At 40.1% G+C, this 72,089-nt stretch overlaps 1 protein-coding gene across 2 annotated transcripts; it reads right to left on the bottom strand.

Annotated features, from left to right (window-relative positions):
• Positions 1-40,356: 40,356 nt before the first annotated feature.
• On the bottom strand, positions 40,357-52,574 carry LOC110621030 (probable E3 ubiquitin-protein ligase RHC1A). Of its 2 annotated transcripts, none has more exons than XM_021765040.2 (2): positions 52,440-52,574; positions 40,357-41,601 (listed from the first exon to the last, which is right to left on the bottom strand). In XM_021765040.2, exon 2 carries the CDS (start codon positions 41,493-41,495, stop codon positions 40,584-40,586), a length of 912 nt encoding a protein of 303 aa, XP_021620732.1. In that variant the 5' UTR covers positions 41,496-41,601; positions 52,440-52,574; the 3' UTR covers positions 40,357-40,583. The 2 variants fall into 2 exon arrangements, with proteins under 2 accessions (XP_021620732.1, XP_021620733.1); XM_021765041.2 differs by lacking the exon at positions 52,440-52,574 and adding an exon at positions 43,106-43,251.
• Positions 52,575-72,089: the final 19,515 nt, after the last annotated feature.

Here is a 72,089-nt window from a genome sequence, read left to right as displayed (position 1 = left end):
AGGGGAACACATTTGCACTTATATCTTACGTTATAATTATGACAAGTATGTTATGCACTATATTAATTATACTTCTTATGCTTATAACTGTTTATCTTATATTATATATACATGAATATGCTTGTTTTATATTATTATTTATTTACAATCACTTACTGGGTATAAGCTTAGGGTTTTGGTTTTACCTCACATGGGTTATAAATAAAGTAATCACTGCAAAAATGACCTAGAGATCAGCATCAAATATTGAGGCTTTTATCATAGGTATTTCTTTTGAGTTTTCAGATTATTGTACAGTTATATTTTGGTATGTACATGTTAAGTAGAATTATGATAAAAATATTACATGAGTTAATGAACTGCAATCATGCATACATAAAAAAAAAAACTAAATATATACATATGATAATAACTTCAGAAAAATGAGAAATTATATTATTTTGTAATGTTTGATTAATTAATGAATCATATGGCATCAAATGACAAATGAGAGTATAATTATTGATATGTTTTTCATATATGTACCACAGGTTAAGATGTCTAAACCCACTCTCAAAGTGATCAACAACTTTTCTTATGTATCCTATATTTAAATCATCATCTCTTCTCTTCATGTCTTCTTTCAGATCCTTTCATCCACTAAAACTCAACCTATAATTATTCTTCTACTGTTTGCATCAAACAACCTTCAGGAGTCCCTTGACAAATCTAAGGTGGGGCACTGTCAATCTAACAAATTGAGGAAACCCTTGCATCCTTTCTTTGGAAAACAAAAAAAAAAATATAAAACTTTAGCAAACATAGGGTTCATGTGAATACACATGAATACAAAATAGATCATACACACATGTATATGTTAGCATATCATATCATATAATACAAGATAAGACACCACATCCTATTCCTAATGTATATATATTTTTCTTATTGTGCTTTCCTACTAACTTTTACAAGCCCATAACATCTAAATCTGATCTCATTAGCCTAGAACTCTAATACAAATCTATAATAATCCTAAATGGAAACCACTACCAGTATTAGAGTTTAAGTTAGCTTAAGAATGCTGAAGCTGGTAAGAAGCTATCATACATTTTATTTACTTATTATTTTTCCTGTGGCTTCAAGCGTTAAACGCATATTTCAAAGCCGAGCAAACATATATAAAAATTTAAATACGGGTCCTTAATATTTTCCTATCAAATAATATACATACATTAGAGTTTAGAATTTCATATATAAACTTTATACACCCTTAGAGGTCATAAAATAGGCTAGTAAAATTATAATAAATCTAATATAAAATAATTTATGCGATCAAGCACAATCACTCTAAACTTTATGCAATTACATTTTTAACTATTTTGAATACAAAATAGAAAGAAACTATTATAGTTGAACTCTATGTATAACTTAGTGAGCAGCGAAATAAGCTTCGAACAGAGACCATAACCTCAACTCAAAAGCATCATAAAACGTCAAAATAACACTACATGAATCTACCTCACACTTGGTCAACTTAAAACCTATCATCATCTTAAAAATTCAATAATGAAAAGGGTATTGAACTAAGAGTCAATTATTTTCCTTCTAATAAACTAATGATAAATCATTTCCTTTCCATCCTTATAGCAACATCCATCCAAGGGAAAAGAATAAAGTGGCGAATTCTATATATCTCTAAGCTACACACATGCAATTATTCAAAGCTTTAAGAAAACCAAGTTTTTTCACATATTTATCTCCCAAGTTTATCAAATTGACATGCAAGACTTTACACTTTCTTATTAAGATGAAAGAAATAAGAATATAAAGGTTTTAGAGTCCTAACTCTTGAAACTTGATAATGGAGATGGTAGAGATGTTTTCAATCTAAGGAACTTTGAATCCCTAAGCTTGAAATCCTTAAAAACAAAGGTAAAAGTTTCTTAAAATTGGTTTTATATTAAGCTAAAAGAGGTCAACAACATTAGAGAGGGTAAGACTTACTCTCAAGCACTTCATTTTCGGGTTTTTGGACTATTTATACTCATGTTGTTCAAAGGGATTTTCAACAGTCTAAAGTCCCCCTTCAGGCAATTAAAATCCAATTTTGTGAAAGAATAAATTTCAAACTTTTCTTTCAAAGTTCTTAACCAAAATGATTTTTCAAGTATTTTTAAATATATATATAACATTTATAAAAATGATTCCCTATCCTTGTTCAAAATTTTCAGCTCAGTATTTTAAATTTTGATGGAAATTCCATAAAAAATCTAATGCTGGAAATTCGACAAACATCCATTATTAGACTCATAATGAATTATGAACAATTAATCCCACTCTATGTGAGGCTCAATCTTTTCTTAGCCCCTAATGTTCAAAACCTCAGGTACATATATTATTGGTTCATCTTGCATTAGTTAAGTTAAGTCTACAAAGTGGGCAAATATGCAAATAACTTTAATAATCTCAATTGCATCTATTATTAGCCACTAAAGTATCCCTATATTTACAACATCCTATACTTAATAATTACTTCAATGATATCTTTTAAATGAACTACATTATATCTATGTAACCTATCACAAAAAAACGTAATCGGAATATAGAGGCTGATGCAATACTCACTCATTTTTTATTTAAGAGGAATGTATTTATATACAGTTTTATCGAGTATTCTGAAAATGTACACGTCATAATATATAGTTATTGTTACAACAGAAAACATTTGAGCTAGGAGAGAGAAAAGATTCTTCTGTTATTTTTGTGTATCTAGCACAAAGGTGGAAATAAGCCTTCTGGAATGTTTGTCCGACCTGATCCTCTTGGAATGGTGTCCAACCTATGATGTAACGACCCGAAAATCGGACCGCTACCGGCGCTAGGATCCGGGTCGGCTTAAGGCCGCCAAGACCCGTAGCAAGCCTGACTTGCAACCTGAAAACCTGTTTAATCCCATACATGATCACAACATACATAAAAAATTAAAACTTTTCTTTCATACATCCAACTCAACCTGAACATGCACTGCACATAGCCATAATCATAATCATGATCCCTCTGTGGGATCTCATCAATGCCCCAATGGGCGATACATCATAAGATGAGTTGGCTTTCATGAACATAATAAAACATTTTTGATCATGTAATAAAAGGGATACCTCATACACAATGTCAAGCACAATATTTAATCCTCAATATCATTACATGACTAAAACTATACTTTTACATAACATTAATACATTTATCATGTCCACACTAACTATTACATACACGTGACTTCAATACTCTTGTAAACCTCCTGGTCTACCCTGTACCTGCAAACCTGGGGAAATTGGGAGAGGGGTGAGCTACTAGAGCCCAGTGAGCAGAATAATAAAACACTTAAAACATATGATAACATGAAATGCATCACATCACAGCTAATCACATCAAGGATGAACTTGTCACCAATAGCCCTCTACATGGTCCAACTGTGCCAGAACGTAGAATGGGTCCTGGTCTTTCCCTTACATAGTGCCAGCGAACGTAGAATGGGTCCCACTGGTCTTACTTTCCGTACCGTACATATCATATCGTCATATCATAGATCGAGGGCTATGGATCATTCAACATTCATCCACATCAACATCAAAATGTGCAATGCAACATATTCGTGAATTCTAATGCAAGCAACCTAATTCATCACATGGCATTCATGATGCATGAACAATGCTCAAAACTTTGAAATTTATTTACTTTAAACGTAAAGGTTTATTCCACTCACCTCTGGATAGCTCTGACCAGACACTGGGGCAACAAACTCACTGCGGGGGTCCTCGGTTCCTCGGGTCCGAACCTACACAGGTGGACTCAAATGAGGGACCAAACATACGTGAACATAACTCTAAACTATTCCCCAAAAACCCCCTAAAACATCATGGAATAATCATAGAAAAACATGCAAGAAAGGGCTGGACAGGGCACTTTCGGCGGCAGGTTCGGCGGCCGAAAGTCCCTCCAGAGCCGAAAGTCAGGCAGGTTCGGCGGCACCTTCGGCGGCCGAAACTCCCAGACAGAGACGAAAGTCTCCTTTCGGGGGCAAGCTTCGGCAGCCGAAGGCTGCCTCCACAAGCATGTTCGGCGGCCGAAAGTTCCTTCGGCTGCCGAACCTGGTTTCTCCCAGAATGGCAGAAACTCAGCTCCCCTATGCATTTATGCCTCCTATCTCATCAAAACATGCATAACCTATTCTACAACATTCCTCAATCATACACAAGTAAACATACAAGTTCCTAGGGGCATCAAACCAACAAAACCCCAACTACAACACACAAGCAACTCACATTGTTCAAAATCACATCAAAAACCCATAAGCTCAACATAAGCTACACATGCATTTTCTACCCCATGAACTTGCATAAAACTTGCTTAAAACATAATGTAAGCTAGAGATCGACTCTTACCTCTTGAAGATCGAGGGTGGAGGCGATCTAACTTGGAGTTGGAAGAGATTTGAGTTTTTGAACCTCAAAGCTCCAAAACTTGCTCAAAACTCGGAAATCTTCAAAACAAGATGAAAACTAGTGAAAAACTTGAAAGATCTGAAGGAAAAGACTCAAGATCGGTGAGGGGTGGCGGAGGACTCACCTTGGCCGACAATGGGGAGAAAAACTCACCCGTTTTCGGCTAAGGGACCCTTTTATAGTGGCTGGTCAGGCCACGCTCGGGGGCCGAACGTGCCTCCGCATGCATGCCATGTTCGGCGGCCGAACTTGAGGTTCGGCGGCCGAACTTGGACTTTCCTCACTTATGCTTTCGAGGGCCTAAAGGCGCTCCCGAAGGCATGCATGTTCGGCGGCCGAACTTGAGATTCGGCGCCCGAACCTGAGTTTTCCTTCAAGGTTGTTTTTATGTAAAAACTCATTTCCATTTTACTTAAAACCATGAAATACCTTAAAACATTTTATGAAAACATGATTCTACCCTACTAGAGGCTTCCGACATCCGAGATTCCACCGGACGGTAGGAATTTCGATACCGGAGTCTAGCCGGGTATTACATTCTCCCCCCTTAAGAACATTCGTCCCCGAATGCTCCTCAACTAGCACATAGCATGGCATAAAACATAACATACACACATAAACACATAAACACATAGAGATCTAACCTTAAAAGAGATGAGGGTACTGCTGGAGCATAGACTCCCGTGTCTCCCAAGTGCATTCCTCTAAATTATGGTGGTTCCACAGGACTTTCACCATCGGGATTTCCTTGTTTCTTAACTTTCTGATCTGGGTGTCTATGATCCGTACTGGCTGTTCAACATAGGTGAGATCCTCTTGGACCTCCACATCAGGCTCATTAAGAACCTTACTCGGATCTGACACAAACTTCCTCAACATTGAAACATGGAAAACCAGATGGATTCTTTCCATTGAAGCAGGTAAATCCAGCTTGTACGACACATTCCCAATCTTTTGCAAGATTTCAAAGGGTCCGATGTATCGTGGGGCTAGTTTACCTTTCTTCCCGAAGCAAACCACTCCTTTCATTGGAGACACCTTGAGCAATACCAGATCCCCCTCCTGAAACTCTAACTGTCTTCTACGGATGTCTGCATAGCTCTTCTGTCTGCTTGCAGCAGTTTTGATCCTTTCTCTGATTATGGGTACTACCCTGCTGGTAATCTCTACTAGCTCAGGCCCTGCCAAGGCCTTTTCTCCAACCTCTTCCCAGCAAACAGGTGATCTGCACTTCCTTCCATATAAAGCTTCATATGGAGCCATCCCGATGCTAGCATGATGGCTGTTATTGTAGGCAAACTCCACCAAAGGTAGATGCTGCCTTCAAGAACCGCCAAAGTCCAGCACACACATTCTGAGCATATCCTCGATAGTCTGGATGGTCCTTTCTGACTGTCCATCAGTCTGGGGGTGGAAGGCAGTACTGAAATCCAACCTAGTACCCATGGCATTCTGCAGACTCCGCCAAAATCTGGAGGTGAACTGGGGCCCTCTATCTGACACTATCGAAACAGGAACCCCATGCAGCCTGACGATCTCATCTACATACACCTGCGCCAACTTGTCCACAGAATAGCCACTCCGGACAGGGATGAAGTGAGCAGATTTAGTGAGTCTGTCCACAATCACCCATATGGAGTCCAATCTGTTGGACGCCGCCGGTAACCCCACTACGAAGTCCATAGCTATATTTTCCCATTTCCATTCTGGAATAGGTAGCGGGTTAAGCATTCCAGCCGGCTTCTGATGTTCCAGCTTCACCCTCTGACACACTTCACAGGCTGACACAAACTGTGTCACTTCCTTCTTCATAGCTGGCCACCAATAAACCTTCTTTAGATCTTGATACATCTTGGTGGCTCCGGGGTGAATGTTGTATCTTGCATTATGAGCCTCTCTCATAATGTCTCCTTTTAGCCCTATGTCATCTGGTACACATAGTCTGCTCCCATAGCGGAGGATCCCCTTGCTGTCGAATCTGAACTCACTATCATTGCCTGACTGAACAGTCCTGGCAATCTTCACTAACTCCGGGTCCTCATGCTATTTCTGAGCCACATGTTCCAGAAACACGGGTGCCACTCTCATCTGGGCCACTAAAGCACCTGTATCAGACAACTCCAACTGTAGACCTTCCTCAACGAGCTTGTAAAACTCCTTCACCACTGGCCTCCTCTCTGCCGATATGTGGGATAAACTGCCGAGTGATTTCCGGCTTAAGGCGTCTGCCACAACATTCGCCTTACCCGGATGGTACTGAATCTTGCAATCATAGTCACTCAGCAGCTCCACCCATCTTCTCTGTCTCAAGTTCAAATCTCTTTGACTCAGGATGTACTGCAGGCTTTTATGATCTGTGAAGATCTCACATTTTACCCCATAGAGGTAGTGCCTCCACATCTTGAGTGCAAAGATTACTGCTGCCATCTCAAGGTCATGCGTGGGGTAATTCAACTCATGCTTCTTCAACTGCCTAGAAGCATAAGCAATCACCCTCTCATTCTGCATTAGTACACAACCCAGCCCCACACGGGACGCATCACAAAAGACGGTAAAGTCCTCATCACTAGATGGCAGAGCTAAAACTGGTGCTGAAGTCAACCTCTTCTTAAGCTCTTCGAAACTCTCTTCACACTGGTCGGTCCACAGAAACTTCTGATTCTTCCTGGTTAGTCTGGTCAGAGGAGCTGCAATCTTTGAGAAGTCCTGAACGAACCTCCTGTAGTAACCTGCCAAACCCAAGAAACTTCTAATCTCTGTCACTGAAGTGGGTCTAGGCCAGTTAGCCACAGTTTCCGTCTTCTTGGGGTCTACCTCTATACCATTTTTCGACACCACATGCCCCAAGAACGAAATGCTCCTCAGCCAGAACTCACACTTAGAGAACTTGGCATACAAGCCATGTTCTCTCAAGGTCTGCAGAACCAACCGCAGATGATGGGCATGCTCCTCTGCATTCCTAGAATACACTAAGATATCATCTATGAAGACAATAACAAAGTGATCCAGGTATTGGCTACATACTCTGTTCATGAGATCCATGAATGCTGCAGGGGCGTTGGTTAACCCGAACGGCATCACAAGGAACTCAAAATGCCCATATCTGGTCCTGAAAGCTGTCTTTGGCACATCTTCATCCCTTATCCTTAGCTGATGGTACCCCGATCTTAGATCTATTTTGGAGAAACAACCCGCTCCTGCTAGCTGGTCGAATAGATCATCGATCCTTGGCAGAGGGTACCTATTTTTGGTAGTGACTTTGTTCAACTGCCTATAGTCGATACAAAGTCTGAGGGATCCATCCTTCTTCCTCACAAACAAGACCGGAGTACCCCAAGGTGAGGTACTCTGTCGGATGAAACCCTTTTCTACCAGCTCCTGCAACTGCTCTTTCAACTCCTTCAACTCGGCTGGGGCCATCCTATAGGGAGGGATAGAGATCGGTCTAGTTTCAGGCACCAACTCTATCTCGAACTCTATCTCCCTAGTAGTTGGTAAACCTGGAAGCTCGTCTGGAAAGACATCCTGAAACTCTCTGACAACTGGCACCGAGGCTGGCTCCCTGACCTGACTGTCTAGCTCTCTCACATGAGCTAAGTACCCCTGACATCCCTTCCTAAGCAACCTACGAGCCTGAAGAGCTGATATCAGACCTCTAGGTGTACCCCTTTTGTCTCCTCTAAAGACGACCTCTGACCCGTTTTGATCTCTGAACCTGACTACCTTGTCCCTGCAGTCCAAGGTAGCACCATGAGTAGATAGCCAATCCATCCCTAGAATGACGTCAAAGTCTGTCAAATCTAGAACCACAAGGTCGGCGGAGAGGCATCTTTCCTCTACAAAAACTGGACTGTACTGGCAGACTGACTCTGCCACTGACGGGTCACACTTGGGTCCACTGACCCATAGGGGATACTCTAACCCAGAGACTATCAGACCCAATCTCTCGACGGCTCTCGGAGCAATAAATGAATGAGATGCACCCGGGTCCATTAAAGCATACACATCAGAACACCCAATGACGAGATTACCTGACACCACGATGTTGGATGTGTTAGCCTCCTGCTGAGTCATGGTGAAGATCCTGGCTGGAGCTGATGGACCTTCACCTCGGGAACCAGAAGAAGAGGCTGCCCCTCTCCCTCTACCTCTGCCACTGCCCTGAGTTGTGGCTGGAGCTGCTGGCTGTGCCACACTACCAGAAGCTGTCTGCTGGGGTTGGCCCATAAAAGGTGCTCTAGGACACTCCCGAGCTATGTGTCCCTCCTGTCCACATCTGAAACATGTATTAGTCCCAGCTCGACACACTCCCCTGTGCGGCCTTCCACATCTCTGGCATTCTGTACCATCTGAACCTGAGCTCGAGCCACCGCCGAATCCCAGACCGAATTTCAACTTATTCCAAAACTTATTCTTCTTCGGCTTCTTGGTGGTGTTATCCAACCTCTTGCTACTTGAGCCCTGAGAAGAGAGATGTAATACCCGGCTAGACTCTGGTATCGGAATTCCTACCGTCCGGTGGAATCTCGGATGTCGGAAACCTCTAGAAGGGGAAAACCATGTTTTATGAAATGTTTTTAATGTATTTTATGTTTTTAAGTGAAAAGGAATTGAGTTTTAAATGAAAAAGACCAAGGGAGGCTTTGCCAGGTTCGGCCGCCGAAAGTTAAGTTCGGCCGCCGAACATGGTAAGGTTTTGGGAGCGCCTTAGGCCTCCGAAAGCCTTGTTTGAGTGAGCCAAGGTTCGGCCGCCGAACCTCATGTTCGGCCGCCGAACATGCATGAGATGTGGGGGCATGTTAGGCCGCCGAAAGGTGGCAGAACCAGCCCTATAAGAGGCCCCGTGACCGAAATGGGCGAGGTTTTCTCTCCCATTCCGGTCGACGGTGAGTTCTAGCCTCCTATAGTGATTTTTAAGTGTTTTCCCTCAGATCTTTCAGATTTTAACGAGTTATGTTGGTTTTTGAAGAGTTTTAAAGAAAAGAGCAAGTTTTGAGCTTGGAGACCCAAAGAGGTGAAATCTCTCCCATCTCCAAGTCTAGGTCGCCTCTCTCTCGATCTTCAAGAGGTAAGAGCCGATCTTAAACTTTTAGCATTTTTAAGTGAGTTTTAAGTAGATCTAAGGGGTAGAAATGCATGAGTAGGCTTGTTGGGTTTTTATGAAAATCCATGAGTTTGATGTATGTTCTTGAGCAATGTGGCTTGCTTGTGTGTTGTAGTTGGGGTTTAAGTTAGTTTGAGGCCCTAGGAGCTTGTATGCTTGTGTATGAGTGTTGTAGAAGAGTTTTATGCATGATTAGGAAGTTTGGGAACCTTGGAGGCAAGAGGAGCCAAGTTTCTGCCCTTTTGCAGAAACCAGGTTCGGCAGCCGAAGGGAGTTTCGGCCGCCGAACATGGCTTGGGAGGCAGCTTTAGGCTGCCGAAGCTTGCCCCCGAAAGTTGGAGTTTCGGCTCTGTCCGAGACTTTCGGCCGCCGAAGTTGCCGCCGAACATGCATGAGTTTCGTCTCTGTCTGGGAGTTTCGGCCGCCGAAGGTGCCGCCGAACCTGCCTGACTTTCGGCTCTGGAGGGACTTCCGGCCGCCGAAGGTGCCGCCGAAAGTGCCCTGTCCAGCCTTTTGTTGCATGTTTTCTAGGGGTGTTTTGAGGTGTTTTTAGGAGGTTTTTGGGGGTATGTTTAGAGTCGTGTTTATGTTTGTTTGGTACCTCATCTAAGTCCACCTGTGTAGGTTCGGACCCGAGGAACCGAGACCCCGGCAGTGAGATAGCTGCCTTTGTGTTGTTAAAGCTTCAGTCGTCAGGTGAGTGGAATAACCCCTTAAGTTTTAAAGTAAAGTAAATGAATAAATGAATGAATCATAAAGCATTGCCCATGCATCACTAATGCCATGCAATATTTCAGGATGTTTGCATTAGAATTCACGAATATGCTGCATTGCATAAATTGATGTTGATGTGGATGGTTGATTGGATGATCCATAGTCCTCGATATGTTATGATGAGATATGGCATGTTATGTATGAAAGTCTAGGTTGTACCCATTCTACGTTCCTGGCACAAAGAAAGGGAAAGACCGGTTGACCCATTCTACGTCCCGGCATATTGGAATGTTATGTTATGATATGTTATGTAAGAGAAAGACCGGTTGACCCATTCTACGTCCCGGCACTTTGGAAAGGAAGAGGACTAATGGTGACAATACCATCCTTGATGTGATTAGCTGTGATGTGTTGCATTTCATGAAAGCATGAAAAGAAAAAGAAAAAGAAAAAAAAAAAGAGAAAAAAAAAGTTAAATAATATGTTGAAATAAAATAAAATAAAATAAATAATAAATAATGAATAAAAATAATAATAATAAAGGGAATAATAAAATCAATGTTTTTAGTTTCTGCTCACTGGGCTCTATAGCTTACCCCCTCTCCCCTAACCCCAGTCTTGCAGGTACAGAGTAGATAGAGAAGTCAGCAAGAGTAAGAGAAGTTTATGTAATAGCTTAGCTGTGGACATGGTTTGTTTGTAATGTAAAAGTATGATATGTAATGTAATGAAAGTTTAATAGTGTGCTTGACTAGAGTCTGTTGTATTCCCTGTACACATGGTCTTGTATGAGATATAATGTTTTTATGATGCCTATGTAACCCAAGCCTATGTTATGTTATGTTACCCCATTGGAGTATTTGATGAGAACTCCAATGAGGGGTTTATGTTATGTTTGTGCATGCACAGGCTAGGCTTGGCAAAGAAATGTTTGAATGAAAGAAAAGTTTTAAATTTTTATGTATGTTGTCGACCATGTATGGGATTAAACAGGTTCACAGGATGTATGTTTGGCTTGCTACGGGTTCTGGCGGCCTTAAGCCGACCTGAATCCTAGCGCCGGTAGCGGTCCGGTTTCCGGGTCGTTACAGAGTGGTATCAGAGCCCTAGGTTCATATGGTCGGACCTAGAGTGTCGAGCTCATAGATGTTATAGAAAGTCAAGCACAATAGGAAATCATGTCCACTAGGATAGGATGTAGAGTCCTGTCTAGAATGAAAGTATGTATGCCATGAGATATGCTATGAATATGATGTGTATATGATGTGGGTTCATGTGTTTCCACATGAACCATTTGATGCTAATGTTTTGTTATCTGTGCTGTTTTTCAGTAAACAGAATGCGAGGAACTCGTCGATCGGCTAGATTGACTAGAGTACCACCGGAGGATGAGGGCACGAGCGCCCGTCCTCCAGCATTGCCAAGGGCAATGTCAAGTAGGTCCAACAGGGACAAAGCAGTGGGAGACCCTAGAAGGTCTCTGGATCTGGGTAGAAACAGATCAGTAAGAGGAACGGTTCAAGGAGGCAGGTCAGTGGATGTGGGAGAAGAGATGGATGTGGACCAGAGGAGGGATGGTAATCTTGGTGTGAGCATGCCAGAAGAGGGCATGGGTGAGTCTCAGGGAGGCACTCAGGCCTCGGGGTTTGTTCCACCACCCCAGTACCCACCTTTTTCACCATACCCCGGGTATTCGATGGGAAGTACATCGGATTACCCCAGTTTTAATCCTTACCCTTCTCACATGCCATACCCACCTTTCCACCCACAGTATCCACAATACCCTATGTACCCACCTCAACCCTCCTATCCAGGCACAGCAAACCCTATCCCAGGGGATGTTGCACCACCACCACCAGCAGAACCCACAGTTCCAGAAACCCTAAGACCTCAGCCTAGCTCATCTGGAGGGAGCAAAGTCAAGATGACTGACTACATAAAGTTGGGTGCTCCCCAGTTTGATACAGGTGATGATCCGTTTGTGTACCTGGAGAAGGTCAAAACAATTACAGATGAGATAGGGGCGGATGACAGTAGAGCCATTCAGATGGCTGGTTTCACTCTGAAATGCAAGAAGGCACGAGAGTGGTTCAAGAACTATGTGAAACCAAGGGTGGACATTCTGTCATGGGAGGAGTTTGCGAATGAGTTCGCAGGATGGGCTTTCCCTGACAGTTCCAGGGAGCTGAAGATGATTGAGTTTGAACAGCTGAAGCAGACAGATGAGATGGGTGTCGATGAGTACACCGATAGATTCTTAGAGTTGTTGCCGTTTGCTGGGCAACATCTGGACACAGATCCGAAGAAGTCGAGGAGGTATATCATGAGGCTCAATTCCAGGTATTCCTCTTTGATTCAGTCAGCTGATAGAGAAAGTTTCCATGCCATTATAGACATGGCCAGGAGAATGGAGGCTAGTGCCGTAATAGAGGGAAAAGTCAAGCAGTCAGTGGCACAACCTTCTGGTTCCAAGACCCCAGGTGGGGGAAGGATTGACCCTTCATCCTTGAGTTCAGGCAGTAAGAGGTGGAATAATACCACCAGGAAGACAAAGAAGAATAAGTTCTGGAGCAAGATCAAATCAGGTCTGGGATTAGGAGGTGGCTCAAGCTCTGGTGCTGATAACGCAGTTTGTGCGAGGTGTGGTAAGCTACACCGGGGGGTATGCCGATTTGGGACGATAGCCTGCTACAGGTGTGGGCAAGAGGGACACATGTCTTGGGAGTGTCCGAGAGCAGTTCCTACGGCACAGCCCCAGCAGACAGCTTCGGGTAGTGTGGCACAGCCAGCAGCTTCAGTCGCGACACAGGCTAGTGGCAGAGGCCGAGGGAGAGGGTCAGCCTCTTCTTCAACAGGTTACAGAGGGGAAGGTCCGTCAGCTCCAGCACGGATCTTCACGATGATGCAGCAAGAGGCGAATGCATCCAACACCGTGGTGTCAGGTAATATCATCATTGGTTGTTCAGATGTTTATGCCTTAATGGACCCGGGTGCATCCCATTCTTTTGTTTCTTCGAGAGCGGTCGAGAGGTTGGGTTTGATGGTCTCTGGGTTAGAGTGTCCCCTATGGGTCAGTGGACCCAAGTGTGACCCGTCAGTGGCAGAGTCAGTCTGCCAGTACAGTCCAGTTTTCATAGAGGGAAGATGCCTATCCGCCGACCTAGTGGTTCTAGACTTGACAGATTTTGACGTCATTCTAGGGATGGATTGGCTATCTACCCATGGTGCTACCTTGGATTGCAGAGACAAGGTAGTTAAGTTCAGATGTCAGGATGGGTCAGAGGTTGTCTTTAGAGGAGACAGGGGGAGTACACCTAGAGGTTTGATGTCAGCCCTACAGGCTCGTAGGCTGCTCAGGAGGGGTTGTCAGGGTTATCTAGCTCATGTGAGAGAGCTAGACAGAGATGTCAGAGAGCCCGCCTCAGTGCCTGTGGTTAGAGAGTTCTTAGATGTTTTCCCAGACGAGCTGCCAGGTTTACCGCCTCCTAGGGAGATAGAGTTCGAGATAGAATTGATGCCAGGAACCAGACCGATCTCTATCCCTCCCTACAGGATGGCGCCAGCAGAGCTGAAGGAGCTTAAGGAACAGTTACAAGAGCTGGTAGATAAGGGTTTCATCCGACCGAGTACCTCACCTTGGGGTGCTCCAGTGTTGTTCGTGAAAAAGAAGGATGGATCCCTCAAACTTTGTATCAACTACAGACAGTTGAACAAGGTTACTACCAAGAACAAGTACCCGTTGCCTAGGATCGATGACCTATTCGACCAGCTAGCAGGAGCAGGTTGTTTCTCCAAGATAGATCTGAGATCTGGGTATCATCAGCTGAGGATCAGAGATGAAGACGTGCCAAAGACAGCTTTCAGGACCAGATATGGGCACTATGAGTTCCTAGTGATGCCGTTCGGGTTAACAAACGCCCCTGCAGCATTCATGGATCTCATGAACAGAGTATTTAGCCAATACCTGGATCACTTCGTTATTGTCTTCATAGATGATATCTTAGTGTATTCCAGGAATGCAGAAGAGCATGCCCATCATCTGCGGTTGGTCTTACAGACTTTGAGGGAACATGGCTTGTATGCCAAGTTCTCTAAATGTGAGTTCTGGCTGAGGAGCATTTCGTTCTTGGGGCATGTAGTGTCAGAGAATGGTATTGAGGTGGACCCCAAGAAGACAGAAACTGTGGCTAACTGGCCTAGACCCACTTCAGTGACAGAGATTAGAAGTTTCTTGGGTTTGGCAGGTTACTACAGGAGGTTCGTTCAGGACTTCTCAAAGATAGCAGCTCCTCTGACCAGGTTAACCAGGAAGAATCAGAAGTTTCTGTGGACCGACCAGTGCGAAGAGAGTTTTGAAGAGCTTAAGAAGAGGTTGACTTCAGCACCAGTTTTAGCTCTGCCATCTAGTGATGAGGACTTTACAGTCTTTTGTGATGCGTCCCGTGTGGGACTGGGTTGTGTACTGATGCAGAATGAGAGGGTGATTGCTTATGCTTCTAGGCAGCTGAAGAAGCATGAGTTGAATTACCCCACACACGACCTGGAGATGGCAGCAGTAATCTTTGCACTCAAGATGTGGAGGCACTACCTCTATGGGGTAAAATGTGAGATCTTTACAGATCATAAGAGCCTGCAGTACATCCTGAGTCAAAGAGATTTGAACTTGAGACAGAGGAGATGGGTAGAACTGCTGAGTGACTATGATTGCAAGATTCAGTATCATCCGGGTAAGGCGAATGTCGTGGAAGACGCCCTAAGCCGGAAATCACTCGGTAGCTTATCCCACATATCGGCAGAGAGGAGGCCAGTGGTGAAGGAATTCTACAAGCTTATTGAGGAAGGTCTACAGATGGAGTTGTCTGGTACAGGTGCCTTGGTGGCCCAGATGAGAGTATCACCCGTGTTTCTGGAGCAGGTGGCTCAGAAACAGCATGAGGACCCGGAGTTAGTGAAGATTGCCAGGACTGTTCAGTCAGGCAATGGTAGTGAGTTCAGATTTGACAGTAAGGGGATCCTCCGCTATGGGAGTCGATTATGTGTACCAGATGACATAGGGCTAAAAGGAGACATTATGAGAGAGGCTCATAATGCAAGATACAGCATTCACCCCGGAGCCACCAAGATGTATCAAGATTTGAAGAAAGTTTATTGGTGGCCAGCGATGAAGAAAGAAGTGGCACAGTTCGTGTCAGCCTGCGAAGTGTGTCAGAGGGTGAAGCTGGAACATCAGAAGCCGGCTGGAATGCTTAACCCGCTACCGATTCCAGAATGGAAATGGGAAAACATAGCTATGGACTTCGTAGTGGGGTTACCGGCGGCGTCCAACAGAGTGGACTCCATATGGGTGATTGTGGACAGACTCACCAAATCTGCTCACTTCATTCCTGTCAGGAGTGGCTATTCTGTGGACAAGTTGGCGCAGGTGTATGTGGATGAGATTGTCAGGCTGCATGGGGTTCCTGTTTCGATAGTGTCAGATAGAGGGCCCCAGTTCACCTCCAGGTTTTGGCGGAGTCTGCAGAATGCCATGGGTACTAGGTTGGATTTCAGTACTGCCTTCCACCCCCAGACTGATGGACAGTCAGAAAGGACCATCCAGACTATAGAGGATATGCTCAGGATGTGTGTGCTGGACTTTGGCGGTTCTTGGAGGCAGCATCTACCTTTGGTGGAGTTTGCCTACAACAACAGCCATCATGCTAGCATCGGGATGGCTCCATATGAAGCTTTGTACGGAAGGAAATGCAGATCACCTGTTTGCTGGGAGGAAGTTGGAGAAAAGGCCTTAGCAGGGCCTGAGCTAGTAGAGATCACCAGCAGGGTGGTACCCATAATCAGAGAGAGAATCAAGACTGCTGCCAGCAGACAGAAGAGCTATGCAGACGTCCGCAGGAGACAGTTAGAGTTTCAGGAGGGGGATCTGGTATTGCTCAAGGTGTCTCCAATGAAGGGAGTGGTTCGCTTCGGGAAGAAAGGTAAACTAGCCCCACGATACATCGGACCCTTTGAAATCTTGCAAAAGATTGGGAATGTGTCGTACAAGCTGGATTTACCTGCTTCAATGGAAAGAATCCATCCGGTTTTCCATGTTTCCATGTTGAGGAAGTTTGTGTCAGATCCGAGCAAGGTTCTTAGTGAGCCTGATGTGGAGGTCCAAGAGGATCTCACCTATGTTGAACAGCCAGTACGGATCGTAGACACCCAGATCAGAAAGTTAAGGAAACAAGGAAATCCCGATGGTGAAAGTCCTGTGGAACCACCACAACTTGGAAGAATGCACTTGGGAGACACGGGAGTCCATGCTCCAGCAGTACCCTCATCTCTTTTAAGGTCAGTGTGAAGTGTTTTATGTGTTTAATATGTATGTTATATGTTTGCCATGTTATGTGTTGTTTGGTGAACATTCGGGGACGAATGTTCTTAAGGGGGGAAGAATGTAATACCCGGCTAGACTCTGGTATCGGAATTCCTACCGTCCGGTGGAATCTCGGATGTCGGAAACCTCTAGAAGGGGAAAACCATGTTTTATGAAATGTTTTTAATGTATTTTATGTTTTTAAGTGAAAAGGAATTGAGTTTTAAATGAAAAAGACCAAGGGAGGCTTTGCCAGGTTCGGCCGCCGAAAGTTAAGTTCGGCCGCCGAACATGGTAAGGTTTTGGGAGCGCCTTAGGCCTCCGAAAGCCTTGTTTGAGTGAGCCAAGGTTCGGCCGCCGAACCTCATGTTCGGCCGCCGAACATGCATGAGATGTGGGGGCATGTTAGGCCGCCGAAAGGTGGCAGAACCAGCCCTATAAGAGGCCCCGTGACCGAAATGGGCGAGGTTTTCTCTCCCATTCCGGCCGACGGTGAGTTCTAGCCTCCTATAGTGATTTTTAAGTGTTTTCCCTCAGATCTTTCAGATTTTAACGAGTTATGTTGGTTTTTGAAGAGTTTTAAAGAAAAGAGCAAGTTTTGAGCTTGGAGACCCAAAGAGGTGAAATCTCTCCCATCTCTAAGTCTAGGTCGCCTCTCTCTCGATCTTCAAGAGGTAAGAGCCGATCTTAAGCTTTTAGCATGTTTTAAGTGAGTTTTAAGTAGATCTAAGGGGTAGAAATGCATGAGTAGGCTTGTTGGGTTTTTATGAAAATCCATGAGTTTGATGTATGTTCTTGAGCAATGTGGCTTGCTTGTGTGTTGTAGTTGCGGTTTAAGTTAGTTTGAGGCCCTAGGAGCTTGTATGCTTGTGTATGAGTGTTGTAGAAGAGTTTTATGCATGATTAGGAAGTTTGGGAACCTTGGAGGCAAGAGGAGCCAAGTTTCTGCCCTTTTGCAGAAACCAGGTTCGGCAGCCGAAGGGAGTTTCGGCCGCCGAACATGGCTTGGGAGGCAGCTTTAGGCTGCTAAAACTTGCCCCCGAAAGTTGGAGTTTCGGCTCTGTCCGAGACTTTCGGCCGCCGAAGGTGCCGCCGAACATGCATGAGTTTCGTCTCTGTCTGGGAGTTTCGGCCGCCGAAGGTGCCGCCGAACCTGCTTGACTTTCGGCTCTGGAGGGACTTCCGGCCGCCGAAGGTGCCGCCGAAAGTGCCCTGTCCAGCCTTTTGTTGCATGTTTTCTAGGGGTGTTTTGAGGTGTTTTTAGGAGGTTTTTGGGGGTATGTTTAGAGTCGTGTTTATGTTTGTTTGGTACCTCATCTAAGTCCACCTGTGTAGGTTCGGACCCGAGGAACCGAGACCCCCGGCAGTGAGATAGCTGCCTTTGTGTTGTTAAAGCTTCAGTCGTCAGGTGAGTGGAACAACCCCTTAAGTTTTAAAGTAAAGTAAATGAATAAATGAATGAATCATAAAGTATTGCCCATGCATCACTAATGCCATGCAATATTTCAGGATGTTTGCATTAGAATTCACGAATATGCTGCATTGCATAAATTGATGTTGATGTGGATGGTTGATTGGATGATCCATAGTCCTCGATATGTTATGATGAGATATGGCATGTTATGTATGAAAGTCCAGGTTGTACCCATTCTACGTCCCTGGCACAAAGAAAGGGAAAGACCGGTTGACCCATTCTACGTCCCGGCATATTGGAATGTTATGTTATGATATGTTATGTAAGAGAAAGACCGGTTGACCCATTCTACGTCCCGGCACTTTGGAAAGGAAGAGGACTAATGGTGACAATACCATCCTTGATGTGATTAGCTGTGATGTGTTGCATTTCATGAAAGCATGAAAAAGAAAAAGAAAAAGAAAAAGAAAAAAAAACAGAAAAAAAAAAAAGTTAAATAATATGTTGAAATAAAATAAAATAAAATAAATAATAAATAATGAATAAAAATAATAATAATAAAGGGAATAATAAAATCAATGTAATACCCGGCTAGACTCCGGTATCGGAATTCCTACCGTCCGGTGGGATCTCGGATGTCGGAGACCTCTAGAAGGGTAAAATCATGTTTTTGTAAATGTTTTCATGATTTTAATAGTTTTAAGTATGAAATTAAATGAGTTTTTGCATGAAAAGTCCTTGGAGGAAAACTCAGGTTCGGCCGCCGAAAGTCAAGTTCGGCCGCCGAACATGCATGCGCTTTGGAGGCACGTTAGGCCCCCGAAAGCATGAGTTAGGGAAGTCCAGTTTCGGCCGCCGAAAGTCAAGTTCGGCCGCCGAACATTGCATGGATGCGGGAGCGCATTCGGCCCCCGAACGTGGCCTGGCCAGCCACCTATAAAAGGGGCACTTAGCCGAAATGGGTGAGTTTTCTCCCATTTTCGGCGACAGCAAGCTTCCGACCTTCCCTTTGCAACTCTTGTGTTCTTCCTCCAAATCTCTTCCATTTTTCTTGAGTTTTAAACTCACATTTGCAAGTTTGAGCATTTAAACCAAGTTTTGGAGCTTTGGGAACTCAGGAGCTCATTTTCGTGGATCTCCAAGTTTAGGTCGTCTCCCTCTCGATCTTCAAGAGGTAAGAGCCGATTTTAAGCTCCTTATGTGTTTTAAATAAGTTTTATGCAAGATCTATGGGTAGAAATGCATGTTAGGTTATATGTTGAGTTATGGATTAATGTTGATGTTTTGAACAATGTGTGTGGATTTTGTGTATTTGAAGTGTTGTAGTTGGGGTATATGACTGTTTGAGACCCCTAGGAACTTGTATGCATGTTTTGGTTGAGATTTATGCATGATTTGAGGTTTTGGGAGGCAAGGGGTTCATGTGAACCAAGTTTCTGCCCTTCTGGCAGAAACCAGGTTCGGCCGCCGAAGGGAGTTTCGGCCGCCGAACCCCCTTGTGGAGGCAGCATTCGGCTGCCGAAGTTGCCCCCGAAAGAAGACTTTCGTCTCTGTCTGGGAGTTTCGGCCGCCGAAGGTGCCGCCGAACCTGCCTGACTTTCGGCTCTGGAGGGACTTTCGGCCGCCGAACCTGCCGCCGAAAGTGCCCTGTTCAGCCATTTCTTGCATGTTTTTATGTGATGTTTTCATGATGTTTCAGGGGGTTTTTGGGGAGTAGTTTATAGTTATGTTCAGGTGTGTTTGGTCCCTCATTTGAGTCCACCTGTGTAGGTTCGGACCCGAGGAACCGAGGACCCCAGCAGTGAGTTCAGCTGCTTCGGTGTTGTCAGAGTCAGCCAGAGGTGAGTGGAACTAAACTCAATCTTTTAAATTAAATGTTTTATCATGTATCATGCATCATGATTATGCAATAGGATGATTGCATTAGTTTTCACGAATATGCCGCATTGCATCGATTGTTGTTGATGTGGGTGAATGTCGGATGACCCAATTAGTCCATGACAGGAAGACCAGGCCCCATGCTACAGGCCTGACACAGAGTAAGAAAGACCAGGCCCCATTCTACAGGCCTGGCACAGAGTAAGGAAAGACCAGGATCCCATCCTATGGTCTAGCACGGTCACGGGACTCGAAGACTAGGAGCTCAGAGGAGGCCCTGGGGAAATGGTAAGTAAAGTATGTTCTGACAGGAAAGACCAGGACCCCATTCTACAGGCCTGGCACAGAGTTAACTTGGACTAATTGGTGACAAGTTCACCCAACCCTTATGTGAAATTGTCTGTGTTATGATGCATTTCATTAAAGCATAGTGTTAATATGTTTTATAGTTCAGCTCACTGGGCTTTTAGCTCACCCCTCTCCCTTTACCCCCAGGCTTGCAGGTACAGTATAGTGCGGGAGTCCGGATAGAGTAAAGAAGTCATGCTTATGTAATAGCTAGCAATGGACATGATCAGATTGTAATGTAAAAGTACAGTATAGTTATGTAATGAGGTTTATGGATGTTAGTGGTGTGCTTGACCATAGATTGTTGTATCCCTTTTAATACATGATCTTAGAGATTTTTATGATGTTTATGTAACCAACTCAGCATATGTTATGTCACCCCTTGGGGGCATTGTTGAGATCCCACAGAGGGATCAATGTTATGTTAATGTTATGCACAGGTTGAGTTTGGTTGATGTTCATGGAAAGAAAAGTTTTAATTTTTATGCATATTGTTGATCATGTATGGGATTATACAGATTTACAGGTTTTATGTCAGGCTTGCTACGGGTCCCGGTGGCCTTAAGTCGACCCGGATCCTAGCGCCGGTAGCGGTCCGATTTTCGGGTCGTTACAGAATGGTATCAGAGCCCTAGGTTCATATGGTCGGACCTAGAGTGTCGGGCTCATAGATGTTATAGAAGGTCAAGCACAATAGGAAAGATCATGTCCACTAGGATAGGATGTGGAGTCCTGTCTTGCATGATGATGTGAAATGCCATGACTTTATGCATGTGCATTAATGATATGCTATGATATGTGATGTATGTGATGCGGGTTCATGTGTGTCCACATGAACCATATGATGCTAATGTTGCTTGTGTTGTGCGCTGTTTTTCAGAAAACAGGATGAGAGGAACTCGTCGATCAGCAAGATTGACTGGAGTACCACCTGAGGATGAGGGCATGAGCGCCCGTCCTCCAGCATTGCCTAGGGCAATGTCTAGCAGGTCCAACAGGGACAGAGTAGCAAGAGACCCTAGAAGGTCTCTGGATCTGGGTAGGAGCAGATCAGTCAGAGGGACAGTTCAGGGAGGAGCGTCAGAGGATATGGGGGATGATATGGACGTAGAACAGAGGAGGGATGGCAGTTTGGGAATCAATATGTCAGAAGAAGGAATGGGAGAGTCCCAAGGAGGCACTCAGGCCTCGGGATTTGTACAGCCACCTCACTACTCACATTTCTCACAACATCCCCGGTATTCGATGGGAGGTACATCGGATTACCCTAGTTTCACCCCTTATCCCACACAGATGCCATACCCACCTTACTACCCACCATACTCTCAGTACCCAATGTATCCACCTCCACCCTACTATCCAAGTCCAGCGAACCCTACCTCAGAAAATGTTGCACCACCTCCACCACCTGCAGAACCAGTAGCCCCAGTTGTTCAGCCACCTAGACCTAGCTCAGCCAGTGGGAGCAAGGTTAAGATGACCGACTACATGAAATTGGGTGCTCCTCAGTACGAAAAAGGGGATGACCCATTTGTGTACCTTGAAAGGGTGAAAGTAATCACCAATGAGATTGGGGCTGATGACAGTAGAGCCATTCAGATGGCCGGGTTCACGCTTAAGTGCAAGAAGGCACGAGAGTGGTTCAAGAATTATGTGAACCCGAGAGTGGACAGCATGACCTGGGAAGAGTTTGCAAACGAGTTTGCAGGATGGGCTTTTCCCGATAGTTCAAGGGAGCTGAAGATGATAGAGTTTGAACAGTTGAGGCAGACGGATGAAATGGGTGTGGAGGAGTTCACCGACAGATTTTTGGAGCTGTTGCCTTTTTCTGGGCAGAGTCTGGATACAGATTCGAAGAGGTCAAGGAGGTATGTTATGAAACTCCATTCCAGGTATTCCTCCTTGATTCAGTCAGTGGACAGGGAGAGCTTCCATGCCAAAGTAGATATGGCCAGGAAAATGGAGGCCAGTGCCATCGTTCAGGGGACAGTTAAGCAGTCAGTGGCACAGTCTTCCGGTTCTAAAACTCCGGGTGGGAGAAGGTTAGATCCCTCTACCTTGAGTGCAGCAGCTTCAGGCAGTAAGAGATGGAGTAAGCCCAAGGGTAAAAAGAACAAGTTCTGGAATAAAGTCAAGTCTAGTCTGGGATTTGGGAGTGGCTCAAGCTCTAGTGCGGATATTCCAAATTGTGCAAGGTGTGGTAGACCACACAAGGGAGTATGTCGGTTTGGGACGAACGCCTGTTTCAGATGTGGGCAGGAGGGGCATATAGCTCGAGACTGTCCAAGAGCGGCCCCGATGGCTCAGTCCCAGCAGACAGCTTCAGGCAGTGTAGCGCAACCAGCAGCTCCAGCCATGACTCAGGCCAGTGGCAGAGGCAGAGGGAGAGGAGCAGCCTCTTCTTCAGCGGGTTTCAGAGGTGAAGGTCCATCAGCCCCAGCACGGATCTTCACAATGACACAGCAGGAGGCAGACGCATCCAACACCGTGGTGGCAGGTAATCTCGTCATTGGTTGTTCAGATGTGTATGCCTTGATGGACCCTGGTGCATCTCATTCTTTTATTGCTCCGAGAGCCGTGGGGAGGTTAGGTCTGATGACTTCTGGGTTAGAGTGTCCTCTCTGGGTCAGTGGACCCAAGTGTGATCCATCAGTGGCAGAGTCAGTCTGTCAGTGTAGTCCAGTTTTTGTTGAGGGGAGATGCATGTCCGCCGACCTAGTGGTTCTAGATTTGACAGATTTTGACGTCATTCTAGGGATGGACTGGTTATCTACCCATGGTGCTACCTTGGACTGCAGGGACAAGGTAGTCAGGTTCAGAGGTCAGGATGGATCAGAGGTTGTCTTCAGAGGAGACAGGAGGGGTACACCTAGAGGTATGATCTCAGCTCTTCAGGCTCGTAGGTTGCTTAGGAAGGGATGTCAGGGGTATTTGGCTCATGTGAGAGAGCTTGGTAGTCAGGTTAGAGATCCCGCCTCAGTGCCAGTGGTGAGAGAGTTCGCAGATGTGTTCCCAGACGAACTGCCAGGTTTACCACCTGCTAGGGAGATAGAGTTCGAGAAAGAACTGATGCCTGGAACCCGACCGATCTCTATCCCTCCCTACAGGATGGCGCCAGCAGAATTGAAAGAGTTGAAGGAGCAGTTGCAGGAGCTGGTAGACAAGGGCTTCATCCGACCGAGTACCTCACCCTGGGGTGCTCCAGTTTTGTTTGTGAGAAAGAAGGATGGATCCCTTAGGCTTTGTATCGACTATAGACAGTTGAACAAAGTCACTACCAAGAACAAGTACCCATTACCAAGGATCGACGATCTATTCGACCAGCTAGCAGGAGCGGGTTGTTTCTCCAAAATAGATCTGAGGTCCGGGTATCATCAGTTGAGGATCAGGGAAGAGGACGTACCAAAGACAGCTTTCAGGACCAGATATGGGCATTTTGAGTTCCTCGTGATGCCATTCGGGTTAACTAACGCCCCTGCAGCATTCATGGATCTCATGAATAGAGTGCTTAGTCAGTACCTGGACCACTTTGTTATTGTCTTCATAGATGACATCTTAGTGTATTCCAGGAATGCAGAGGAGCATGCCCATCATCTGAGGTTGGTTCTACAGACCTTGAGGGAACATGGCTTGTATGCCAAGTTCTCCAAGTGTGAGTTCTGGCTAAGGAGCATTTCGTTCTTGGGGCATGTAGTGTCAGAGAATGGGATAGAGGTGGACCCCAAGAAGACAGAAACTGTGGCTAACTGGCCTAGACCCACTTCAGTGACAGAGATCAGGAGTTTCTTAGGTTTGGCAGGTTACTACAGGAGGTTCGTTTAGGACTTCTCAAAGATAGCAGCTCCTCTAACCAGACTAACCAGGAAAAATCAGAAGTTTCTGTGGACCGACCAGTGCGAGGAAAGTTTTGAAGAGCTTAAGAAGAGGTTGACTTCAGCACCAGTTTTAGCTCTGCCATCTAGTGGTGAGGACTTTACAGTCTCTTGTGATGCATCCCGTGTGGGACTGGGTTGTGTGCTTATGCAGAATGAGAGGGTGATTGCTTATGCTTCTAGGCAGCTAAAGAAGCATGAGTTGAATTACCCCACACATGACCTTGAGATGGCAGCAGTAATCTTTGCACTCAAGATGTGGAGGCACTACCTCTATGGGGTAAAATGTGAGATCTTCACCGATCATAAAAGCCTGCAGTACATCCTGAGTCAAAGAGATTTGAATTTGAGACAGAGGAGATGGGTAGAGCTGCTGAGTGACTATGATTGCAAGATTCAGTATCATCCGGGTAAGGCGAATGTCGTGGCAGGCGCCCTAAGCCGGAAGTCACTAGGCAGTCTATCCCACATCATGGCAGAGAGAAGACCAGTGGTGAAGGAGTTTTACAAGCTCATTGAGGAAGGTCTACAGTTGGAGTTGTCTGGTACAGGTGCCTTGGTTGCTCAGATGAAAGTGACACCCGTGTTTCTGGAGCAAGTGGCTCAGAAACAGCATGAGGACCCAGAGTTAGTGAAGATTGCCAGGACTGTTAAGTCAGGCAAAGATAGTGAGTTCAGATTTGACAGTAAGGGGATCCTCCGCTATGGGAGTCGATTGTGTGTACCATATGACATAGGGCTAAAAGGAGACATTATGAGAGAGGCTCATAATGCAAGATACAGCATTCACCCCGGAGCCACCAAGATGTATCAAGATCTGAAGAAGGTTTATTGGTGGCCAGCGATGAAGAGGGAAGTGGCACAGTTTGTGTCAGCCTGCGAAGTGTGTCAGAGGGTGAAGCTGGAACATCAGAAACCGGCTGGGATGCTTAACCCGCTACCTATTCCAGAGTGGAAATGGGAAAATATAGCTATGGACTTCGTAGTGGGGTTACCGGCGACGTCCAACAGATTGGACTCCATATGGGTGATTGTGGACAGACTCACCAAATCTGCTCACTTCATCCCTGTCAGGAGTGGCTATTCTGTGGACAAGTTGGCACAGGTGTACGTTGATGAGATAGTCAGACTGCATGGGGTTCCTGTTTCTATAGTGTCTGATAGAGGGCCCTAGTTCACCTCCAGGTTTTGGCGGAGTCTGCAGAATGCTATGGGTACTAGGTTGGATTTCAGCACTGCCTTCCACCCACAGACAGACGGACAGTCAGAGAGGACCATCCAGACCATAGAAGATATGCTCAGAATGTGTGTGCTGGACTTTGGCGGTTCTTGGAGGCAGCATCTACCCTTAGTGGAGTTTGCCTACAATAACAGCTATCATGCTAGCATCGGGATGGCTCCATACGAAGCTTTATACGGAAGGAAGTGCAGGTCACCTGTTTGCTGGGAGGAAGTTGGGGAGAAGGCCTTGGCAGGGCCTGAGCTAGTAGAGATTACCAGCAGGGTGGTACCCATAATCAGAGATAGAATCAAGACAGCTGCAAGCAGACAGAAGAGTTATGCAGACATCCGCAGACGGCAGGTAGAGTTTCAAGAGGGGGACCTGGTATTGCTCAAGGTGTCTCCAATGAAAGGAGTGGTTCGGTTCGGGAAGAAAGGTAAGCTAGCCCCACGATACATCGGACCCTTTGAAGTCCTACAAAGGATTGGGAATGTGTCGTACAAGCTGGATTTACCTGGTTCAATGGAAAGAATCCATCCGGTTTTCCATGTTTCTATGTTGAGGAAGTTCGTGTCAGATCCGGGCAAGGTTCTTAGTGAACCAGATGTGGAGATCCAAGAGGATCTCACCTATGTTGAGCAGCCAGTGCGGATCCTAGACACCCATATCAGAAAGCTAAGAAACAAGGAAATCCCGATGGTGAAAGTCCTTTGGAACCACCACAATATGGAAGAATGTACTTGGGAGACACGGGAGTCCATGCTCCGGCAATATCCTCATCTCTTTTAAGGTTAGTCTCTATGTGGTTCATGTGTATGTTATGTTGATTGCTATGCATGTACTAGTTGAGGAACATTCGGGGACGAATGTTCTTAAGGGGGGGAGAATGTAATACCCGGCTAGACTCCGGTATCGGAATTCCTACCGTCCGGTGGGATCTCGGATGTCGGAGACCTCTAGAAGGGTAAAATCATGTTTTTGTAAATGTTTTCATGATTTTAATAGTTTTAAGTATGAAATTAAATGAGTTTTTGCATGAAAAGTCCTTGGAGGAAAACTCAGGTTCGGCCGCCGAAAGTCAAGTTCGGCCGCCGAACATGCATGCGCTTTGGAGGCACGTTAGACACCCGAAAGCATGAGTTAGGGAAGTCCAGTTTCGGCCGCCGAAAGTCAAGTTCGGCCGCCGAACATTGCATGGATGCGGGAGCGCATTCGACCCCCGAACGTGGCCTGGCCAGCCACCTATAAAAGGGGCACTTAGCCGAAATGGGTGAGTTTTCTCCCATTTTCGGCCACAGCAAGCTTCCGACCTTCCCTTTGCAACTCTTGTGTTCTTCCTCCAAATCTCTTCCATTTTTCTTGAGTTTTAAACTCACATTTGCAAGTTTGAGCATTTAAACCAAGTTTTGGAGCTTTGGGAACTCAGGAGCTCATTTTCGTGGATCTCCAAGTTTAGGTCGTCTCCCTCTCGATCTTCAAGAGGTAAGAGCCGATTTTAAGCTCCTTATGTGTTTTAAATAAGTTTTATGCAAGATCTATGGGTAGAAATGCATGTTAGGTTATATGTTGAGTTATGGATTAATGTTGATGTTTTGAACAATGTGTGTGGATTTTGTGTATTTGAAGTGTTGTAGTTGGGGTATATGACTGTTTGAGACCCCTAGGAACTTGTATGCATGTTTTGGTTGAGATTTATGCATGATTTGAGGTTTTGGGAGGCAAGGGGTTCATGTGAACCAAGTTTCTGCCCTTCTGGCAGAAACCAGGTTCGGCCGCCGAAGGGAGTTTCGGCCGCCGAACCCCCTTGTGGAGGCAGCATTCGGCTGCCGAAGTTGCCCCCGAAAGAAGACTTTCGTCTCTGTCTGGGAGTTTCGGCCGCCGAAGGTGCCGCCGAACCTGCCTGACTTTCGGCTCTGGAGGGACTTTCGGCCGTCGAACCTGCCGCCGAAAGTGCCCTGTTCAGCCATTTCTTGCATGTTTTTATGTGATGTTTTCATGATGTTTCAGGGGGTTTTTGGGGAGTAGTTTATAGTTATGTTCAGGTGTGTTTGGTCCCTCATTTGAGTCCACCTGTGTAGGTTCGGACCCGAGGAACCGAGGACCCCAGCAGTGAGTTCAGCTGCTTCGGTGTTGTCAGAGTCAGCCAGAGGTGAGTGGAACTAAACTCAATCTTTTAAATTAAATGTTTTATCATGTATCATGCATCATGATTATGCAATAGGATGATTGCATTAGTTTTCACGAATATGCCGCATTGCATCGATTGTTGTTGATGTGGGTGAATGTCGGATGACCCAATTAGTCCATGACAGGAAGACCAGGCCCCATGCTACAGGCCTGGCACAGAGTAAGAAAGACCAGGCCCCATTCTACAGGCCTGGCACAGAGTAAGGAAAGACCAGGATCCCATCCTATGGTCTAGCACGGTCACGGGACTCGAAGACCAGGAGCTCAGAGGAGGCCCTGGGGAAATGGTAAGTAAAGTATGTTCTGACAGGAAAGACCAGGACCCCATTCTACAGGCCTGGCACAGAGTTAACTTGGACTAATTGGTGACAAGTTCACCCAACCCTTATGTGAAATTGTCTGTGTTATGATGCATTTCATTAAAGCATAGTGTTAATATGTTTTATAGTTCAGGTCACTGGGCTTTTAGCTCACCCCTCTCCCTTTACCCCCAGGCTTGCAGGTACAGTATAGTGCGGGAGTCCGGATAGAGTAAAGAAGTCATGCTTATGTAATAGCTAGCAATGGACATGATCAGATTGTAATGTAAAAGTACAGTATAGTTATGTAATGAGGTTTATGGATGTTAGTGGTGTGCTTGACCATAGATTGTTGTATCCCTTTTAATACATGATCTTAGAGATTTTTATGATGTTTATGTAACCAACTCAGCATATGTTATGTCACCCCTTGGGGGCATTGTTGAGATCCCACAGAGGGATCAATGTTATGTTAATGTTATGCACAGGTTGAGTTTGGTTGATGTTCATGGAAAGAAAAGTTTTAATTTTTATGCATATTGTTGATCATGTATGGGATTATACAGATTTACAGGTTTTATGTCAGGCTTGCTACGGGTCCCGGCGGCCTTAAGTCGACCCGGATCCTAGCGCCGGTAGCGGTCCGATTTTCGGGTCGTTACAATCAATGTTTTTAGTTTCTGCTCACTGGGCTCTATAGCTCACCCCCTCTCCCCTAACCCCAGTCTTGCAGGTACAGAGTAGATAGAGAAGTCAGCAAGAGTAAGAGAAGTTTATGTAATAGCTTAGCTGTGGACATGGTTTGTTTGTAATGTAAAAGTATGATATGTAATGTAATGAAAGTTTAATAGTGTGCTTGACTAGAGTCTGTTGTATTCCCTGTACACATGGTCTTGTATGAGATATAATGTTTTTATGATGCCTATGTAACCCAAGCCTATGTTATGTTATGTTACCCCATTGGAGTATTTGATGAGAACTCCAATGAGGGGTTTATGTTATGTTTGTGCATGCACAGGCTAGGCTTGGCAAAGAAATGTTTGAATGAAAGAAAAGTTTTAAATTTTTATGTATGTTGTCGACCATGTATGGGATTAAACAGGTTCACAGGATGTATGTTTGGCTTGCTACGGGTTCTGGCGGCCTTAAGCCGACCTGAATCCTAGCGCCGGTAGCGGTCCGGTTTTCGGGTCGTTACAAGAGACCTGGCCCTCCTCTACCTGGGGTCTTAACCCCTGAAGACTGGGTCACTGACTGCTTCACTGACCCCTCAACTATAGCACTCGCCTCCATCCTTCGAGCCATATCCACCACAGTGTGGAAACTTTCCCTCTCAACTGACTGAATCAACGAGGAGTACCTGGAATGCAGCTTCATAACATATCTTTTGGCTTTCTTCGAATCGGTATCTAGAGCTTGCCCTGAGAAAGGCAATAGCTCTAAGAATTTATCCGTGAACTCCTCTACGCTCATGTGCTCTGTCTGTCTCAGCTGTTCAAACTCAATCATCTTCAGTTCTCTGGAACTGTCTGGAAAAGCCCAACTAGCGAACTCATTCGCAAATTCCTCCCATGTCATACCGTCTAGTCTCGGGTCCACATAACACTTGAACCATTCCCATGCCTTCTTGCACTTTAAAGTGAACCCTGCCATCTGAATGGCCCTGCTATCATTCGCCCCTAGCTCATCAGTTATTGTCTTTACTACTCTCAGATACTCAAAGGGGTCATCCCCTGATTTGTATTTGGGAGCATCCAGCTTAAGGTAATCTGTCATCTTTACTTTACTCCCATCGGCTGAGCTAGGTCTAGGAGGTTAAGTAACTGGGGCTGCTGGTTCTGTAGGTGGTGGAGGTGGGGGTGCAGCATTCCCCGAGGTGGGGTTTGCAGGGTTTGGATAGAAGGGTGAGGGTGGATAAGCTGGGTACTGTGTATAAGGTGGATAGAAAGGTGGATAAGGCATGTAGGTAGGGTAGGGGTTAAAGCTGGAGTAATCCGATGTGCCTCCCATCGGATACCCTGAACCCTGTGGGAAGGGTGGATAATGGGGTGGAAAACCATACCCCGAGGCCTGAACGCCTCCTTGAGACTCCCCTGTCCCCTCTTCCTCCATGCTCACATCCAGGTTCCCATCCCTCCTCTGATCCTCTTCCATAACCTCCCTCACATCTGAAGAACTTCCTCCTCTATCTGTCCCCCTTCTGCTAGCATCAAAAGACCTTCTAGGGTCCCTTGACACTCTTTCTCTGTTTACTCTACAAGACATTGCCCTAGGCAATGTAGGAGGACGGGCGCTCGTGCCCTCATCCTCAGGTGGTACTCCAGTCAATCTTGCAGATCGACGGGTTCCTCTCATCCTATTTTCTGAAAAACAGTACACATCACATAAACATTAGCATCATATGGTTCATGTGGGCACACATGAACCCTCATCACATACATCACATATTATTAATGCACATGCATATAATCATAGCATTTCACATCATCATACAAGACAGGACTCCACATCCTATCCTAGTGGACATGATCTTTCCTATTGTGCTTGACCTTCTATAACATCTATGAGCCCGACACTCTAGGTCCGATCCTATGAACCTAGGGCTCTGATACCATTCTGTAACGACCCAAAAATTGGACCGCTATCGGCGCTAGGATCCGGGTCGGCTTAAGGCCGCCAAGACCCGTAGCAAGCCTGACTTGCAACTTGAAAACCTGTTTAATCCCATACATGATCACAACATACATAAAAAATTAAAACTTTTCTTTCATACATCCAACTCAACCTGAACATGCACTGCACATAGCCATAATCATAATCATGATCCCTCTGTGGGATCTCATCAATGCCCCAATGGGCGATACATCATAAGATGAGTTGGCTTTCATGAACATAATAAAACATTTTTGATCATGTAATAAAAGGGATACCTCATACACAATGTCAAGCACAATATCTAATCCTCAATATCATTACATGACTGAAACTATACTTTTACATAACATTAATACATTTATCATGTCCACACTAACTATTACATACACGTGACTTCAATACTCTTGTAAACCTCCTGGTCTACCCTGTACCTGCAAACCTGGGGAAATTGGGAGAGGGGTGAGCTACTAGAGCCCAGTGAGCAGAATAATAAAACACTTAAAACATATGATAACATGAAATGCATCACATCACAGCTAATCACATCAAGGATGAACTTGTCACCAATAGCCCTCTACATGGTCCAACTGTGCCAGAACGTAGAATGGGTCCTGGTCTTTCCCTTACATATCATAACATAACAGTGTCCAACTGTGCCAGAACGTAGAATGGGTCCTGGTCTTTCCCTTACATAGTGCCAGCGAACGTAGAATGGGTCCCACTGGTCTTACTTTCCGTACCGTACATATCATATCGTCATATCATAGATCGAGGGCTATGGATCATTCAACATTCATCCACATCAACATCAAAATGTGCAATGCAACATATTCATGAATTCTAATGCAAGCAACCTAATTCATCACATGGCATTCATGATGCATGAACAATGCTCAAAACTTTGAAATTTATTTACTTTAAACGTAAAGGTTTATTCCACTCACCTCTGGATAGCTCTGACCAGACACTAGGGCAACAGACTCACTGCGGGGGTCCTCGGTTCCTCGGGTCCGAACCTACACAGGTGGACTCAAATGAGGGACCAAACATACGTGAATATAACTCTAAACTATTCCCCAAAAACCCCCTAAAACATCATGGAATAATCATAGAAAAACATACAAGAAAGGGCTGGACAGGGCACTTTCGGCGGCAGGTTCGGCGGCCGAAAGTCCCTCCAGAGCCGAAAGTCAGGCAGGTTCGGCGGCACCTTCGGCGGCCGAAACTCCCAGACAGAGACGAAAGTCTCCTTTCGGGGGCAAGCTTCGGCAGCCGAAGGCTGCCTCCACAAGCATGTTCGGCAGCCGAAAGTTCCTTCGGCTGCCGAACCTGGTTTCTCCCAGAATGGCAGAAACTCAGCTCCCCTATGCATTTATGCCTCCTATCTCATCCAAACATGCATAACCTATTCTACAACATTCCTCAATCATACACAAGTAAACATACAAGTTCCTAGGGGCATCAAACCAACAAAACCCCAACTACAACACACAAGTAACTCACATTGTTCAAAATCACATCAAAAACCCATAAGCTCAACATAAGCTACACATGCATTTTCTACCCCATGAACTTGCATAAAACTTGCTTAAAACATAATGTAAGCTAGAGATCGACTCTTACCTCTTGAAGATCGAGGGTGGAGGCGATCTAACTTGGAGTTGGAAGAGATTTGAGTTTTTGAACCTCAAAGCTCCAAAACTTGCTCAAAACTCGGAAATCTTCAAAACAAGATGAAAACTAGTGAAAAACTTGAAAGATCTGAAGGAAAAGACTCAAGATCGGTGAGGGGTGGCGGAGGACTCACCTTGGCCGACAACGGGGAGAAAAACTCGCCCGTTTTCGGCTAAGGGACCCTTTTATAGTGGCTGGCCAGGCCACGTTCGGGGGCCGAACGTGCCTCCGCATGCATGCCATGTTCGGCGGCCGAACTTGAGGTTCGGCGGCCGAACCTGGACTTTCCTCACTTATGCTTTCGGGGGCCTAAAGGCGCTCCCGAAGGCATGCATGTTCGGCGGCCGAACTTGAGATTCGGCGGCCGAACCTGAGTTTTCCTTCAAGGTTGTTTTTATGCAAAAACTCATTTCCATTTTACTTAAAACCATGAAATACCTTAAAACATTTTATGAAAACATGATTCTACCCTACTAGAGGCTTCCGACATCCGAGATTCCACCGGACGGTAGGAATTTCGATACCGGAGTCTAGCCGGGTATTACATATGAAGTCGTCCGACCTGGTCTGTTGGAGTGGTGTCCGACCTATGGTGTTCAATCTGTGAAGTCGTCCAACCTGGTCTATTGGGATGGTGTCCAACCTATGGTGCCCGACCTGTGAAGTGATCCAACCTGGTCCGTTGAAGTGGTCATCCGACTTGTCTAATCTGTAGTGTTTTGCTATCTATTAAAATACTATTAGCCCCTCATCAAGATGGAGACGAGGACAAATCTTGAAGTCCCATCTTGAACAGATGTTCATGAAAGATAGTTGAAGTCAAAGGTTTAGTGAGAAGGTTAGCAAGTTGGTGTCTGAAAGAAATGTGCAAAGTAGAAATAAATCCTTTTGTGAGTTGTTCTCGGACCATATGGCCATCAATTTCAAGATGTTTTGTTTGTTCATAGAAAATAGGATTTGCTGCAATGTGTTCGACCACTTGATTATCACAAAAGAGATGAACAAAAAGAGATATTGGTATCAAAATCTCAAAGAAGGTAACTTATCCATTGTAATTTGCATATTGTGGTTGCCATGCTCCTATATTCTGCTTCAGCAGAAGATCTGCTAACTATGCATTGTTTCTTTGCTTTTTAGGAAATTAAGGGTGATCTAAGAAATATACAGTAGCTCATGATGGATTTTCGGGATACAGGGCAGAAAGCCCAATCAGAGTTGCAGAAAGCTCTGAGTTGCATGCCTTTTGAAGCAGAGAGGAATAAGCTTTTCAATGGAAACCCTTTTAAATAATGAAGGACATGTATTGCCGCACCCCATTGAGGTTTCTTGGAGATTGCATAAATTGACTGGGCTGTTGCGTGGCAAAAGTGACATCAGGCGTGGTAAGACCTAGGTATAACAATCTTCCCATGTGTCCCTTTATTGTTCAGGGTGCCCAATAAGCTCCTCAGTCTCATTATCCAGTTTGGTGCTTCTTGGTAGCGAATGGGATGTTGTTTTCGAGTTGGTGAGACCAGTGTCCTAGAGGATGTCAACTGATCTCCATTCCTATGAAAAATTTGGCATATCCCAAGTCTCTTATCGTGAATTGTTGGTGAAGAAAATGTTTGACATATTGAATCGGTTGTTCATTTAAACTTGTAATCAACATATCATCTACATAGACAATCAGTACTATAAAATCATCTTTTGCTTGTTTGATAAACAAACAATAATCAAATGAGAACTGTTTGAATCCATAATTATGTACCTTCACTATAAGTTCCTTATTCCACTGCTTGCCCGCTTGTTTCAGCTCATAGAGACTTTTAATTAACTTGCAGACTTGGCCCTCTTTGGCCTTTGTATACTCCTCTGGTGGGCATATGTAGACTTCTTCATTTAGGTATCCATGTAAATATGCATTGTTTATATTTAACTGATAGAAAGGCCACTCAAATTTTGGGACAATGGCTAGAAAAAGTCTAATAGTTACCATTTTTTCTACTAGAGAGAAACTTTCATGATAGTTGATTCCGGCTAGTTGATTGTAGCCTTTAACAACCAGTCGGACTTTATATTTATCTATGTCGCCATCTTGTTTGTGCTTGACTTTATAGAACTATTTTGATGAAATTGCCTTTTTGCCTTTAGGTAGTATGGTGAGTGTCCATGTTTGATTTCTCTCGAGTGCCTCTATCTCATGTGTGAAGGGTTGTAAGTGAGAGATAGGTTATATATGTCTTGGATGTTATCTTGGCTTGGACCAACTTCTGTTGAAGTGTTGATTGAGGATTGAGCAAGTAAAGAATTATTTACCATATAATCATTTAACTAGCTTGGTTTAGAGGTTACTCTAGCACTTCTTCTTGGCTGAGTATGTGTGGTGTCTAGAATGGGTTCTTCTGAAATTGGTTGAAGAATGGGTTCAATTTATAGGTTATTTGCGTATTCTGAGAGTGGCGCAGAAATGAAGAGATCGTCATTCAGGCCAGGCAACAAGTCAGAATTATTATTCAAGTCAGTATAGGAAGGTCGGTACAGGTCGGAATTATCAATGACATGCAATGAATTTTTATTCAGGCTAGAATAGGGAGGTCGGTATAGGTCAGAATTATCAATGACAGACAATGAATTATTATTCAGGTCAGAATCTTTAAGGATAGGTAATAACACTGTAGTATCAAGTGTTGAAGTGTCCCTACTTACAAAAGAAAAACATGTTTCATGAAAAATTACATCTCTTGATATTATTATTTTCTTATGATATAAATCATATAATTTTTATGCTTTGAAACCTGAAGCATATCCAATGAAAACACATTTAAAAGTCCTTTGTTCAAATTTATCTTTTTTAGGCTTTGTATTTGTAGCAAAACACAAACAGCCAAAGATATTTAAATGTTTGTAGGTCGACATTCGCCCAAAAAGTATTTCATAAGGGGTTTTCCAATCCAAAATAGAACTTGACAATCTGTTTATGATATAAGTGGCTATTAATATACTTTCTGCTCAAAAAAATTTTGAAAGCTTAGATTCAAACATTATAACCCTTGCCACTTGTAATAAATGTTTATATTTTCTCTCCACAATACCATTTTGCTATGGAGTATATGAACATGTTTTTTATGTAAAATTCCTTTTAATTTAAAAAGAGTTTTATATTGTTTATTTATGAATTATGTTCCATTATTCGACCTTATTACTTTGATATTTTTGTGAAACTGAGTTTGTATCATACTAATGAAATCATAAAGTATGTTATGCACATTAAATTTATTATGAAAAAGGTATGTCCAAGTGACTCTTAAAAAATCATCCACTATAGTCAAAATATATTTTGCATTTGAGATTGAATGAGTTAAATATGGGCCCCAAACATCAATATGAATTAGTTCAAACATGGATTCCGTTGTTATTTTGCTTTTCTAAAAACTTAACCTCTATTGTTTTGCAAGTGAACATACTTCACACACTTGATTTTCTTTATTTTCTGGTTGAATGACCAAGATATTGGTTAATTTTGCATGTGATGTATGACCAAGTCTTGAATGCCATAATTCATAAGAATTTTGACAAGAGTATAAATAAAAAACTTCATTTCTTTCATGCATGGGATTTAACTCGAAAGCAATATTAGAGTCACAAACTATACCATAGCTATTGAGAGTTTTATTTACTAGAATATAGAGTCCCTCTTGCTAGTTCCCTTCAGTCACTAGGTCCTATATAGAGCAGGTTTTAGAGGAGAATTTTGCTGTTAGCTTAGAAAATTTAGAAAGACTATTGACTGAAAGTAAGTTGTGTTTAAAATGAGGAACATACAAAACATTTTGTAGAATTATTTTAGGTGAAAGTCTAATGGTTCCTGAATAGTAAACATGCTTGGATGTTCCATCGGGTAGAGTTATGGTGCTTTTATTTGGTATTGCAGAGATGGTGTGAAAGAGAGATAGGTCACTACACATATGAGTAGATGCACCTGAGTCTATTATCCATACAGAATTTTTACATAGTAGGGTAGCCTTTAATATCCTTACCTGCAAATCCTGAGAAATTGACATAGCTTGTCTCATTTGTGGCTGGATTTTAATTCTGCATGTATTTTGCCACCTGCTGTTGGATTAAATTCGCCCAACTCACTTGACTGCCTTCTTGTTTGCCATTGGTTTTATCATTAGCATCCATTGTGTTTTCTTACACACTTGTAGCAATCACCCTTTTTCCTTTCATCTTCTTCTATTTCAGCTCTGTGAACCATTTTGGATACTTATGGAGCTTAAAATATGCTTCTCTTGTGTGCCAATTGCCTTTATAGTAACCATAAGTTCTATTCTCCTTTCTACCCCCAATCCTTTTTCTTGCTTTGAATTTTTCTAACCTATGGTTGGTTTCTGATCATCATGACCGAGTTGGAGTCTCCCATTGTGTTACTATGTATTTCTCTCTCTTTTTTTTCACTCTAGCCACCATCGAGTAAGCTTTTTTAATAGATGGGAGGGGATCCAGAAGCAAGATCTGATTCCTAACATGATCATAGCTGTCATTTAAAACTAAGAATTGAATCAACTTATCCTCATTGTAAATTTTATCCAACTATTTGGATACACCACATTCACATACGGGTAAGGGCTTTAAACAAGTTAATTCATCCCACAGTCTTTTCATTTTAGTAAAATAAATCATAATAGAGGTATTAGCTTGAGTGAGAGAACTTATCTCCTACTTAATCTGATGGAGAAGAGGTTCATTGCTCTATTTGAATCTTTCCTTAATTTTTTCCCAGGATATTTGAGAAGATAGTGCATATATGAATGCATCGATCAGTTCTTTTGACAGTGAGCTTAGTATCCATGTGGTGACCATACTGTCCACCTTCCTCTATTTCTCTAAGTTTAGAGATCCAGCAGGTGGCATTTCGAAAGTGCCATCAATAAAACTAAGTTTATCCTTGGCTCTTAGAGCAATCATCATAGATCTACTCCATGACAAGTAATTTTTCCCAACAAGAGGAGTACTAACCAGTTGCATCCCTGGATTATCTTAATTTTGAAGTCTGAGGAAATCACTCTCATTCTCTTTTTTATTTTTATTTTCAATCATGGTTTCTGATGTTGTCTCTCTGAGTAATTCTTCCACCATGTGAGGGACAAAGAAAGAAAAGAAAGAGCAAGATTAGAAAAGAAATATAGCACAGGCATTGCTCTGACACCATGTAACAAAAAGACTTAATCGGAATGTAGAGACCAAGGCAATACTCGCTTAATTTTTATTTGAGAGGAATGTGTTTATATATAGTTTTATTGACTATTCTGGAAAGGTAAGTGTCATAATATACAACTATTATTACAATAGAAAATATGTGAGCTAGGATAGAAAATATTTTTCTGTTATTTTTGTGTAGCTGGCATAGAGGTGGAAATAAGTCTTCTGAAATGTCCGTCCGACTTGATCTTCTTGAAATGGTGTTCAACCTGTGAAGTCGTCCAACTTGGTCTATTGGGGTGGTGTCCGACTTGTGGTATTCTAGTGGAGAGCTATATAACTTAATCATTGATCGAAAGATTTTCTTAGTTGGCTTAATTATTTAATATGCATATTAATTATATCTATGGTAATGTAAAATGTAAAATGTAGGATCATAAACTTTGCCATAGAGCCTAACTCTAACCACAAGGATTAGAATTAAGTGCTTTTCTTAGGTAAGCATCTATCTAATATAACATTTACAAAATGTTCAACCCTTGAAGCTCCATGTTGCCTTACACCGCTCCCATTGCTCTCCATTAATGTCTTTTAGCTTTCTTTACTTGCAATTCTTCAAATATTATTACGTTTAAATTCTCGGCATACCAAGACAAGATCATACATCACGTATTTCATACATTTAACAACTTCAAAATAAAAGCATCACATAAAATTAAAACGTTTTTAATGAACGTCTCATGTTTATAACTTATTAAATTTGAAATCACATTTCAAAATGGATAAAATGGGGGTAGGAATGGTACAAAACTGTAACCTAAGTTTAAAAATAATTTTAACAGCAGAAATTACAAAAAGTACAATCTTTTGCAATATCAAATTTACTTCATTTGTTAGGATGATATGATAGGCTGGTTACATGGGTACGGTTTGTGTAATGACGTGGGTATGGTTTGTGTAATGACGTACTAAATAGTGGTGTGCGGTTTCGGTTTTAGGATGGTTCTTTTTATAAATTGAAATTAAAAATTGGTTATTTGAATTTTTTAAAGCTGAAATCGATACTGAAATTCGGTATAATTCCATATGTTTTCAATTTTGTTTTGATTTTAGTATTAATTCTTAATTCGGTTCCGAAATATCGGTATAGTTCCATATGTTTTCAATTTTGTTTTGATTTTAGTATTAATTTTTAATTCGGTTCCGATTTCAGTACAGTTCCAGTTCGGTTCTTGGTTTCTATAATAAAATTTAAACTTCACTAAAACAATTAAATACTTTTAATATAGGACTAATATTATTTTGATCAAACTAACAAGTCTTACATACCAACATTAAAACAATTTTAAATATCTACAATATCATATATAATTTACATACCAACATTAAAACAATTTTAAATATCTACAATATCATATATACTTTCCATTTAAAATATATCAAGAGGTTAAATAACCACATATAATATTGAAAAACTCTTAAAAAGAAAAATAAAAAGACAAAAAAACTCCAATGAACTATACTTATCAATTTAAATCCGTTAAATTATATTATTATAAATTTTTAATAATTGATTAGTGACGAACATATAATAAGTTTACATTGCTATTTTACATAAATATATATTTAGAAATATTAATTCAATATAATTTTACAAGTATTTGTGCATGGCGCGGAAATTCAAACCATATGTTCTATTACTATGAGTGCAAGATGTTGTGGTTCAGGGAAAACTCGTGAGGCACCAATACAATCACCAAGTCTCTTATACAAGAATCAACCAAGACAGTACAATTTGATGATGGTGGAGTTGCATTGCCACCTAGTTTTCTTCTTCAGCAAAGAGCTTTCTACAACTTCAAACAGTTATATGGTAACGCAACACCCATAGATACTTTTGGAGAACCAACCTCTATTTTGAAGTAAAAAGGACTTTTATCAACGACATAAAAGCATGTATTTATGCCCACACTTATGTCTGCAACACTCTTCATGTTTGTATTTTTTTTCATTCTAACACAATCTTCAAAGAGAAGAGTGTCAAAGTATAATAATATAACAGTAATTATCCTAAAAATATTTGGTGATTGTGATTTAAACAATTATCTAAAAGCCCATTTGCCTATTAAGGAAATAACACCTTTTCCATATTTTTTATTATTTCTTTAAAAGTAAGAAGCAAAAATGAAGAAATAATATTTTGTAAATAAACTACTTTATTTTCTAGACTTTGAATTTGATCTTTCAATCCACTAATTTAATAAATTGAGAATATTTTAATACTTTACGATTATTAATAAGAGTTGAGCGCTCGGCACTTTTTCTAGAACACTTTAATCCTTTGAAATCTCATAGCTTTCAAACCTCAAGAGTGATTTTGTACAACCACCCACTTTAATCCACTCGTGAATGCATATTTCAGACTTCGAAAGGCGCTGCCATAAGTCATAGGGGCCATAAGTCATAGGGGTGCGCATTTAGTCGGTTCGATTCAAAATCGAACTGAATCGATCTGATTCAATTCGATTTGATCGATTTTAATTTTTAATAATTTTTTTATTTTTTACATTTTATTTTTAATATTTTAAAATTTAATTAAAATATTTTAATTTTAATATAATTTAATTTCGTTATATTATTAAAAAAATATATTATTATCACTAATCGGTTCGATTCAGTTTTTTTGATTTTTTTTATCAAAATTAAATCGAACCAAAATAGCCGAAATTTCTAAAATTAAAAACTGAACCAAACCGAAATATATAAAAAATAGAATCAAATTTTCAATTCGGTTCAATTCAATCGATTTTTTCGATTTGAACCGAATATTGCTCGCTCCTAGTCATACCACCGTTAGCAAACTAAAAGAAACGAAGACTATGATGGTCAGAATTTTGGGCACTCTTAGTTCTGAAGAACATAATCCACAAGCCACATCTAGACGAACAACCACAAACCCAAGCAAGTATTCACAAACATGAGTACTTTAGCAAAACAGAAAAATGTCATTTACAGTAAGTTCCAGAATAAACACAGGAAAAAAAAGATACTATTCAACATTAGACTCCCAAGACTTGTAGACTTCAAGGTTCCAAACCACTCACTCCAATCAATATGCTGAAGTAAATAAGGTGTACCATTATGATCACAGAACACAAGGAAATATAGCATTTTCAGAACAACAGGGGAGTTCTTAGTTGAAAGGCCATCCTGAATATCCCATCTGGTGGTTGTTTTCATGGTAGGTTGGTGAACTGCTTCCTGTTGTCCCATCATGGTTAGAGCTAGAACTCGAAGAGCGGAACGGCCACAAATACGACAATGGATTCCGTCTTCCTTCCCTGTTATGCTCTCTTCCGCTGTAGTTGTTTCTACTTCGAGAACTTGAGCCTTGGTAACCACTACTCGATCCTTGTGTTGGTAGCTCCTGACGACAAACAGGGCATGAATTATGCTGAACTAGCCATGGGACTATACAATCTGAATGGTATATGTGGTCACATGGCATCTGCCTTGCTTCACTTCCCAACTCAAATTTATCTTTGCAAACTGGACAGTGTGAATCTGAGCGAAGATGCCTCTGGTTAATCTTAATGGTAGGCATTGCATCAATTGATGATCTGGTTGCTGGAGGAGGGCCCCGCCGATCATTAGCTGAAAGCTGTTCAAACAATTCTTCCAGTCCAGGGCCTATAAAATAATCACCAGCATTACCCCGTGTTAGTGCTATTCCAGGAGCCCCAGGGAAAAGAGCTTCAAACCCACCATTTCCGGACAATCTTAAAGGAATTTGGCCACCAAAAATCAACAGAGGACCAAATCCTGGATTATGCTCAGGAATCAAATCTGATCTCACTCTGCTGTCATGGCTTCTGTCTGCCAACCGCTGCCTCATAAAGGCTGAGAATGCTTCCATAAGCCCAAATCTTTGGTCACGATTATCTTCACTCTCCAATCCAAAGAAATCCAATGGGCTGAATTGCACCATATCGTCAAGCTCTTGAACGAAGCCTCCACTACAATAGGGGCAAACTGCATTTAGCCCTCGCATACGAACTGGCCGCCTGCATCTGTAACACCAGTGGGTATTTCTGCCACTTGACATTCTCTTTTGTCCTCCCTCAGTGTCGTATCAAATCTCTGTATTAGCACAGGACCTAACTCCCGTTGCAAGCACTCAGGCTTTAAGCTATCATCTGTGAGATGACAAACTGCAAAGAAATGCAGCAATTGTACTGTAATTAAACCAACTCCAACAAATAAAGATTTAAAAAAAAGTTCTGCACAAATATTAATTGATTTTCTGTATTAATATTTAGCAAAACCTCCATGACACTTAGCAATATACTTGTGTTGTGTCCTCCCTCACTCAAAAAGAGAACTAAATGGTCCTCAAATACATAGTTGTCATTTGTCTATCACTATTCACTATGACCTTATTTGGTATGCAATTTTTCTAAGAAAAGAATTGAATTCTATCAATAGAATTCAATTCAATTCATTTCTATTCATAAAAAAATTCATTTGTTTAAAATCAATTTAAATGTAATAGAATTTAATTCAAATCTTTTATATTAGACAAATTAATAATAAAATTTCAAATTGATTTAATTTATTCATCATTCTTATTATTTTTAAACTAAACACAAATATTTATCCTTATAAATAACAATCATTTTTATCACATTCATTAAAAAAACATTATTAATATTTTTATAACATTTAAAATCTGAATTTTACATAATTTTTTACCATTAAAAATATAAAAATTATTTTTTTTAAATTAACAAAATAATATAATAAAATTTTAATATTAATTATAAATGTATTAAGTATTAAAAGTGACTATTAAATTAAAATAATTTTTGTAAAGAGCAATTCTTAATTAAAAATGAGAAATAAATTTAAAATTAAAACAAACAAAAAAACAAAGGATAGGGAAAAAAAAAAAGAATTTTCAAGGGCTAATTTGATGTATATAACCTTATGTGAAATCATTTCTTACAAAATTCTAATAATTTTAGCAAGATTTACTTTTAATTCAAAATCAATTCTCATAAAAATTCAAGAAAATTAAATTCTTATACTATTGATTTTGCCAAATACAAAAATTTAGAAAAAATAATTCATTTCTTCTCAATTCCTTCAAAATTTGGCATTCCAAACAAGGGCTATAAGCATGAAACCCAGTGTGAGCTGACACATATCTATAAAGTAACCAATCCTACCAAAACCCAGAAAACTGCAGAGCTCCAAAGTTCTCATTTCCTTGACTAGGAAACTTTTCTGCTTCAATGGCTCAAGCCTCTACACATATAACCATGCTAGAGCCAAATTAAGTTAAAAATGCACTAAAGATGTTCATCCAGAGTAACTTTTGTAAAGTAGAACAGAACCGAATTACCTATTTAGCAAAGTATCTTCTAGCTTCTTGTAGTTATTTGATCAGCTTGTCATTTCGTTATCAAAAAAAATTTTCAAAAAGAAAAATCCTTTTTTAGCAAAATCAACTTTTTCTAGACAGAACACCCAATTCTTTTGGCATAGTGAACCAAAACAGCAAATCTAAGACACAAGGGAATTATTCCACAATTACACCATACTTGGCAATATCATTTAAGAAAAAAAAAAAAGGCAACAGTTTTTTTAGCCATGATCCATAGGATCTTCATCAAAATATTAACAAATATAAGAAAGATGATAGAGAAGAGGAACCTGGTGACACCAATCCGATTTAAACAGCAAGTACTATGAGATTAGCAAAAGGGGATCTGGCTGGTGATACCACTCAGATTTGAACAGCAAGTTCTATGAGATTAGCAAGAAGGGATCTGGTGATGTCTCTCAAATCAGAAGAGCAACTGCAAGATGGATGCGAGAAGAAATAGTGGTCAGAAGCAGCAACATGGGTGGTGACAAAGGCAGGTTTGAAGAGAGAAGCAGGGATTCAGGCTAGGTAGGAGTTTGGCTGGATCAAGTCATCAGGTGAGGAGCAATGCTAAGACCAGAAAGAAAGAGAGAGAGAGCGAGACCTCTCAATTGGGTTTTTGCGATTTAGGAACTGGGACAGAGGATAGGATCGGTATCTCATCTGTTAAAGATTTCAATAAGACCCGGTACACCACTTTATTTGTATATATATTAGATACGTTAAATACAAGGGTAAACTACACTGTAGTTTATGTAGTCCGGTGAAATGTAAAGTTTAGTCTTGTATTTCTAAAACTCTATTTTTGAGATCTTCGCATTTGAAAAAACTATGAATTAGTCCATGCCATTAGAACTACATTTCACTTGCTTTTTATTGTAATAAAAATGACTGATGATCTGACTGATAATCTGAAATTCAGAAAGAAATAAAATTTTTGTGTGTACGATAAAACTTAGCCTGGATGAGTCGTGCTTCTCTATTTTATTCTTTTTTTTTTGTGCTCTAGTGACGCATAACCGCCATCATACTACAATGCCACTTGTCGCTGTCACACAGAGTCGTACGTAAGAGCGTACCTGCCTATTCATCCTCATCAGGCAGCCATTTAATTCCTTTCTAATGCCCGTGCTAATAGGATCACGGCATAGCTGGACTTACTCTACTACTCCCCATCACATCAGATGAAATGGATTCCTCTCTGATGAGTCCAGGCCTTCGGTGAGCTCGGCCCGGCCCTGCTTCAACCGCGGATTGGAGGGTGCACTCTTATGTAGTGGGCTCTGATGGATTTTGGACTAAGCTTTTCTTCCAGGGCTCGACCTCAGCCTAGATGCCAATGATCCAGCGATCATCAATGACCAAAATACCCTTTAGTGTATATTTTCCATTGAAAACAATCAACACCCTAAAGTTTAGTTAAATCTATAGTTTAGTCTCTTAATTTAAATTTTTATATTTTTTCCAACTCATAGTATTATTACAAATTTAACAATAAATATTTTAACTATTTACTATTACCTATAATTTTACAAGTTGATCCTTAATAATATACTTATTTACAAATAAGGCATTATATTTTTATAAATTATACTTCAATATTATAATTATTTACAAATACTTATAATATTTTAAATTCATCCTTATATATTATAATTATTTACAAATAAGACTTTATATTTTACAAAATAATCACTATATATTTTAATTATTTACAAATAATCCATACGATTTTATAAATTGATCATAATTATTTACAGACAAGACCTTATAGCTTGTAAATTGATCTCTATATAATATAAGTATTTCCACATAAGCCATTATACTTTACAAATTGATTCCTGAATGTCATAATTAGTTTTTAAGATCCCCAATATTTTGTTATCCAGCCGGCCAGCCATATGATTCAACCAAATTACTAACCCAGCCTAGCCCCAAACCTAAAAACTAAAAATCCTTAAACCAAAGGCCCTAGCCTTATATTTTACCAAACCCAGCTGCACTCTCTCCTCTCAATCTCACCCTTCAATCTGCTAATCCAAGATTCATTCTTGTCTCTGCCATCTTCTTCTTCTTCTACTTCTTCTTCATCTTAAAATCTCTCATTTTGGTTGCTTCAATGTTAGCAAATTTGGAGATCTTCACTACTTGGAGACTGCCGTGGAACTATGAAAGATCACATACGCTCAATCCTATGTCCAGCAATATTTCAGTGTGGCAATCCCAAATCTGGGAGACCTTCACTCATTCCTTTGTTACAGAGATTTTGTAAAGCTTCCTCCTCTGTTGTTGAGATAGCCTTCAAAAGAAAGGGTGTATGGGTGTCTACGCATTTGGGTTTGTCGTTCTTGCAGACGCTGATATTTGATTCAATGTTTTCCCTCCTAGGTTGTCAGGCAATGATGTTAGAACTGGTCCTTTGGTTAATTTTTTGTTATTTGTTAATAGCATGGAATGTTTGTGATACTGATTGTGGATTTGATTTTTGCTGAGAATTGCTTACTGAAACATAATATTTGCATTTTGTTGATCGAGAACTTTGTGATATGTTATTATTATTGGAAAAGAAACAATCTATTAGGATTGTATTTTGGTAATGAGAGAAACAATGTTGTTTAACCTGTTGTTGCATTGTCGGTTTTCAACCGAACCGAACCCAACCAAATAGGTTTACTTCTATTTGGTTCTTCAATACTTTTGGTTCAGGTTTGGTGCTATTTTTTGCGATTTTCGGTTCGATGCGAAATCAAACATATTGAATGATCACCCCTAATCATAACATATAAGTTTTAATTTGCAAACAATAAAGTCTTGCTTGTAAACAATTATAACATGTAGAAATCAACTTGTCAAATTGTGGGATTATTAATAAATAATTAAAATATGTGAGAATCAATTTGTAAAATTTAATGTCTTGTAAGTAATAAAATATAGGGATTAATTTATAAAATTATTGAGATTATTTTCAAATAACTAAAATATATAGAGATTAATCTGTAAAATATAAGGTCTTATTCTAAACAATTATAATATGTAGGATTAATTTGTAAAATTATAAGGATTATTTAAAAATAATTATAAAATTTAAGGATAATTCATAAAGCTACAAGGACTTATTTGTAAATAAGTATTTTAACAATTTAGAAGTAAGTACCTACAATTGTATAAGTTGATTAAGTACCTTCAATTGTGTAAGTTGATTCTAAATAATATACTTATTGTTAAATTTATAATAATATTAGAATGAATTGAAAAAATATGTATATATAAAATTAATTAAATGCCTAAATCGTGGGTTCAATTAAATGTTAGGAGTTCTATTATTTTAGATGGAAAGGATATACTAAAAGAAAGTTTGGTCATTGTTTATTAGAATTAACGACACGTTAACTGTGATTCTAACAGTAGTGATAATTTGTAGCTTTTTCAAATGTAAAAAATTCAATAGTAGAATTTTTAAAAATATAAAGACTAAACTTTACATTTCACCATTAGAGACTAAATTGTAGTTTATACGAAATATAAATTTGTTGGTTCAATTGTAATATTTTTTAAAAATTATAAGCAAACTAAACGTATTTAACCATGCTCCTGTAAATTAAAACTAAACCAAACTAAATAATTAAAATGATGAAATCTCATCAGTTCAATCAATTTTTCAATTATCTTCCCACCCCTATAAAAACAATGAAAAACTCAAAAAAGCAAACATCATTGAAATTGATCAAAAACTGTTGTGATGAATAATTAGGAGGAAAAGAGAAGTTAAAGACCAATTTGGTTTGCACATATGAACTAGGTAGATCTACTACAAAGGTCATATTTAATTATGTAGGAAACTGAACCAATGGCAAGGCAAACCATAAGAAATTACCTCAGAGGAAACTAAAGGTAGAGACCAAAGAGAACAAAAGAGATAGTGCGACTGGATTATCTAGGAGAATGATTATTGGAGGATATATTTTAACAAGACATGCATTTTACATTTAATGCTATGGAGGGAGCTTTATGTCTAAAGAGAGAGAAGAAATATCTCAATAAAGATGGACCTTTATGTAAAATCTAACAATTAAGTAGGGATTTTGGTGAGTCGGATTTTATTTCAGATATTGAATACATAGGCCACCCTTTGACTTTATTTTGCTTAAAATCTAATACAGGGACCTTATTTTTGCTTAAGACCTAACATAAGAACCACATTGTTAATAGAACAAAATATTGAGCATCACTTTAGTTCACTTTTTGCAAGATCACAAGTGCATTTTGTTAAATATGGAACTAGGACAGTAAGACTGTTAACAATGTACCCAAAGAAAGATTTAGCAGATCACATGTTGCTTTGCATGTTCAATATTTTCGGGGCCTAATGGCAGAAAAAAGAAGCCAATACTTTAGCGCTTTTTCAATTATAACTAATTATTTTATTTTCGTCAATTTTTTAGCTCAATTTTAAAATTTTGTATCAACTATAGTTCATGATCAAAATTAAGAATTGGGAATGTTGGTGTGGTAGCTGATATGAGATCAATTATATTATTTATTCATTGTTGCAAGTGGCATACACTATAATAATAAAAAGATTTATAAATTTTCGATTTTTGTCAATTTTGTAGCCAAATTTTAAAAGTTTGTTTCAACTATAATCAACTTAGTTACTTGTAACCTAAATTAGTCAAAATAAATATTTTTATTCTTGATACAATGAAATTTAATATTTATTTCACTAAATATGGTAAATATAAAATTTTCCCTATTCCTCTCTGTATATTTCTTTTCCTGCATTTATGAACATTATGTGTGAAAATAAATAGAACTTTAATTTTTTAAAATAAAAAATTCATATAAAAATATTAACTAGAACATAAATATTATCATTTTAACACGTACATGTAATTAATGATCAATATATGGGCGGATGTGTATACATATTATTGAACGACATAAAGAGAGAGAAAAGAAAAGAGATGATAGATGGCAGGAAGAGATAGGGAGGAATAAGCTGAGAAATGGAGTTAGAGAGAGAGGAAGGTGGGAGAAGAATGATAGAGAGGACCTATTTCTCTCTCTCTCCCACCTGCCTTTCTCTTTTTCTCTCCTCTCTCTACACATCATTCCTTCTCTCTCATCCTCTCTCTATCTACCACCACAATAAATTTATGATTATTATTATTATTATTATTGATATTTTTCATATGAATTTCTAATTTTTAAAAATTAAAATTTTATATTTTCATGAATAAATTTCTTAAATATATTTAAAAGAAAAATATACACGGAGAAAGAGGGGAAGTTTACTGTTATCATATTAAGTAAAATAATTATTAAATTTTTAAAGTACTAAAAATAAATTGTATTTGACCAATTTGGCTTAGAAAAATTTATGACTATAATTTAAACAAACTTTTAATATTTGACAGTGATTAACTAAAATCAAAAGTTTTGATTATTTTGATTATTATACTATATATCATATCAGCAGCCTCAATTCTTAATTGGCCTTGAATTGAAAAAATAAAAAAAAATTGCCTATAATTGAAATAAGCATTAAAGTATTGGCTTTTTTCACTATTAGGCCTATTTTCAAATTACCAAACAACAAACTAATTCACTAATTGATATCTTAAAAGCATTAAAACATTTCCGACGCTTTAAAAAGTCTATTAGTTTGTCTCTAACTCTCTATTAATTTTACCCGTTAAATATTTTTATATTTAGTCCCATGATTTTAAACAACTTATTAATTGATCTTTCATGTTTTTAAAAAATCTACTAACTAATCCCTCCATATTAAAGGCATTTTAAATTTTTTTTGTAATACTCAACAACTAAAATTAACGTAGAGACTAACTAGTAAATTTTTTAAAATGTTTTTAATGTTTTTTTCAAAATCGAAAAAAATAAGCTAGTGATACTATAGGAATTAGTAGTAATTTTTCCGAAAAAGATAAGGGAAAAACATTAAAAAAAGATAATTTGTGATGTGACATAATATCCTGTAGGTCATTAGCAAATGACGTCCAAATATAACACTGCCAAGATATGCAAGCATGGAACTATTTTGCAATGATAATGTGGATCCCACTTGCAAAGAAAGAAATCAAAAAGAGACCCTTTGCCTTTCTCTCCCCTCACCACAAACTCTCCTAAAAACCTGCAATTTAAATTTCAAGTTAACTCCACACCAATTAACCTAGGAAAAACAATACCATATCCTCTGCCGCTTTAGGCTCTTCAAAGATGTCCTCTTCTACACTTGCCAATCTTTTGTTTTCTTGTTCTTACAACACTAACCCTTATTTGGAATGGCTAATTTTAAGAGACTTCAAACGAATTGAATTTTTTTTCTTAATTTTTGTGTTTGACAAAACTAATAATGTAAGAGTTCAATTCTTGTGAATTCTTATGAAAATTTATTTTGAACTAAAACCAAATCTTGTCAAAATTGTTAAGAGTTTGCAAGAAATTATTTCACTTAAGGCTATTTATATCATAATTACTTAATTAGCCCTTGATGACTCCATTTTTTTCTTTTTCTTTATCTTCTATTTTTTTATTTATTTTAACTTCAAATTTGCTTGTTATTTTTTAATTAAAAAATTGCTTTCTTTCTTTTAGAATTAAATTTAATTTTTATTAATGTTTAATATATTTATATTTGATATTAAGAAATGTATTATATTATTTTATTAATCTTTGAATAAAAGAGAGTCAATATTAGTTTATATGTTTTAATGCTAAAAAAAAAAATTACGTAAAGCTTAAATTTTAAATATTTTGAAAAATGGTAATAATGATTTTTTAAAAATATTTTCAATGTGATAAAAATTATTATTATTTATAAGAATAAATACTTATATTTAGTTTAGAATAATAAGGATGATTAAGGAAATAAATCGATTTGAATTTATTATTAATTTGTTAAAAATAAAATAATAGAATTCAATTATATTTACCTTACGTTTATTCCAAACAAAGGAATTCTTCTATAAAAGAAATGAATTTAGAATTCAACTCTTTTTTTTTGAAAGAAATACATTCTTGTAAGTAAGCAAATACCAATGATTCATTTTATAGGTAGGACCTATATATAATTTACATCCCCTGATCTTTTTTAGCTTTTTGTTATTTTATTTTTATAGCTAGGACCTATATTTTTAAAGGGTGGCTTTCATGAAACAGAAATTACTCCTTTTTTAACCTAGGCACAAGCAAAAATTTAGTAAAGAGGAAAGGAAGGTAAATTTCTAACAGAAGCCAAGTAGTTTCCCCTAAATTCCACATTTTTGTGTGACTATGTCCTGAAAAATAAAAACCAAACCACACTATTATTTCCCTAACATAATCTTACCAAAACAATTGAAAATGTTGATTAATTTGAAGGATGAGGAAGAGAGAGGAAACCAACAATTGTGACTAGTGGCAGAGTAAACAAAGCATCTGGATCAAACCAAATCATAGAACACTAACATGGTCTTGCCTTAGCAATGCAGAGATGTGCCATCTCCAAGAGAAAACAATTGGAATGGAATGAAGCTAATGGGCAGGGAGAAAATGCTTCTATTCATTAAATAATACAGTCTCACGTTTTAGAAAGGGAAACAAAAAATTGAATTGAAAGAATTAGCCTTCATGAATGTAAATCCAAAAGAAATGACATGCGCACACAAAGAAAAATATGTATGCCAATTAAGATTTTCAAACCTATCCAAAGTACATATTCACATACACCTACAATCAACTGACTATTAGACCATAGCAAATGCTACCAATTGCAATGTATAAAGTTACAGTGAAAGTTAAATAATTAAGCTACAATTAGAATTTCACGAGTTTCTAAAGTTCTTGGTTATTTACTCTCATGATTTTATATTGGAAAGTAAAGATTAGCTACAACTTCTCATCTTCCTCCACCCTATATATGTATAGGACAAAAGTGCTTGAGAAATGATTGAAGGAACAATTTTGTTTTCTTTCTAGGGCGCCATTTTTATCAAAAAAATTTCTGCATTTTCTAGTAATTGGAGTGAAAATGTCTTCTTAATCAGTGGAAAAACTTAAAACGTTTATTAAATCCGAACAAACTCATTAAAAAGGAAAAGATACTATAAGAAAATGTCAAGCAGCAGGCTCTCATGGCATCATAATTGAAGAAGACGAATGAAGAGAAGAGTAGGAAAAAGGTAGAAAGGCAAAGTATTGAGAAGGAAAAAGAAAGAGGAAGAAAGAGAGAGGAGATAGAGAAGAAAAGAACTAAAGAGACTAAACATTTGTTGTATTATTCAAACGGATGATTGGATACCCTGATATTACTATTTTATACAACCCTTCCACAGATTCAGCTAAGCTCACTACCTATTTATAACCCTCACTAAATGTTCCCAATCCAAAGTCATAAAAGAGAATTGCAAACAACATCCTTTAATCTAATAACTATTGTTTCTCCAATTCATTTTGTGGATGAAAAACCAATATTACACTTCACAAAATAGGTACATTAATTACAACGCCTTGAAAATGCTAAAGTTTTGAAAAGTAGTTGAATACTATAGAATTAATCCCATAATAATAATAATAATAATAATAATAATAACAACAACAACAACAACAACTAGTAAATAATTAAATAATAATCCTTTATTGCACAATGATTGTCCTTAATTTCTTAATTTTCTCATGGTGATTAAGTACCAAAGGAAATCTATTACTTAGTCTAGTTACTCAAAATTAGTATTCATTGTATTATCTTTCCCAACCATTTTTTTGGAATAAAATCCAAAGTTAAAAATGAAAAACCAATATTACACTACACAAAGTAGATATGTCAATTACAATGCTAGAGACATGCTAAAGTTCCAAAATATATCAAATACTATAGAATTAATCCCATAAATAAATCTTAATGCCTTGGATCCTTCAATAAAATTGAGGAGAACCAAACACAAACACAAACACAAATACACACACACACACACATTAAAGAAAAATCATAAAGAATAAATCATCAATAGGCGATGAAAGCCTAAATAATAGAAGAGATGGTAAAGCAAAACTTCCTTATTATATTATCAGTAAAGTTGTGGTCATCAATATCCTTTTCTTTGAAAGTCAATTCTAAAATATGAAATCCTAACTTCAAATACCATAACAACACGCTAAAAACTTACAATTTTGCATGGTTAGAAAAAGCAAAAACATTACATCTCAAATCAATTATACATGAAGACCAAATTAGAAAGTCAACTCCAAAACTCTAAAGCAAGGAGTGAATTCTTTGCCTCTGTAAACCCAGAAGACAGAGAGAGAGTAGAACAGTACACCCATAAGGATTACAAAATTAGAATTACATGGTAGAAATTTTGATTAATTTTTTGGAAATAAAAACAAAAACTAAAAAAATAATAATCATGGCTCCTAATTTGCTCATAAAATAAAATAAAAACAGCATTCAATTACAATTTCAAATTAACCTTGAACAAAATACTCATCATTCAATCAAATAATACTATGAGCTAACACAAGACATCACAGTTCGAGAAAGAGAGCATACAGAAATTGAATCAAGTTAACAATCGGCATCAGGGAAGAAAGAACAGGAAATTTGAGTAATGAATTTGGTGTTACCTGTAAGAGAGCTAATGGATCCGCCAGTGGATTTTGTGAGGGTGGAAGAGCAGAGTGGAACCCTATGAGACTTCCTGATAGGAAAAGTGGCTTTTATCCTAAAGCATCCACGTAGTCCCTGTTGCATAAAATGTATTTATTTCACTAATTGTCTCGTTTCGTCTTTTCAGACCCATGCTTTAATGCAAAAACAAACAAATTAATCTCAAATGCCACACGTTTTTATAATTTTATTTTATTTTAATGTTTATAGTTTATGTTAATTTTATAATTTAGTTGCAATTTAAAATTAAATATATTAAATTTTATTTGTAATATAAAATAAATATATCTGAATATTTATTTAAAAATAAATAATTATTCGAAACTATAAGAAATAAGATAAAATTAAATAGATTTATAATAGTTAATTTATATATTAAATATATAATTAAAAATTAAAAAATAAATAAATAATTATTTGGACTATTGGAATATGGACTCAACTAGGATCAATCTCAGTCCAAGAACATAAACCAAGGCCCATCTCTTGAGACTTTCAGAATCCAGCCATTGGATCTACTTAAGGAGCTTTGTCAAAAAAATCAGGAGGCAAAAACCAGCTAGTCAATAATTGCAAAAAGGCATCAGCAACCAGCCACCAACAAATTGGGAGAAAATTCCACTGACCAACAGATAACAGTGCATTATGAATTCTTTAAGGAAACTCAGCAAAACCAATTAGAAGAGCTTCCTTAAACCAGCCGTAGCCTGATCCAGAAAAAGCTCCTAAAAGCCAACCATGAATCATAAGTAATTATTGAGCCTCATCCTGCAGTCACAATCTCATATAGCCATGGAGGAGTCACTTCAATGCTTCCTAGATCCATTCCATCAGCCACCTATAGACCAAACGCAATTGCTTGGAAGGGCACACCTTAAACCCTAAAACAAGCATCTGAATTAGATCTTTGAAGAAATCTCCCAAATATTACTCTAGATTTGCACAACAATCAAAATATCCTATAAAATAATAAAATTAAATATTTATATATAATTAATTAAATTAATATAATTAATTTGAATTTAATAATATGTAGAAATTATTGTTAAGATCATAGAATTAATATGTGGGTCAAACTCTTTTTCCATATAGGCTTGAGTCATTTAATAGTTAAATTTCATTTTGAATCCAAGACCAAATATTAAAGTTCAATAATTTATTAATAGTGATTAATGAATTTGGTTAATTAAATTAATTTACATTAATTTAATTAATTAAATTAATGAAGATTAATTTAATTAATTATGATTAAATGATTAATTGATTAATTAAATTAATAGAGATTAATTAAATTTACTAAATTAAAGAATTAAATATGTATGTAGTATATGAAAAAATTGCTCTAGTTTAAAATAATTATATACATGATTTAGAGATTATTTAGAGAAAGCTTAGGGGTTAGGAAATTAAATCTCTAACCACTATCCATCCACTCCAACCGTATATAAAGGAGAGCGTTGAGGGAATGGAAAGGGTTAAGTTTCATTTTCTCCTCCCTCCACCAAATGGAGAGCTCATCTCCCTTCCGTGTTCTTCTTTTTATTGTTTTCTATTAAGAGAAAAATACTTATATTTCCATCATTGTGGGAGTTAGGCATTAATTCTACAACTCATCCTACCTAACTGTGAAAAAAAACCCTCAATCTTCTATTTTTGGCATTTAAAAAAAATTTAAAGATGAAAGATTTCGGTCATGGACCATGGATTATACTGAAATCAATTCATGTGGACAGATCAGAGGGTTGATATTTGGAAACCTAAATTTCACAAAGCGAAAATTAGATATGCGCTACAAGAGATAGGATCCTAAATTTAGGATAGTTAGTTTTTAATTTTCTCCATATTGGCTAATAAATTAATTTTTTAAACACAATTATTATGTGATAATTTTTATGAAAATTAGAGTATTGAGCATAAAATTATAATAATTAAGAAAAATTTTAAAATTTTATGATTTTGGCTAAATTTATTTTTACTTTCGCTGTGGGTGAACGGCAAAATCACGTGAAGCTTTCAATTAATATCAAAGCCACCCCATTAGCCATATGTATAAAACATATGCTTAAATAAATGTTGGGATGAATTTTGTATTGGATTACAAATTTTCAGAATTTGCAAGGATTTAAAAAAAAAAAAAAAGGAAGGACCATATTATAATTTTGGGGTTTTCATGAGAGAAAGCTCCGCGCTAGCCATGCTTTGGCCTAACACAATCAGTATCGTGCCTTACGCCCGGTTACACAACTAGACCGTGTAACTGGGTAAAGTTATACGGCGTGCTCATGTAACCAATGTTGACTGTGCAGTCAGTCCCAAAAGATAGATTAGACCTGTATTGTTGGCTTAAACACGAGTTCAACGTACATTTTTTTACTATTTGTAACATGCAAAAGTTGCAATTTGACCTTATAATTGTCCAAATTTCATAATTAAAGTGTTTCATTATTTTCCTAACATTATTTATGTTGAAATATAATTTTAAAGTGAATAAAATTTATAGATAAGCATGTGATGCTTATAGATATATTATTATTTTTATGCATAATATTTTTTAAATTAAATTATTGATTTTATTTTGATTGTATAATAGTTGATCATGGACTTTAAGAGACCAATGTGATTGGATTTCTATTTATACTTTAGGTGTTATTTAATAAATTATTTATTATTTAATTCAAAAGGCATTTAAATTATTCTTTTGATGGTTTGTAATTTTTTAAGAGCCTACGAGCTCATTTTTCTTAGTCTTTCTCGCCTTGGTATGCTAAGAATATCAATGTAAAATATTAATGGAGATCAAAAGACAGAAAGTGAGAGGCTCAATCTGTTGATAGAGATCAGTGGGAGCACAATGAGAAGACTTAAGATTTATAAAGTACAAATTGCTTAGTTTGTAAATGTTGTGCTAGATGGATGTAAATATAAGAATGACCTTTAGACACAAATCCTTCTAGCTCGAATTGGGTATCTCTTAGCATAGTCCATGATCACAAATTTTATTTTTATTAGCCGAATATATAAATGTTTATATATATATGATATGCATTTTCATATGCATGAATGGATATATATAGTTTATATGCATAGTTTAAATCAGTTAATGTACAAAGTGAGACCTTAATAGTAATTAGGCCAACTAAGAAAATCTTTCAACCAAAATGATTGAATTTGTGGCTCTCCACTGAAGCCATTGACTAAGAGGATTAGGTATTTGTGTTTTCAGTTATGATTACGGTGATATAATTGACTTGGTGTCCTCTTAAGATAATTATTAAACATATGATGTTATGGGTGTATAAGGAACTTAATAGGCAACAATGGATGTGCCTGAGTTTATTAAGTAACTTAACACATTCGATGACTTAGTGAGCTTGATTCAACTAATGCAAGATAGGCAAATAATGGATGCACCTAAGATCTTGAGTATTAGGAGCCAAGTTTATTAATTAAGTCTCATATAAGATGCAATGAGCAAGGTGCTGCTTGCTTATAGGTATCATAGATCCAATATCGAATGTACTTGAGAGTTTATGGTAGCTTATGGAAATTCAATCACCCATTAAAAATTCGTCCAATAAGGATTTTTATTTCCTATACTGAAAGTATAGAATCCAAAGAGAAAATAGTGGGAAACCTATATGATTAAAAGACCGTAATCATTTTTTTATAAAATTATAAATCAATATTAGACTAACAGAGTTTGCTCTCTCCATTAGTTTTAATAAGAGACATAAAACCACTATTGACCATTATTCATACTAATTGTTGGAAAGAATCCTCTGCCATGATTGTAAATCAATCAGTTGTTGGAAAGAATCCTCTGTCATGATTGTAAATCAGTCAATGATCAAATCTTACCATATTTAGCATAGCACGATTCTAGGACATAATTGAGGGCTCAATCAAAGGTCTAATTGTTCATATCATGTACTATATAAACTCTGTAACTTACTACACAAGAGGTAAGAAAATAAAAACAGTTTTCTTCTTATAATCTCAAGATGGTATCAAAGCAGGTTTCGGTCTAAAAATATAGCCATCCTGCAATAATCCTTTACCAGATACCCTTCCCAACTTCTTTCTCTCACCGAAACAACAATGGCCGACCTCCCCAGCCCGGTTGACCAATCCCAGGCAATAATTGATCCAATAGCAGACCTGTCACAAAAACTATTCCAGTTAATTCAGAATAGCCAAGATGGAAATCAGAAATCAGTGAACCAATTCACTCTTAATTCAGCAAAGATGATGGAGATGTTTATCACGGCACTACAAGGAGCCGCAAAAGGAGGAGGCACGGGTGTCCCTTATGATCGAAAAGGAGGTATTTTAGGGTTAGAAAGGAGGGCAAATGACCTTTCTACCCCTGTCTCTTTAAATAAATCTAAATGTGCCTCTGCATGTTTTAATTCTAACAAGGTACAAAATACTAGTGGGTGGATATTTGATTCAGGAGCCACAGACACTATGACTAATGATTCTTCAGATTTTGTTGTGTCAGCCCCACCCTCAAAATCCAATATTCTAAATGCTACCGGTGGCTCTTTTCCGGTCATCGGTGGTGGTACCGTTTCTATAACCCCCACTTTAAATGTCTCCAACAGCCTCTATGTACCTTCCTTATCTTGCAAATTACTCTCTGTCAGTCAGATCACCAAACAGTTAAATTGCAGAGTACTCATGTATCCTCATTTTTGTGTTTTGCAGGATATTCATACGGGCACGGTACTGGGCCGTGGTACTGAGAAAGATGGACTGTACTATGTGGAGGAGATCTCAAGTACTGGGTCAGCTCATTTAGCTCAAGGGTCCTCAACCCGACAGTTATGGCTCTGGCACCGGCGCTACGGCCATCCCTCAAGTGATTATCTTCGTACTTTGTTTCCTGAGTTTAAATCCATTGACATTCCAGTTTGTTCTTCATGCGTGCTTGCTAAGAGTCATAAGAGTACTTATCATATATCCACAAATAAATCTGATACTCCCTTCTCAATAATACACTCTGATGTATGGGGGCCTGCCCCGGAAACTGTCTCCCCTGATTATAGATACTTTGTGACTTTTATTGATGATTGCACTCGTGTTACTTGGGTTTACCTGTTAAGACAAAAAAATTGAAGTGGCTGAGAAATTCTGTGATTTTTTCCGCATGATTAAAACCCAATTTCACAAGACCATTCAAGTCCTCCGATCTGACAATGGGGGGGAATTTCTCAATAACCATCTCCAAACCTTTTTCCGGGATAATGAGATCCTTCACCAAACTGCTTGTCCTTATACACCACAGCAAAATGGGGTTGCTGGAAGGAAAAATCGACATATCCTTGAGACTGCCCGAGCCCTAATGTTTGAAGCCCAAGTTCCTCCTAAGTTTTGGTCTGAAGCAGTTGCCACATCCATTTACCTCATCAATCGACTTCCGTCTCGCGTCCTTAATTTCCAATCTCCCTTGCATACCTTGTCCTCTCATCACACCATCCCTTCCCTTCTCAACCTTCCACCTAAAATCTTTGGCTGTACAGTTTATGTTCACATTCCTAAAACACACCGCACTAAACTTGATCCATGTGCTCTTAAGTGTGTTTTTTTTTTGGTTATGGTGTCCATAAAAAAGGCTATCGGTGTTTTGACCCAATCTCTAAACGGCTCTTCACTACCATGGACTGCACTTTTCTGGAAGAGGAATATTTTTTTCCCTCGCCAACTAGCAGTGAGGGGGAGACAACGGCACAATCACCACCACTGCCAAATTGGCTTAGTCAGGAGGGGCCAGAACTTGATCATTCTTCTCTTCCTGAGTCTACACCAGAACTGGGAGACACTGACCATCTAGTACAGTCCTCGGTCTCAACGTCACAACCAGAACCTGACACCGTAGAATATCCTGAGGAACACACAACTGAGGTATGTGAATCTGAACTTTCCCCTGGTTCTAATAACCTTACTACTGAACCCATTTCCCTTGAGGTTTCTGAAATAGGCCAATATGTCCTACCCCCTCGGAATAATAGAGGAATTCCACCCAGGAGATATGATCCAGAATTCGAGGCAGCCAGGTCCAGATACCCTGTGGCAAATGTTACCAGAGGAGAAAGACTATCACCTCAGTTGGTCAACCTACAGAAAAACATTTGCTCAGAATGGATACCAAAGGATGCCACAGAGGCCTAGAAGGACAAAAGATGGGTTGAGGCGATGGAGACCGAGATGGATGCCCTGGAGAAAAACAAGACCTGGGAAAAATGCTGGCTACCCAAGGGAAAACGACCAGTGGGATGCAAATGGGTGTTTACCATAAAGTATAAGTCAGACGGAACGGTGGACAGATATAAAGCTAGACTTGTAGCAAAAGGATATACTCAGACTTATGGAGTTGACTATTCTGAAACGTTCTCTCCAGTAGCAAAAATTGATACAATACGGGTCCTATTCTCTCTAGCTGCAAACCTAGACTGGCCACTTCACCAATTTGATGTGAAAAATGCTTTCTTACATGGTGATCTGGAGGAGGAAGTATACATGGATGCTCCACCAGGGTTCATGAGTGGGTATAGAAGGGGAGAAGTGTGTCGATTGAGGCGAGCCTTGTATGGGTTGAAACAGTCACCCAGAGCATGGTTTGGGAGATTTACTCAAGCAATGAAGAAAAATGGATATCGACAGAGTAACTCCGATCACACTCTATTCTTGAAGAGGCAAGGAAGGAAGATCACGTGTTTGATTATATACGTGGATGACATGATTATAACTGGAGATGATGTGGACGAAATCAAACAATTGAGGGACAACTTATTCCAAGAATTTGAGATGAAAGACCTGGGGATGCTAAAATATTTTCTTGGAATCGAAGTTCTCAGATCAAACCAGGGAATTCTAATATCACAGAGAAAGTACATTCTTGATCTGTTAACTGAAACAGGAATGATAGATTGCAAACCAGTCGATACTTCGGTAATGGTCAATCACGAGTTGAGTAAGGACTCAAAAGAAGGACCCACAGACAGGGGGAGGTACCAGAGACTGGTAGGAAAACTGATTTATTTATCACACACCAGACCAGACGTGGCATATGCTGTGAGTTTGGTAAGTCAGTTCATGCATGATCCAAAACAAGACTGTAACAGCCCGGAAACCGAACTGCTACCGGCACTAGGATCCAGATCAACTTAAGGTCGCCGGGACCCGTAGTAAGCCTGCTAGGAACTCTGTGTACCTGTGAAATCCCATACATGATCAAACATTTTCTGTATAAATGAACACTTTTCTCATACCAAGGCTTAACCTGTGCACATACTGCCACTGTACTACAAAACGCCAGCCAGAGCTCTCCTCTATGCTCAAGGCGGCTCAACTCATCTATGTTAAGCCTGGTTCTTCCATATATACAACACATATATGTAAACATACACTGATCATGTGAAAGAACACTGGAAAATCTGCGCCAGAACTGGAGCCACTACTCATTCCCAGACCCGACTTAAGCCTGTTCCAGAACTTGCCTCTCTTTCCTCTGAATTTCTCCCATCTCTTCTTACTCGCACTTGCCGTACCAGAAGCCTGTGCCTTTGCTTGCTTGACTACTCCCTAACTTATGGCACTGGCCTCCATCTTTCTAGCAGCATCCACAATAGAGTGGAAACTTTCCTTCTCCGCATGAAGAATCAAAGAGAAATACCTGGGATGAAGCCGTGTGGCATATCTCTTTGCCTTCTTCTGATCTGTATCATATGCCTGACCGACATATGGCAACAATTCCAGGAACTTATCTGTATATTCATCAACGCTCATCTCCTCCGTCTGTCTCAACTGCTCAAACTCTACAACCTTTAGTTCCCTGGAACTGTCAGAAAAAGCCCATCCAGCAAATTCGTTGGCGAACTCTTCCCATGTCATACTCTCCAATCTCGGGTCCACATAGTTCTTGAACCATTCTCTAGCTTTCTTGCACTTTAAAGTGAACCCTGCCATCTCAATGGCTCTACCGTCATCTGCTCCCAACTCACTTGTTATCATTCTGACTGCACTGAGATACTCAAAGGGATCATCTCCTGTATTGAATTTAGGAGCATCCAACTTTAAGTACTCGGTCATCTTCACCTTACTTCCCCCTGAAGAACTGGGTTGCTGTACTTCCACAACAGGGGCTACTGGTTCAGGAGGTGGTGGTGGAGGAACTGGTTCCCTCACTTCAGGCTGTACTGGACTTGGATGAACAGGTGGGGGTGGATACATGTGATATGGTGGATAGAAGGAAGGATAGGGCATATATGGCATGTAGGGTGGATATGGGGCAAAGCTGGAGTAATCCGACGTGCCTCCCATCGGATACTCTGGGCCCTGAGGAAAGGGTGGATAGCCAAACCCCGAGGCCTGTGCGCCTCCCTGGGACTCCCCCATACCTTCTTCTGACCTTCCTACACCCATGCTTACATCTCTACTCTGATCCTCTTCCATCACATCTCTTGCTTCTACTGACCTTCCCCCTCTGCTTACTCCTCTCCTGCTCTCGTCAGAAGACCTTCTAGGGTCTCGTGACGTTCCTTCCCTGCTTGACCTGTGAGATCTTGCCCTTGGCAAGGCAGGTGGACGAGCAGCTGTACCCTCACTTAATGGTGGGACTCCAGTCAATCTCGCGGATTGACGAGTTCCTCGCATCTTCACTCGCTGGAAAAACAACAAATCACAGAACGCATAAGCAACATATCAAAAAAATGCACATGTAGAAATCATGGCATTGCACATCAGTATATAGACAGGACTAACATCCTATCCTCGTGGACATGTTTTTCCTATGATGCTTGACCTGCTACACCTCTCTATGAGCCCAACTCTCTCTCTATAGGTCCGACCATGTGAACCTAGGGCTCTGATACCAATCTGTAACAGCCCGGAAACCGAACTGCTACCGGCACTAGGATCCAGATCAACTTAAGGTCGCCGGGACCCGTAGTAAGCCTGCTAGGAACTCTGTGTACCTGTGAAATCCCATACATGATCAAACATTTTCTGTATAAATGAACACTTTTCTCATACCAAGGCTTAACCTGTGCACATACTGCCATTGTACTACAAAACGCCAGCCAGAGCTCTCCTCTATGCTCAAGGCGGCTCAACTCATCTATGTTAAGCCTGGTTCTTCCATATATACAACACATATATGTAAACATACACTGATCATGTGAAAGAACAAGGGATTACAACTCTTATAGTCAAGCACCATTCTATACACTATACATAAACCTTATCTCTTTACATTTACATGTCCACACTAGCTATTACAAGACGCTGTACTCTGTACTCTTCCTGTACCCTGCTGAGTTCTCTCTGACCTCTGAACCTGCACAACTGGAGTTAGGGGAGAGGGATGAGCTACTATAGCCCAGTGAGTAGAATAGTAATAAAATCACAGGTGATAAAACATGCTCGCATGAAATGCATCACATCACAAGTAATCACATCACCTCGGCCGGACGGATCAAAACTCCCTCTATCTCATCTGGGGTACCGGAGTACCATGTGCCTGGTCCCCATAGGGCTGTTCCAGGTCTTTGTGCCTGGTCCCCGCAGGGCTGTTCCAGGTCTTTCCTCTGAGGGCTAATGAATCCTCACGAAGTCCGTGCCGTCTCACATAAGCAATGTACAAGGAGCCATGCCAAGTACAAGGATAGATGCAATGCGTCATATTCGTGTACACTAATGCACTCACCCTATAGAATATTCATGATGCATGAAGCATGATAAAAGATTTAGTTCTCAGTGCTCATATTAAAACATTAAGTTAAGTTCCACTCATCTCTGGCTATCGCTGAACGGACTCTGCAGGTTCTGACACTGGACTCACTGCTGACTTCCCTGATTCCTCTGGTCCGTACCTACACAGGTGGACTCAAATGAGGAACCAAACTTACTCAAGAACATCTCTAAGAAACTCCCCAAAACCCCTCTAAACGATCCTAAAACCATCACATAAAACATGCAAAAGAAAGCTGGACAGGGCACTTTCGGCGGCAGGTTCGGCGGCCGAAACCCCACTCCAGAGACGAAACTCATGCATGTTCGGCGGCACCTTCGGCGGCCGAAGGTCTCGTCCAGAGACGAAACTCACACACTTTCGGCGGCCGAACTCCCTCTTTCGGCGGTCGAAAGTCTCTTTCTAAACCGAAAGCCTAGCTTTCGGGGGCAAGTTTTGGCAGCCGAAACTGCCTCCACAAGGGGTTCGGCGGCCGAACCTTCCTTCGGCGGCCGAACCTGGTTTTGCCCGAAGGGCAGAACCCTGCTCTGTTTCATGCAAACTTTGCCCAAAAACCTACAAACATGCATAGCATCTACTCCCAACTAGCATATACACATATATATGCACAAAGGGGTCTAAAACTACCCTAAAACCCCAAACAAACATAGCACATAACACTTAAACATGCTTGAACATCACAAAGCACCAAAAACCTCACCTAAACCTAAACATGCATACTACCCATACAAACTTCATAAAACCTTTCAAAATCATCAAAGAAGCTCAGGATCTTCACTTACCTCTTAAACAACTTGAGGATAAAGGATCCTAACGTGGAGATATGAAGAAAAGCTCTTCCAAAACTCCAAGCTTCAAAACTTGGTTCTTTTGCTCAAAACCTTCAAAAGTCACCAAAACTCTTAAAACTCTTAAAAGATTTGATGAAAATCATGGAAAACATGAAAGTCAACGTGGGAGAGGCTGGAACTCACCTCTGGCTGCAAGTGGAGGAGAAATAACCTCCTTCCACCGACCCTTGGCCCTTTTATAGGTGGCTGGCCAGACCACCTTCGGCAGCCGAACGTGAAGCCGCAACCATGCAATGTTCGGCGGCCGAAACTGACCTTCGGCGGCCAAACCTTTGCATGTCTCCCTTGTTGCTTTTCTTTCAACACTCAATGCTTTGAACACTTTAAAACATGAAAACAAGTGAAATACCCTTAGAAAACATATGTACCCTTCTCGAGGGTTCCGACACCCGAGATTCCACCGGACTACAGGAATTCCGATGCCGGACTCAAGCCGGGTATTACAAAGACCATATGGAGGCAACATTAAGAATCGTTCGATATCTGAAAGGAACAGCTGGGATGGGCATGTTGTTCAAAAAGAATGGTCATTTCAGTATCAGTGGATATACGGACGCAAGTTGGGCAGGAGATCTCTCTGACAGACGATCTACTTCAGGATACTTTACCTTTGTCGGAGGAAATTTGGTAATGTGGAAAAGTAAGAAACAGAAGGTGGTGGCACTATCAAGTGCTGAAGCAGAATTCAGGGGAATAGCAAAAGGATTGGCAGAACTCCTATGGATCAGAAAGTTGATGTTTGAGCTTGGATTTCCATCAAAGGATGCAGCTGAACTCCGTTGTGACAACAAGGCGGCAATAAGCATTTCTGAAAATCCAGTTCAGCATGATCGAACAAAACATGTTGAAATAGACCGACATTTCATCAAAGAAAAGTTGGACAGTGGTCTGATATCTTTACCGTTTGTTCGATCAGAGGATCAATGGGCGGACATCCTAACCAAAGCAGTAGCTGGACGAATATTCCATGAGGTTTTGGGCAAGTTGGGTATGCTAGATCCACATGAACCAACTTGAGGGGGAGTGTTGGAAAGAATCCTCTGCCATGATTGTAAATCAATCAGTTGTTGGAAAGAATCCTCTGTCATGATTGTAAATTAGTCAGTGATCAAATCTTACCATATTTAGCATAGCACGATTCTAAGACATAATTGAGGGCTCAATCAAAGGTCTAATTGTTCATATCATGTACTATATAAACTCTGTAACTTACTACACAAGAGGTAAGAAAATAAAAACAGTTTTCTTCCTATAATCTCAAGACTAATAAGCTAAAATTTATATAAGTTCACTGGACCTTAATTCTTAAATTAGCGAAAAATTTAAAAGGTGTTTTAAACTTTAATACATATGATGTGTTTAGGCTATATACTTCCTAGTTTATTAATTGAATGGAATACCGAATGGAAGAATTTATATTTATAAAATATTATACAACAATTAGTATAAATATATGTTACATCCTCATCCAAGGTGCAAACGAGTTGCATGGAGAGTTTACAAATCTGTAGTAAACTTTAAAGGTTGTTTTAATTTTTAAAACAAGTATTGTATTGATAATAAGACTAAATTGTTAAACATGTAATGTAGTAACAATTTGTTCATATGAAGGTTATTGGTAGGAATATCAATTGAAGATTACTTCCTCAATTAGATTGAGTTAAAGCTTGAGATCAATATTTCACTTCACATATCGACGTGATCTACTAATTCTAGCCAATTCTTTTTACAGGTTAAAGATAAACTCATATGTGAACACCTTGAAGTATATAAATGCAAAATTATTAAATATAATTAAATATAGTCTAAGAGGCTAATAAAGGAAATTAAAAGAAATGAAGCAAAGGCAAGAGAAATTATTTCAATTGCCATAAAGCAAAAGTTGTCCAAGTACTTTGATTTTCAAACTAATAAATGTGATAAAAACCTTGTACAGGTAAATGTCTATAATTTGTTGTTAAAAATTTCAATTGTACTTTTAGTTCATTATTTGCTACCCTTCACAAGTGTTGTGATTTATAAGATAAAGCAGTTTATGTATATAAGAATAATGGATGCTAATTTGACTTAAAAGCAAGAGTCGCTGTGGAAGCCGAATATATGTTTATTTAGTATATGCAACTTTTTTGTATAAATTAATCGTAAATTAATTTAATGCTTGTAGATATCATATCATTAACAAGCATGGCTTGTAATAGATATGAATGTGATTCATGGATGATGTATCTATTTCATTTAGTAAAATAAAATATTGGCATTAATTATTTACTCATAATTTAATTTCGATTATAGAGATAATTGAAACAAACAAATCTAAGTAATTAATTTGTGATTAATACACTTATCGAAATCTATTTTAATTTAAAATAAATTTATTTTTAATGATTGTATTAAATTATTGAAAAAATGATCACTAGTTCAAGAAAAGGCAGGGACTAAGTCCTCGTTTGAATTTATTGCATATATTAGCTAGTGAGTTTTGTTCTCATTTCAAGATGATATAGTCAACCTTGTATAATAAGGACAAAACTAAATTTTTTTTAGAAATGGTATATGAGATGTTCGCAGTCCATTTTGGAAGTGGTTTTAAAAGAGGTATTTCTAAATAATTGAGGTATTTGTATTTTTGAAATATAAATATGAATTCTTTAAACAGTTCAACTAATTTTAGTATAAAGTATGAAGAAATATATTTAGGAGTACAGAGGTCTTGAGCCTCTACGTATAAGGACCCCATGGTTCACAGCCTCCTCGAGTTTTTTTTCTAGGTCTTGTACGCGGGCAATTCCTGCATGAGCCTCCACAACTTGAGCTTCTAGTTCCTTAACTCGCCCCTCCAGTTCCAAGGCCTAAAAGGCTTTGGCTTTCTTCCTAAGTTCAGCCTTTTCAGCATTGGCTTGGTCTAGATCAGCCTAAAGCTTATCTACCGACTTCAGAGTCTACTACATGGTACCTTTGATTTCCTCCACAAGGCTTCAAAACCAAGGACCATTGATTCTTGATTGCAAAGTGATAATTTGTTAGTTTGGATAGTTTGAAGTCCGTAATTGCTTGAATTATTTAAACACAAATAACCTTTGGTGTAAAAACCTAGGAAATTGCATGATCTAGCAACATCACCATACGTTTTGGTAGCTAGAATTAGGTCTCTCTATTTCTTAATGCAATTAACAATTGTTAGTGTAACGACCCGAAAATCGGACCGCTACCGGCGCTAGGATCCAGGTCGGCTTAAGGCCGCCGAGACCCGTAGCAAGCCTGACATACAACCTGTAAACCTGTTTAATCCCATACATGATCAAGAACATACATAAAAAATTAAACTTTTCTTTACATTCATTCATTCACCAAACTCAACCTGTGCATGCACTATACATAACATGGTTATAAACATTGACTCCTCTGTGGAGTCCCAACAGTGCCCCAATGGGGTGACATTTATATGTATAGAGTTTGGTTACAAAAGCATCATAAAGCGTAGATCATGTTTACAAAAGGGATTACTATAAAAACTCGGTCAAGCACAACTTCTAAACCTCAATCCCATAATCAATATATACATGACATATCTATTCATAACTGTTTCATCATTATACAATTTATCATGTCCACATTCTATCTATTACAACTCAAGACTTCATTCACCTTGACTTCTCTGTCTAGCCTGTACCTGCAACCCTGGGGGATTAGGGAAAAGGGGTGAGCTACTAGAGCCCAGTGAGCAGAATAATAAAACATTTAAATCATATGCTATAATGGGATGCAACACGTCACAGACAAATCACATCACAGATGGTATTGTCACCAAGAGTCCTCTACATTCCAAAGTGCCGGGACGTAGAATGGGTCAACCGGTCTTTCTCTTAACATAACATAACATAACATAGCATTCCAATGTGCCAGGGACGTAGAATGGGTACAACCTAGACTTTCTCTTACATCGTGCCAGGGACGTAGAATGGGTACAACCTGGACTTCCGTACTATACCGTATCATATCACATCGCATCATATCGAGGACTAAGGATCATCCAATAACCATCCACATCATCATCAAAATTATGCAATGCAACATATTCGTGAATTCTAATGCAACAACCTAAATCATCACATGGCATTCATGATGCATGAGCATGCTCAAACTGGATAATTTATTTACTTTAAAACATAAAGGTTTATTCTACTCACCTCAACTAGCTCTGACAAAGACTGAAGCAGCTGACTCACTGCTGGGGTCCTCGGTTCCTCGGGTCCGAACCTACACAGGTGGACTCAAATGAGGGACCAAACAACTAGAACGTAACTCTAAAAACATCCCCCAAAAATCCTCTAAAACACCTCAAAACATCCATGCAAAAACATACAAAGGAAGGCTGAACAGGGCACTTTCGGCGGCAGGTTCGGCGGCCGAAAGTCCCTCCAGAGCCGAAAGTCAGGCAGGTTCAGCGGCACCTTCGGCGGCCGAAACTCCCAGACAGAGACGAAACTCATGCATGTTCGGCGGCACTTTCGGCGGCCGAAACTGCCCTCCAGAGACGAAAGTCCTCTTTCGGGGGCAGGCTTCGGCAGTCGAAAGGCTGGCCTCCCAGGCAGGTTCGGCGGCCGAAAGTCCTTCGGCTGCCGAACCTGGTTTCTGCCAAAGGGCAGAAACTTGGTTCCTCATGCACATTTGTCTCCCAAAACCATCCAAACATGCATTTTTCCTAATCTACAACATACATACTCAAGCATACAAGTTCCTAGGGGCTTCAAACTATCTTAAACCCCATCTACAACACATCAACCATCCACATTGTCCAAAAACATAACATGAACCCATAAACCTAACCATAAGCTAAACATGCATTCTACCCCATAGATCTTCTTAAAACTTACTTAAAACACACCATAAGCTCAAGATCGGCCCTTACCTCTTGAAGATCGAGAGGAGAACGACCCTAGCTCGGAAAATGGGAGAGAGAAAGTTCCTTGAACCTCCAAACTCCAAAACTTGCTCAAATGTTCAAAACCTTCAAAACAAAGTTGCAAACTCATAAAAATCATGAAGAATGGAAGGAAGAAACTCAAGATCGGTGAGGGACGGCGGAGAGCTCACCTTGGCCGAAAATGGGGAGAAAAACTCGCCCGTTTTCGGCTAAGGGACCCCTTTATAGGTGGCTGGCCAGGCCACGTTCGGGAGCCGAAAGTGCCTCCGCATGCATGCCATGTTCGGCGGCCGAACATAAGGTTCGGTGGCCGAACCTGGACTTCCCTCACTTATGCTTTCGGGGGCCTAAGGCACACCCGAAGCGCATGCATGTTCGGCGGCCGAACCTGAGTTTTCCTCCAAGGTTGTTTTCATGCAAAAACTCATTTCCTTTTTACTTAAAATCATGAAATACATTAAAACATTTTAAGAAAACATGTTTCTACCCTACTAGAGGCTTTCGACATCCGAGATTCCACCGGACGGTAGGAATTCCGATACCGGAGTCTAGCCGGGTATTACATTCTCCCCCCCTTAAGAACATTCGTCCCCGAATGTTCCTCAACTAGCACATGCAAAGTAATCAATATAACATACATACATACCACATAAACACATAGAGATCTAACCTTAAAAGAGATGAGGGTACTGCTGGAGCATAGACTCCCGTGTCTCCCAAGTGCACTCTTCCATATTGTGATGGTTCCACAGGACTTTCACCATCGGGATTTCCTTGTTCCTTAGCTTTCTGATCTGGGTGTCTATGATCCGTACTGGCTGCTCAACATAGGTGAGATCCTCTTGGACCTCCACATCAGGCTCACTAAGAACCTTGCCCGGATCTGACACAAACTTCCTCAACATTGAAACATGGAAAACCGGATGGATTCTTTCCATTAAAGCAGGTAAATCCAGCTTGTACGACACATTCCCAATCTTTTCCAAGATTTCAAAGGGTCCGATGTATCGTGGGGCTAGTTTACCTTTCTTTTCAAAGCGAACCACTCCTTTCATAGGAGACACCTTGAGCAATACCAGATCCCCCTCCTGAAACTCTACTTGCCTTCTGCGGATGTCTGCATAACTCTTCTGTCTGCTTGCAGCAGTCTTGATCCTTTCTCTTATTATGGGTACTATCCTACTGGTAATCTCTACTAGCTCAGGCCCTGCCAAGGCCTTTTCTCCAACTTCTTCCCAGAAAACAGGTGATATGCACTTCCTCCCATACAAAGCTTCATATGGAGCCATCCCGATGCTAGCATGATGGCTGTTATTGTAGGCAAACTCCACCAAAGGTAGATGCTGCCTCCAAGAACCGCCAAAGTCCAGCACACACATTCTGAGCATATCCTCTATGGTTTGGATGATCCTTTCTGATTGTCCGTCCGTCTGTGGATGGAAAGCAGTGCTAAAATCCAATCTGGTACCCATGGCATTCTGCAGACTCCGCCAAGATCTGGAGGTGAACTGGGGCCCTCTATCGGACACTATTGAAACAGGAACCCCATGCAGCCTGACAATCTCATCAACATACACCTGCGCTAACTTGTCCACAGAATAGCCACTCCTGACAGGGATGAAGTGAGCAGATTTGGTGAGTCTGTCCACAATCGCCCATATGGAGTCCAATCTGTTGGACGTCGCCGGTAACCCCACTACGAAGTCCATAGCTATATTTTCCCATTTCCACTCTGGAATAGGTAGCGGGTTAAGCATTCCAGCCGGCTTCTAATGTTCCAGCTTCACCCTCTGACACACTTCGCAGGCTGACACAAACTGTGCCACTTCTCTCTTCATAGCTGGCCACCAATAAACTTTCTTCAAATCTTGGTACATTTTGGTGGCTCCAGGGTGAACGCTGTATCTTGCATTATGAGCCTCTCTCATAATGTCTCCCTTTAGCCCTATGTCATCTGGTACACACAAACGACTCTCATAGCGGAGGATCCCCTTGTTGTTGAATCTGAACTCACTATCCTTGCCCGACTGAACAGTCCTGGCAATCTTCACTAACTCTGGGTCCTCATGCTATTTCTGAGCCACATGCTCCAGAAACACAGGTGCCACTCTCATCTGGGCAACTAAAGCACCTGTACCAGACAACTCCAACTGAAGACCTTCATCAACGAGCTTGTAAAACTCCTTCACTACTGGCCTCCTCTCTGTCGATATGTGGGATAAACTGCCGAGTGATTTCCGGCTTAGGGCGTCTGCCACAACATTCGCCTTACCCGGATGGTACTGAATCTTGCAATCATAATCACTCAGCAGCTCTACCCATCTTCTCTGTCTCAAGTTCAAATCTCTTTGACTCAGGATGTACTGCAGGCTCTTATGATCTGTGAAGATCTCACATTTAACCCCATAGAGGTAGTGCCTCCACATCTTGAGTGCAAAGATTACTGCTGCCATCTCCAGGTCATGTGTGGGGTAATTCAACTCATGCTTCTTCAGCTGCCTAGAAGCATAAGCAATCACCTTTTCTTTTTGCATTAGCACACAACCTAATCCCACTCGGGATGCATCACAGAAAACTGTGAAATCCTCACTGCTAGCTGGTAAAGCTAACACTGGTGCTGACGTTAGTCTCTTCTTAAGCTCTTCAAAACTCTCTTCGCACTGGTCGGTCCACACAAACTTCTGATTCTTCCTGGTCAATCTGGTCAGAGGAGCTGCAATCTTTGAGAAGTCCTGAACGAACCTCCTGTAGTAACCCGCCAAACCCAAGAAACTCCTGATTTCTGTCACTGAAGTGGGTCTAGGCCAGTTAGCCACAGTTTCTGTCTTCTTGGGGTCCACCTCTATTCCATTTTCTGACACTACATGCCCCAAGAACGAAATGCTCCTCAGCCAGAACTCACACTTGGAGAACTTGGCATACAAGCCATGCTCCCTCAAGGTCTGTAGAACCAACCTCAGATGATGGGCATGCTCCTCTGCATTCCTGGAATACACCAAGATATCATCTATGAAGACAATAACGAAGTGATCCAGGTACTGGCTAAACACTCTATTCATGAGATCCATGAATGCTGCAGGGGCGTTGGTTAACCCGAACGGCATTACAAGGAACTCAAAATGCCCATATCTGGTCCTGAAAGCTGTCTTTAGCACATCTTCCTCTCTTATCCTCAGCTGATGGTACCCGGACCTCAGATCTATTTTGGAGAAACAACCCGCTCCGGCTAGCTGGTCGAATAGATCATCGATCCTTGGCAAAGGGTGCTTGTTCTTGGTAGTGACTTTGTTCAACTGCCTGTAGTCGATACAAAGTCTAAGGGATCCATCCTTCTTTCTCACAAACAAGACTGGAGCACCCCAAGGTGAGGTACTCGGTTGGATGAAGCCCTTTTCTACCAGCTCTTGCAACTGTTCTTTCAATTCCTTCAACTCAGCTGGAGCCATCCTGTAGGGAGGGATAGAGATCGGTCGGTTTCCAGGCATTAATTCTATCTCGAACTCTATCTCCCTAGCAGGTGGTAAACCTGGCAGCTCATCTGGGAACACATCTAAGAACTCTCTGACCACTGGCACCGAGGCGGGCTCTCTAACCTGACTGCTAAGCTCTCTTACATGAGCCAAATACCCCTGACATCCCTTCCTAAGCAACCTACGAGCCTGAAGAGCTGATATCAGACCTCTAGGTGTACCCCTCCTATCTCCCCTGAAGACAACCTTTGACCCATCCTGACCTCTGAACCTAACTATCTTGTCCCTGCAGTCCAAGGTAGCACTATGGGTAGATAACCAGTCCATCCCTAGAATAACGTCAAAATCAGTCAAATCTAGAACCACCAGGTCGGCGGACAAGCATCTTCCCTCAACGAACACTGGGCTGCACTGGCAGACTAACTCTGCCACTGATGGATCACACTTGGGTCCACTGACCCAGAGAGGGCACTCTAACCCAGAGACCATTAATCCTAACCTCTGAACGGCTCTTGGTGCAATAAAAGAATGAGATGCACCAGGGTCCATCAAGGCATACACATCTGAACAACCAATGACTAAGTTACCTGCCACCACGGTGTTAGATGCAT

Source organism: Manihot esculenta, chromosome 8 (genome assembly GCF_001659605.2).
Source record: "Manihot esculenta cultivar AM560-2 chromosome 8, M.esculenta_v8, whole genome shotgun sequence".
Lineage (NCBI taxonomy): Eukaryota > Viridiplantae > Streptophyta > Magnoliopsida > Malpighiales > Euphorbiaceae > Manihot > Manihot esculenta.
This window is presented reverse-complemented; position numbering and strand designations above follow the sequence as displayed.

Excerpts from the sequence above, each read along its gene's own strand:
- LOC110621030 (XM_021765040.2), bottom strand. The coding sequence starts at position 41,495 with ATGTCAAGTGGCAGAAATACCCACTGGTGTTACAGATGCAGGCGGCCA.